The 71,613-nt window shown below is 40.6% G+C and overlaps 2 protein-coding genes across 13 annotated transcripts; one reads left to right on the top strand and one right to left on the bottom strand.

Moving 5' to 3' along the window:
• Nucleotides 1-15,655: 15,655 nt before the first annotated feature.
• POGZ (pogo transposable element derived with ZNF domain) lies at nt 15,656-66,277 on the top strand. 12 transcript variants are annotated; one of them, XM_081308831.1, is made up of 19 exons: nt 15,656-15,985; nt 29,772-29,896; nt 30,890-31,045; nt 40,789-40,964; nt 42,048-42,156; nt 43,513-43,803; nt 43,910-44,101; nt 47,315-47,421; nt 48,378-48,715; nt 49,180-49,334; nt 56,451-56,551; nt 57,064-57,210; nt 60,594-60,728; nt 60,817-60,989; nt 61,169-61,309; nt 62,153-62,209; nt 62,407-62,519; nt 62,764-62,788; nt 63,129-66,277. In XM_081308831.1, exons 2-19 carry the CDS (start codon nt 29,773-29,775, stop codon nt 64,792-64,794), a joined length of 4,206 nt encoding a protein of 1,401 aa, XP_081164957.1. In that variant the 5' UTR covers nt 15,656-15,985; nt 29,772; the 3' UTR covers nt 64,795-66,277. The 12 variants fall into 12 exon arrangements, with proteins under 12 accessions (XP_081164957.1, XP_081164956.1, XP_081164955.1 ...); XM_081308830.1 differs by having other exon boundaries at nt 60,817-61,010; XM_081308829.1 differs by having other exon boundaries at nt 43,883-44,101.
• A 1,391-nt stretch (nt 66,278-67,668) lies between these two features.
• On the bottom strand, nt 67,669-70,586 carry PSMB4 (proteasome 20S subunit beta 4). Its single transcript, XM_081307110.1, has 7 exons — nt 70,412-70,586; nt 69,969-70,175; nt 69,599-69,745; nt 69,339-69,420; nt 68,396-68,512; nt 67,980-68,068; nt 67,669-67,780 (listed from the first exon to the last, which is right to left on the bottom strand). Exons 1-7 carry the CDS (start codon nt 70,549-70,551, stop codon nt 67,768-67,770), a joined length of 795 nt encoding a protein of 264 aa, XP_081163236.1. The 5' UTR covers nt 70,552-70,586; the 3' UTR covers nt 67,669-67,767.
• Nucleotides 70,587-71,613: the final 1,027 nt, after the last annotated feature.

Here is a 71,613-nt window from a genome sequence, read left to right as displayed (position 1 = left end):
AGGGACACCAGGTCCCCAGGAATGACTTCCTGAGTCCTGGAGGCAGGTCAGACCTAGAGACCGCTCTTTGGGCACCTTGGGGGAGTTCTCGCTCTGCCCTGGGTAGGTGAACCAACCTGCGAATGTGTGTGAGGGTGAGGAGAACCCAGGAGACCTGCGTTTTCAAACTGGGTGGCCAAGACCATTCCCACAAGGAGAATTGGGAAGAAAAGAAGGAAGAAGCTGGAATAAAAGAGAACAGAAAGATGCTGTATAGTGAGGATGAACATTCTTTAATCAAATGTGAATCATGGAAGAAAATGGAGGGTTGCTGTGCATATAGTACAGAGATGTGGAATAGACCTCTTACTGGTGGGTTGCTGTCACAAAATGTTTGAAAAACACAGCTAGACAGTGGAATTTCTAAAGAATGCTAAATTGGAAAGGTTTGAAAAGTCATGTAATTTATTCCTCTGTGCTTAGACAGTATTTCATTTCATTTTAAGAATAGTACAGACTTTAATTATCTTTCTTGCTTATCATCTTCCCATCTCAACATTTGCTGTTAATGATTTGTGAATAATTTTTCTCTTTAAAGCTATTATTTCAGTTAGGAAAGCTATAAATTAAAATAGACAATTCTGCCACACTTCTCTCATTTCTATAGCTCCTCTTCTACCCTATTGCCTAGGAGGAGAGGGGGGACACATTCCAAATGTGCCCAAAGCCTGGCCACCAGTGCAGTCCCAGAGAAGCCTGAGCTGCTGGACTATCGCCTAATCAAATGTCCTCATGGATCTATTTTCATTTCAATTTGTTTTTAGACGTATACATTTTAGACGTATACATTTCTTCATCTCATCCCCCTCTTTTAAAAAATATTATTTATTTATTCATTGTATAGTACTGGGGATTCTGAACCAGGATTACTATATCACTGAACTATATCCCCAACCCTTTTTTTTTTTTAATTTATTATTTTGGTACCAGGGATTGAACCCAGAAGCACTTAACCACTGAGCCACATCCCCAGCCCTCTTTATTTTCTCTCTCTCTCTCTCTATATATAAATATATATATTTAAATAGAGTGAGAGAGGAGAGAGAGAGAGGGAGAGAGAGGATTTTTTAATATTTATTTTTTAGTTCTCGACGGACACAACATCTTTGTTGGTATGTGGTGCTGAGGACCGAACCCGGGCTGCACGCATGCCAGGCGGTATGCGAGCGCGCTACCGCTTGAGCCACATCCCCGGCCCATCCCCAACCCTTTTTATTTTGAGACAGGGTCTTGCTAAGTTACCTAGGCTGACCTTGAGCTTGTGATCCTCTTGCCTCAGCCTCCGGAGTATCTGGGATTACAGGTGTGCACCACCATGCTGGCTGCATTCCCCCCTTTAAATATTTCTAAAAATTTTATACTTCAGGGCCTGGGGTTGTGATTCAGCGGTAGAGCCCCTAACCTAGCATATGCGAGGCCCTGGGTTCGATCCTCAGCACCACAAAAAATAAATAAATAAATAAATAAAATAAAGGTATTGCGTCCAACTACAACTAAAAAAATAAATATAAAAATAATTTACCCTCCAGCTGGGCATGGTGACACACGCATGTAAGTAATCCCAGCAGCAGCTCGGGAGGCTGAAGCAAGAAGATTGCAAGTTCAAAGCCAGCAAGCCAGCCTCAGCAACAGGGAGGCACTAAGCAACTCAGTGAGACCCTGTCTCTAAGAGCTGGGGATGTGGCTTCAGTGCCCCTGAGTTCAATCCCCAGTAACCCCCCCCCCAAAAAAAAAAAAAGTTATCCTCCTGTAAAGGTAACATGAAAGACTTGAAGTGCTTGAATTTGACTTTATCCTTCCTCATTTAGGGAACACTCTTGTGTACTAACCGGGCTACAGCTGGTGGTTGAACTATCTATACACATCCCTTTCCCACCTTAGGCACAACCACTTCACTCCTGCTGCTTTTATCAGTTCAACATTTAGAAGGGAAGGACTATGTGCAAGTGTGGGCGAGGGAACTGAGAGCAGGAAACACTGTGGGTAGTGGGTCAGTGACCCACTAATGTTAAATGATAATGACAATATAATACTCACAGTTATATTGATAAGCTAATGTTTATTCAACTCTTCTGTGCTAACATCGTACGTGCATTAGGTCCATGAACTTGCCCTATAACTCCCATAGTTGAAACAGGCGTAGGCAAGTTGAAGTAATGTGTTTGTGCTAATTAGTGGTTCAGACAGGGTTCAAACGGGGGTAGTCTGATTCCCCTGCCTCTGATTACACAGACTGGCAGGACCCTTCATCTGCTACCTGGGCTCTTTGTGTCACTGATTGATTCACTGTTGGGTCTGAGCATTTGTTCCCAAGTATCTCGCTTAAAAGGCAGTTGTGACACCTCTTAGAAGTCTCACATTTTTTTTTTTTTTTTAAAGAGAGAGTGAGAGAGAGAGAATTTTTAATATTTATTTTTTAGGTCTCGGCGGACACAACATCTTTGTTGGTATGTGGTGCTGAGGATCGAACCCGGGCCGCACGCATGCCAGGCGAGCGCGCTACCGCTTGAGCCACATCCCCAGCCCGGAAGTCTCACATTGTTAAATGGCACCTGCAATGCACCAGGCAAACTGCACAGATCTCCTTGCCCAGCAGGCAGAAGGGGGTCATTGCTAAGGTGGATTTAGGAAGGGGAACCACTCTCAGAACACCCTGGGTAAAACATTCACAGTGCTGTCCAAATACGCGCCTAGAGAAAAAGGAAAAGAAAATGTGGTGAACTTAATTCAACTGATTTTATTTCTTCTACATGTTCAATACTCAATTCATTATGGATCAGAGCTGCTATTCAGCTAGTTCCGTGTCTTGAGAATCGATGCTGACAGTAAACCTTCGAGTTTGACATGTGGGGGTTATGGGGCAGTTGTTGACATATGAAAGGAAGGAACAGGAGATGGGGGGGAATTGAGAGCAATTTGAAGTGTAATACTTTTTAAAAATATTTATTTTCATTGTTGATGAGTTTTTTAAAATATTTTTTAGTTGTGGATGGATCTTTATTTTATTTATTTGTATGTGGTGATGAGAATCGAACCCGGTGCGTCAGGCATGCTAGGCAAGCACACTACCACTCAGCCACAACCCCACCCCCGATGAGTTTTATTTTATTTATTTGTATGCGGTACTGAGAATTGAACCCAGTGCCTCATGCATGCTAGGCATTCACTCTACCACTGAGCTACAACCCCAGCCCAGAAATGCAGTATTTTGAAAAACTGTGCTTTCATATTTTCCTTTCTGAATAAATGACTTTATCCTTAGATGGCCCTTTGCATCCATCTGCCTGGAAGAAATGAGGATTCATAACAGAAACAATAGTCCGGGTAGGTGGGGGGAATACTAAGATATTCAATTCTGACATTCAAAACAGGATTTTACAGCCAGGCGTGGTAGCACATGCCTGTAACATGTCACTGGGATGGTGAGGCAGGAGGATTGCAAGTTCAAAGTCAGTCTCAGCAATTTAGTGAAACCCTGTCAGAAGGAGAGGGAGAAGTCTGGGGATAGAGCTCAGTGGTAAAGCACTCCTGGGTTCAATTCCCAGTACAACAGAATTTTACAGCAAGACAAGGTTAGTGGCTTGGAAGATTTATTATTATTATTATTATTATTATTATTATTATTATTGTTTAGGATTTAAAAAGAAGTTCTAAGCTTCCTCAACTTAAGGAAGTTGCGTGTGGAGGACTTAAAAGGGAGTTCTCACAAAGGGTACAGAAGTCACACATACATGCCAGGCCTCGATGCCCACTGCTCAGTGTTGGAAGGACTTGGTAGGAAGGAAGCCTGTGTTTTCTGGTTCTGGGGATCATGGGAAGGGGAAGGGGTTGAGAGAAAGAGAGAAAGGAAAAACTTAAGTATGTGCTCTGATTTCTCCTCTCAGGCTTCGGCCTGTAGATGAAGAAGTATAGCAGATAACTGGAGGTAACAGGGACCTGTTCTTGTTTTAGCCCCTGGGAGGGGCCCAGGGTGTTCTGGTCCTTCTGTGGCATGGTGCAGAAGTGTGAGTCAGGCACAGCGGACTCTGAGGTTCCATTTTCCTGGGGTGCTGTGAGAGCTACAGTGGTTGAGGAACTCGTTCAAGGTAGTAACCTTAGGGGGTCAAGATGGCACTGTAGTGAGGACTCGGAGTGCACCCCCTTATCCCACCCCAAGGTCAGGGTCAAAGGAGTCTTGTAGAACCAGAGAGCTGAGGGTAGGTAGAGGAGGAGCTATGAGGTCTGAGCAACCTGAGGGAGGCCAATTCACAAGTTATGTCCACACTAGTAAGGCAGTCAGTGGCCAGGGACAGAAGGGACATTGCCCCAGAGGCCAGAGGAGTCAAAGAATGCTGCATTTGGGATTTGTGGGTTCTTCTCCTTTGTCACAAGTTGGACAGCCAGGCTCATACCCTAATACACTCCGTCAACATCTTAAAGAAAAGCTGAGGGTGAAAGTCTGAGAATGCTGAGAAAACCAAGCATTGTTTTCCTAAAGAGGACGAGTGTTATATAAAGAGATTATCTGGCGCTGGGGTTGTGGCTCAGCAGTAGAGCGCTCACCTAGCCCATGCCAGGCCCAATATATTGTGTCCAACTAAAAAATAATTATTAAAAAATAAAACGAGGGGCTGGGGATGTGGCTCAAGCAGTAGCGTGCTCGCCTGGCGTGCGTGCGGCCCGGGTTCGATCCTCAGCACCACATAAATATTAAAAAAAAAAAAAATCCCAAAAAATAAAACGATTATTTAAATTATTGAATGAGAGTTAGCATTTTCTTTTTGCTTTTTAAAAAATAAATTTTAAAAGATGACTATGAAGTAGTTAAGAACCTCAGGAAAATTAAAAACAATATAAGGAGCCAGGCAAGGTGGCACATGCCTGTAATCTCAGCAACTCAGGAGGCTGAAGCAGGAGGATCACCAGTTTGAGACCAGCCTGGGTATGTTAGCAAGAGCTAGTCTCAAACTCAAACAAACAAATAAACAAATTAATAAATTAATTAAATGGGGTGGAGATGTAGCTCAGTGATAAAGCACCCCTGGGTTCAGTTGCCAGTGCCAAAAAAAAGAATAAAATAAAATATAAGAAATCTTTACATCTACCACTCAGTATAAAAAAAAAATTGCCAACACAGTTGAAACTTCCAGCGTATCACTTCACAAGTGCCACTTTTTATTGGGTCAAAAATGCTAGATTGATTTTGATCTATAAAAAACTCATCAATTTAAATTGATTCAAGGTCATGTTTTATTTAAACTTTGTCACTCCTTGGTCATGTGGAAAGCCTTTCCTTTCTTTCTTCTTCTTCTTTTTTTTTTTTTTGGATGGGCAGGGATCGAACTCAGGGCCACTGGACCACTGAGCCACATCCCCAGCCCTATTTTGTATTTTATTTTAGAGACAGGGTCTCACTGAGTTGCTTAGTGCCTCGCCCTTGCTGAGGCTGGCCTTGAACTAGTGATCCTCCTGCCTCAGCCTCCAGAGCCACTGGGATTACAGGCGTGCGCCACTGCATCTGGCTTCTTTTTCTCTTATCCATGTTATACCCATTCTCCCCACCCCGCCTATTCTCATTACTGGGGATTGAACTCAATTGGGATGGAGCCCAGCACCACTCTACCACTGAGTTACAACCCCAGGCCATTTTGTGTTTATTTTGATACAGGGTCTCACTAAGCTGCACAGGCTGGCCTTGAACTTGTGATCCTCCGGCCTCCTGAGAGTCCTAGGAATTACAGATAGATATGTGCCTTGCATCCAGCTCACCTGCTATTCTTAAAGACAAGGTCTGAGCCCACTTCTTTTAAGAAGTCTTCACTAGAGACTCAAGCCTGCTTAGAAGTTCTCTTTCTTCTTCCAGAAGGTACTGTGTATCTCACACATTTAGCATCATTTTATAAGTTATACTGTTTAATTGTCTGAACCACACACATTAGCACTTGGCAAAATTAGGTTACCTATTATGTTCTTCTGTTAATTAACATGTGGAAGAAAAAGTAGACTGTTTCTAAATATTTGATTAAGGATAATAAACTACTTATTTATTGGAAGTTATTACTTCAAAGGGTTTTATAAAATATATTCAAGCCCCGGGGCTGGGGTTGTGGCTCAGAGGTAAAGCGCACACCTAGCAGGCGTGAGGCACTGGGTTCAATCCTCAACCGCATAAAGTAAAATAAAGACACCATGTCCACCTATAACTAAAAACCAAATATACATATATATTTAAAAAAAAGATGTTTGAGCCCCACATTTGAACCATTTAGAAAAGATAACTTAAGGTGAGAAAACTGGGAAAGAGTCAGAATAGGGAGACCTTCATTCATGACTATAGTCAAATTTTATTACGTCCCTCCAGTTAAATATTTATAATGTATTTTAAGAACTAATAATAAAAGCTATCATTTGTGGAGTAACTACTATAAGCCATGTTCTGACCTGGGCATTTTATATATTATACCTTTAAAAAAAGCAACCCTAAGATAACGTCAAGCACTATCCAGTTAACAATGCTGTCTCTGTTTTTTTGTTTTGTGGTAGTGGGGATTGAACCCAGGGCCTCAAGCATGCTAGGCAAGTGCTCTACCACTGAGTTATGTCTCCAGCCCTTTTTATTTTTATTTAGAGACGGGGTCTTGTTAAGTGGCTCAGGCTGGCATCAAATTTGAAATCCTCCTGCCTAGGTCTTCTCATTAGCTAGAATTATAGGTGTGCATCACCGTGCCCAGTTTCTCTCCCTTTTTTATTTTAAACTGGGGATTGAACACAGGGAGCTTCACCACTGAGCTGTGTCCCCAGTTCTATTTATTTATTTTGGTACTAGGGATGGAAACCAGGGGCACTCAACCACTGAGCCACATCCCCTGTTCTTTTTTGTTTGTTTGTTTTTGGTGTTGGGGATAGAACCCAGGGCCTTGCACAGGTAAGGCAAGCACTCTACCAACTGAGCTATATCCCCAGCCCTAGTTCTTTTTATTCTTTTTTTTTTTTTTGGTTATTTTTTTTTATTTTTTATTTTTTTTATTGGTTGTTCACAACATTACAAAGCTCTTGACATATCATATTTCATAAATTAGATTGAAGTGGGTTATGAACTCCCAATTTTACCCCAAATGCAGATTGCAGAATCACGTTGGTTACACATCCACAATTTTACATAATGCCATATTAGTAACTGTTGTATTCTGCTACCTTTCCTATCCTCTACTATCCCCCCTCCCCTCCCCTCCCATCTTCTCTCTCTACCCCATCTACTGTAATTCATTTCTCTCCTTGTTTATTTTCCCATTTCCCTCACAACCTCTTATATGTAATTTTGTATAGCAATGAGGGTCTCCCTTCATTTCCATGCAATTTCCCTTTTCTCTCCCTTTCCCTCCCATCTCATGTCTCTGTTTAATGTTAATCTTTTCTTCCTGCTCTTCCTCCCTGCTCTGTTCATAGTTGCTCTCATTATATCAAAGAAGACATTTGGTATTTGTTTTTTAGGGATTGGCTAGCTTCACTAAGCATAATCTGCTCTAGTGCCATCCATTTCCCTGCAAATTCTATGATTTTGTCATTTTTTATTGCTGCATAGTACTCCATTGTGTATAGATGCCACATTTTTTTTTATCCATTCATCTATTGAAGGGCTTATTCTTATTTTTTTTTTATTTTGAGAAAGGGTCTTGCTAAGTTGCTGAGGCTGGCTTCGAACTTGAGATCCTCTTGCCTCAGCTCCTGAGTCACTGGGATTACATTCGTGCACCACCTCACCAGTTTATCTCCCACTTTTAAAGTCCTGGGTGGGTTGGGGATATAGCTCAATGGCAGAGTGCTAGCCTAGCCCTGGGTTCAATTTCTGCTTACCCCTGCAAAAAGTGTACTGGGCATTTCTTTATTTCTTTTAAGAATCAACCTTAGCTGGGTGGTAATTCTAGCTACTTGTGAAGCTGAGGTAGATAGGAGGATTGCACGTTCAAAACTATCTTCTACAACTTAGCAAGACCTGTGTCAAAATAAAAAGGGCTGGGGATGTAACTCGGTGGTAGAGTGCCCCAGAGTTCAATCCCCAGTACCATATAAGAAGAAAACCTTCAACCTTTATACAAATGTGTTAGTATAATTAGGGTGTGCTGCATTAGTAAATTAATTTTGAAATCTCCATGGCCTAGCACAATAAAGGATTTTTTTTTTGGTATTATTTTGGTAAAGTCCAGTGTGTGCCAGGTAACTTATTAGTCCAGCTGTCCTCCATGGGATGACTCAAGGATCTAGATCGCTTCCATATTGTGGATCTATGGTTTCACTGACTGGGAGGTACATCAACTGTAAATGCTCTAGGCCGGAAGGAATCCGTCACTTGCCCTTGTATTCCCATTTGCAAGGACTCAGTCTTAAGGCCCTAATACAGCTGCAAGGGACTCTGGGAAATGCAGAGAGCACATGAATATTCAGTGAACTACAGTCAATGTGTCAGTTAATGAAGTAAAACTAGGCATTCCAAGGAGAGCAACTATACTATATTTTCAGAGTTGGAAAATCAGAAATAACCTCCTCAATAACAGCTAGACCAAATGGTCATCTAGAAGTTCCTGCATTTTTCAGATGTTAAAGAACATCTTAGACAAAGGGCTGAGGGTTTAGCTCAGGGGAAGGGTCCTTGCCTAGCATCTGTGAGGCCTGGGTTCAAAACCCAATACACACACACACTTTTTAAAATTGTATGTAGAAAGAAAGAAAGAGGGAGAAAGAGGGAGGGAAGGAAGGAAGAACATCTTGGGCAAAGATAACTGAGGAAGTAAAATAATAGTAGTAGTAATAAACCATTTGTAAGAGAAGAGTCTCTAGTTCTTTGGCCGCAGATGTTCGTGATCATTAAGAGATAACACCTCCCTGGGAAGACAGGGGATGAAGTATCTTGTCTGAGGAGCTCAGGGTCTGAGTTCCTTTCCTTGGCATTCATGATAGGCCCACAATAGGCGTAAAGTCTGAAAGTATTTGCAAAATCTTGTGTCCATACAAATGTGAATTTTTCTGGGTGAAGATAATCCATAGCTTTCCTAGAGATTTTTTGAGGGGTTCATAATGCAGAAAAGATTAAAGGGTAACTTTTGCAGGCTGGAAATAAAATCTCTATATAGGTAAAACAGATCAGAGGCTTCCAAGAAGTAGGGTTGGGTAGGAAAGAAGACATTCCTGTTCACACCTGATTCGTAGCGCTTCTACACACAAACCTAGAAATGAGGATTACTTCTTGGATGAATGAAGGTTAAATCATTTTCTCCTTTAAAATGACTTTAAACTTGATAAATCTTGGTTGTTTTATTTTCAGATTTTATATTTGTGTTTCACATAACAGAAAAAGACATTAAAAACGGATCCATGAATGTCCCAGAAGATGGTCTCCTTGCCACTTCTGCTCCATATTGTACCTACTCAACAATAAGAAGATGCAAAAGGACCTGGCCACTTATCTCCACCAGAAACCTTTAAAACTTAATTCTGAAGGATATCTCATTCTCTTTAAAAAATTATTTATTTTTTTTTGTTTAGGTGGACACAATATATTTATTTTTATGTGGTGCTAAGGATTGAACCCAGTACCTCGCACATGCCAGGCCAGCGCACTACCACTTGAGCCACAACCCCAGCCCCTCATTCTCTTTTATAAAAAATGATGTTAATCCTCAATCCTTCAAAAGAATGAATTGGGCTTGGTGTAGTGGTGCACACCTGTAATCCCAGTGGCTCCTCAGGAAGCTGAGGCAGGAAGATCTCGAGTTCAAAGCCAGCCTCAGTAAAAGTGAGGTGCCAAGCAACTCATGAGACCCTGTCTCTAAATAAAATACAAAAAAATAAGTCTGGGGATGTGGCTCAGTGGTCAAGTGCCCCTGAGTTCAATTACCAGTACCCCCGCCATCCCCACCAAAAAAAAAAGAGAATGAATTGGTGAATTATTTACTGTCCACAGTTGTGTTCTGGAAATTATTTACAAGTATAATGCAAAAATTAAATTTAAAAAGAATGTGTCGGGCAGGGGATGTGGCTCAAGCGGTAGCGCGTGCTGGCCTGGCATGCGTGCGGCCCGGGTTCGATCCTCAGCACCACATACAAACAAAGATGTTGTGTCTGCTGAAAACTGAAAAATAAATATTGGAATTCTCTCTCTCTCTCTCTCTCTCTCTCTCTCTCTCTCTCTCTCTCTCTCTCTCTTTAAAAAAAAAATAAAAAAAAAAAAAATAAAAAGAATGTGTCCTACAGAAAGAAGGAAGTTTGAATTAAACTTTACTCTGTAATCCACTATAATGAACAAAACAGGTATCAAGTGTCTAGAAAAAAGATTTATGGAATCAATTTAATTACTGGATAAACATACCTAGTCAATTCCATAGCAACAACCTAGATGAACAAGCATAGCTTTCCTTTTGAGTCTCTTAAATAAACTCACTTAATTCGAAGTTAAAGTAAATCAGTATTCTATGACATGTAGTAACTCACAGTGAAATCGTGATGACTGATGAAGCTGCTGCTCATGCACTTCTTACAAAATATGTTTTGAAGACAGAGACCGATTTCTTCTTGCTGAAAGCAAATGAGGAGACTTCCTTTGGAAATCCAGTCTGAAAACTTCAGTTTTTCCTCACCTCCTGTGCCCCAGCTCTTCGACAGATGTATAAGGAGATAGCAAAAATATTCCTAAACAAAATCCAGCCGCAGCTTTTAAATTCCTCTTTCTTTTGACACAGGTCCAATGCAGACCTTCACTTGCCTTTTATTTCGTGACGATTTCCCTGTCACGTCAGGCATTTCAGTGTCAGGCATTTCAGCAAATTAGTGAGATCCCGTCTCAGAATGAAAAACAAAAAGTGCTGGGGGGATGTAGTTTAGTGTTCAGTGGTTAAGTGCCCCTGGTTTCAATCCCTGGTTCAAAAAAAAAAAAAAAAATCCAGATGGTAAGAATTCAATTTTTCCAAGTTGGTTACTGAAGACTGGGATAGCACTATTTTAGGGGTATGTTATCAGGGTCTAATTAATTAATTAGTTAATTAATTTTGAGACAGGATCTTGCTGAGTTGCTTAGGGTCTCGATAAATTGCTGAGGCTGGCCTTCAACCTGTGATCTTCCTGCCTCAGCCTCTCTCAAGCCTCTGGGATTACAGGTATGCACCACCACACCCAGCTAGGGTCTAATTTCTTTAATGTATCAAACTGCACTGGCTTTCAGACCCCTCTCCAATATATTCTAGAGATACTTGTGAATTGACTTTTTTATTTGTTCTAATTAGTTATACATGATGGTAGCATGCAGTTTGACACATCATACATAAATGGAGTATAATTTCTCATGGTTGTACATGATGTAGAATCACACCGGTCATGCAGTCATTATGTACAGAGGGTAATCACGTCTCATTCATTCCACTATCCTTCCTACCCCCATGCCTCTTCTCTCCTTTGCCTCCCCTATACCTAATCCAAAATAACTCTATTCTTCCCTGGCCGCCCCCACATTATTGTGAATTATCATCCGAATATCAGAGAAAACATTGACCTTTGGTTTTTTGGGTTGGCTTATTTCTTTAGTATGATATTCTCCAGCTCCATTCATTTACCAGCAAATGCCATAATTTCATTCTTCTTTAAGGTTGAGTAATATTCCATTGTATATACATACCATATTTTCTTTGTCCATTCATCTGTTGAAAGACACTTTTTTTTTTGGCACTGGTGTGGAACCCAGTGTCATTCTCTCACCAAGCTATACCAATCTACCCTCTCCTTTTTTTTTTTTTTTTTTTGAGCTAAGTTCTCCCTAAGTTGGTCAGGTTGACCTCCAATTTATGATCAAACTTGGACCCTACAGCCATCAGTAACTTCATTCTAGAAACCTGTTAGCTGATGACAGCAAAATATCTTAATGCTACCTGAATGAATATGGGCATTCTCTCAAGCCCAGAGAATAGGTGTCTATGAGTAGAATCATGAACCAGGTGTGATGGCTTAATGGTTAATGCCCTAGCTTTAATCCCTGGTACCAGAAAATAGAAGTAGGATCCTGAACTATACAGTGTTTTTGACTTTTTTTTTTAAAGGATTGAACCCAGGGCTTTCTACCACTGACCTATATCCCCTGCCCCTTTAAACTTTTATTTTTGATGTAGGGTCTCATGAGTTACTGAGGCTGGCCTCAAACTTGCAACCCTCCTGTCTGACCCTGCTAAGTCCCTGGGATTACAGGCGTGCACCACCACACCCAGCATCCTTTTTGAAATGCTGCACCAGTGCTACAAGGTGGCAGATTTTTCTTCAAGTTTCACAACTCCTCCAAAGTTATAAAATGCCTTTGCCCACCATTTCTTCTTGTCCTCCATTGTTCAGCTGCTCATCAGTTCTCTCACTGGCACAGTTAGGATGCTGTACCACAGTGTCCTACTCCCTTCTCTAATTGCCCGTTGATCTTTATCCATTTCCTCAAAAGTGCCTCCAGACCCTGTAGAGCTCTCATTTTCACATTCAGCATGATAGCCTCCCTTTAGTTATCTGTGCAGGCAGAGCACCATCTCACACATCTTGAAAGCTATTATTGGTCAAAAGTGTTTCCCAAGGCACAAACTGAATACAGGAAAATAGGCTACAGCACAACACCACAGAACTCACTCATCTGAGGAAGAGACTTCACCACTCTCACCTGCGCCAGGCCACTGTGCTCTCTCACCTGAGTTGTTGCAATAGCCTCCTAATTGGTCTCCCTACATCAGCTTGCCAACATTAGTTGATGAAGGCTCAGTTTGTCTTGGAACCTCACAGTTATTCTCCACAAACAGCCAGAGTCATCTTCAGAAACATTAGGTCACTTCACTCTTTGGCTCAAAATCCTCCAGAGGCTTAGCTTTCACTAGGAGTGAAATCTGAACTTGGCTTCATTTCCTTCAGGGCTTCACCTAAATGTCACCATAGTCAAGAGGCTTGTTCCACATAAAACAGCAATTTCCTCAACCCCTTCTTGCACCAGACTCCTAGCCCTCCCATCCTCCCCTTTTCTCCTCCGTAGAACCTATTGCCCCATCACATATATTTACTTATATAACACGTAGCAGATTATAGTTTTCAGGATATAGATGGATTTTCCATTTCATATACTTTTCTCAAAATGATGTGTCCACTACTCCCTTTGAGAGGGACATGGATCTCCACCCCCCAACACACACACACTCCAATTGAAGTGTAACTGTGGTGGAAGTGATGCTGTGTGACTTCTGAAGCTAGGTTAGAAAAAGGCGTAAATCTCTGTCTGGTCCTCTTGGAGCACTAGAACTTGGAATTCAGCCATTGTGAAAAGAGGAAGCACAGGCCACATGGAGAGGCCACTTGTAAATGTTTTGGCAAACAGCCCCAGTTGTGACTCAAGCCAACAGTCAACATCAACTTCCAGACATGAAAGGAAGTTTTTGAGATGACTTCAGTACCAGTCACTGCAAAAGAGACTCCAAATGAGAGCCATCTAGCTTAGCCTTATCACCTCCCAAAATCATGATAATAATAAAATTATTGTTTAAGCCAGTAAGTTGGGGGCTGTTTGCTATTTGACAATAGATAATGGAATACTTTGTTTATATGTATATTTTATGTCTCTTTCTCACTAGAATATAAGATCCTCAAGTTCAGGCATTTTGTTTGTTTTTTGCTGTCCCTAGAACAGTGCCTAGTACTCAATAAATACTTGATGAATGAATGAATGGATGCATGATGCATTTTCAGTATGGCATGCTAATAGTGTTTGATTAATAGAACGTGACACAGTCTGCTGGGCTAGACCTCATTGGCTGAGAGCATAACTTGGCACATAGAACATGGAAAAATACGTTGGAATATTTCAGAGCTAAATAACATATATAGCATTATACATGTTATAACCAACATAATAAATTATAATAATTACCATAAGACAGCATAAAATAAGACTGGAGTTTCATGTAGAATTTGTCTTTTGGTGTTTGATTCTATAACCTCACTATAGGCTTCTCCAGATCTGGTCTGGAAAGGTCTCCTTAGTATTTTTAGCAAGACAAGTGATTTTCCCAGTTTAAGGAAGATATTTCTAAGAATGACTCATTAGAATCACTCACTTTTGATTTTGGAGTGAATCTGAATGAAAATGGGTGGTGACAGTGTATGAGTATACATATGCACAGATGTGTACATGTGAACAATTTGGAATGCCTATTGTTATGAAGCCAGATTTAAAGTTAGGTAGTCAGTGTAGTTAGGTAAATCGGGTCTAATATCGAGTAAGATCTAAAATGGAGGCCATGTTGAGAATGAATTCCGGAAACTCAGGACAACTCATGGAATGTTAACAAAGTCCAGGAAAAAGCCCAAGGCCAGAGCCCATCCCCAAGAAGTGTTAATGAACAGCCCCCAGCAAACTTGAAGATGCTGACTCAAAAGTGCCCAGATTACTTCTTTGGCCCACCTGTGTCCCACCTCTCGGGCCTTCCCACCTACATTCCATCACTGAAAGAACTATAAAAATGGGAAACAACTGCACTTCCATGGATTCCACCTCTTGGGTCCCCTTCTTCCTCCTGGAGAAGTCTTTTCTGCTGTCCTTTAATAAACTTCTAATTTCTACTCTGACCTTGCCTTGGCCTGCTTCTCTGGTGTTATTCTTCAACATTGGGGAAGCAAGGACTGGTCACTGGTCAACAGCGGTAACAGTTACAGACTGATAATTTGCATGGTGTGTATGAAAAGAAGGAATAAATATGACTTTGGATTTCACCATTCTTGCACCAAGTACCTTGATTTAAAATTTTGTTTGGAGCAAATATTTGTGTATTGGTAAAGAGAATATTTGAACATTTCAGAATTTTATCATCTCCGGAAGCAGTAGAGGGCAAAATATCTTATCTGCCTAGAAGAAAGATTAGTTTTTGTTTGGAGGAGAAATAACAGGTGGATAGTCTTGAATGAACTCATCAATTTCTTTGGGCCAGTTCATCTTGGCCTTGAGTGGAAGAAAGCTTGGGGATCTGTGGTTTCTTGGATCGGGGGTCTCTGCTGAGTCTGTTCACTATTGTTTGAAAGCAGAGCCCATCACAAGGATCGCCTTGATACGCAATTACGTGTGACTTCTTTCCAGAATCAAGAAGGGCTGGGGGGGGGGGGGTTAAAAAGAACTTTTAAAAATTCTTCTCTTAAATAAGTCCACTACCACAAGGCTACTTGGCCAAGTGTCTCTTGAGGAAGGGGAGTGCCATCTTGCTCCCTTTGTTCCAATGACAGTTGCCGGTGCCACTGGACTTCTTCATCTGACCTGTGTCCTGAAGTTCTCTTGATAGGGTATAAGCCTTGAATGGAAAGTGGGGAGGCTCCTCAGATCCCTGTTGGAAAGTCTAAGCGAGTAAATTAGGGGATATTTTCTTTAGAAGTCCCATTTTTGTCACCAAAATTTGGACATTGCTTCTTAGACTAATTATTTTTTCCATTAAAATATTTTTTCCCTTTATTTATTTATTTGCAGACCCAGACAAACTTGACTAGAAAAGAAGCCCGGGCCGAGGTAGGGTGCGCCCGTGACGTGTCACGGACCCCGGCCAATTGGAAGGCCACGCGAGGGGGGGGCGGAAGTGACGAGCCGTATCCCTCCGCGGCGAGAGGGCCGGTGGGGGGAGTCGGCGTCTCTCTCCCCCGCGCCAGCTCCCGTACACGGAGCCGCATTCCTTGGCCCCCCCACCCCCTCCCTCGGGGCCCCCCGCCCCCCTCGGGAAAAAATCCACCCCAAATCACTCGAACCCGAGGGAGGCTTCCTTTCACCCTCGGGGAGACGAGCTTTCCACGGTTCCCTCCTCTTCGTCTCCCCCCAAGCCCCCGTCCCCTCCCCTGCTCCCACCCCCTTCTCCCAGCGCCGGGTGCAAGGTCCCTTTAAGGCGACGGCGCCTTCCTCGGGTCAGACTACCGGCGGCGACGACCACGGGAGGTGAGTGAGCGCGGAGCCTTGGCTATCCCCACCCCCTCCTCCCGGGGGTTCCGTTATCTTTTCGCCCGGCGCGGCGTTCTGAGGCGAGACAATGAGAGGGGGATGGGCGGGCGCGCGGGTGGGGGCGGGGGTGCGGCGCGCGCCCGCCCACCGCGAGTGGCGGCGCGGCCCGTGGCAGGGGCGGCCGTGCGGTGCGGCGCGTGAGCGCGCGTGTGTGTGCGTGCGTCCCGGGTCGTGGAGCCGTGCGGCGGCCGGCGGCAGAGGCCCCTGCCAGCCGGCCGCCGGCCACCCCCGCCCCCCGGCGCCCGCCGCGGCGCGCGCGCGCGCACTCGCGCCCCACGGTCCCGCACACACCGACGTCCCCACGCACGCCCGGCGCGAGCGTCTCGGAGGAGTGGGCGGCGCGGGCGCGGGCGGCGGCCCGCTGGGGAGGGGCGGGGCGCGGCGGGGGCGCGGGCGGCGGCGAGACGGCGCGACGCTGCGGGAGGGGCGGCGCGGGGCGAGGCCGCGCGGGAGGAGGGCGGCGGCCCGGTCCGGTGGGGGCTCCCGCCCCGCCCCCCGGGAAGGTGTGGGGCGCCGGTAGCGCGGGAGCGGAGTGGTGGCCGGGCCGACCCCCGTTACGTAACCGCCGCCCGCGCCCCCGCCCCCCGGACTCGGCGACTGCGGCGCGTTGACAGCCTCTGGCGTCGCCCCCCTCCGGGGTCTCCGAGGACGGCGCCGTGATTTCTAAAAGGGGACGGGGCAGAGTGTCGTTATTTTCTGGTGATTATGTCCTGCCGCGGTGGCGCCATGTTTCTCCCAAGAACTATTTTCTCGAGATCCTGGCACCTACTGAAAGGAAGTCGTGTCGTGGAGCCACCTGCCTTCCTCCCTCTCGGTGCTGCCTGTAACGCGGCAGGTTCCCTGGTCCCTTGCTCAGGCCTCCTTAGCCCAGAGAAGGAGCCAGGAGTCGGGAGCGTCGCTTGGCCCCGGCGCCTCGCGACGCGGGTTGCGCGCGGGTTGCGTTATGAGAACAGTCGGACGTAGCCGTCCCCACACTTGGACACCTCCCGCTGCAGGGAAAACGTCACCGAGGGGGATCTGACTTCTGAGGGAATTCTCTCTACGAGACCAGGGGAAGGGAGCGGGTTGCCGTTCGGTGGACAACAATGGATTTCTAGACTGTTGCTGGGGGACTGGGAACTTGGACCCCAAACTGGAACCACTTATTTAGCATAATCATTCTTAGCTGAAGGGTGCACAGAGAGTACCTTCATCCCCGAAATTGGAGTGGGGTGGGGAGGGAGTGCTATCTGCATTTTTAATGGGCCACCTGATTATAGGAACCACTACGTTGAGAATTGGTCTCTCATAAAGGTGATCAGAATATAATGTGAAAACAAATGGCAATCTTTTCACTTGGTTTCCTGCATCTCAAACTGAAGGAGCCAACTGCATGAACGGGATTTTGTTTCCACTCCCATCTTGAAGTAGTGGAAAGCACTTCACAAAAGTGTGGCCTGCTGACCCCTAGGAATCCCCCTTGAACCCTTTAGGGGGAGGCTCAAGGCCATACCATTTTCAGAATCATACTAAGACACTTTCGCTAACATTTCCACTGATGGCTCAAAAGTAGTGCTAGTTAAAAACTGCTCTGGTGCCTTAGCCCAGAGCAAGGCACTAGCTAGCACCAGACTCTACTGTGGCAAGGAGAGTGTCCTTGACCAAGCAATAAAAACTATTAATGTTATCAAACCTTAGCTTTCAGTACATTTTAAGAATTTCTAAGACGAACTGAGAAGCAAGCATAAATGATTGATGCTGTGTATGGAGGTATGATTGTTGTCATGAGGAAAAGCATATTGAAATGGCACTTTTACTTGAAAACTATAGTTTTCACACTTGGGTATTTGGCAATGTTTTCTTGAAAGTGAATGAAATGAGTTTGTCTCCTCTAGGAAAACAATTGTCAGTATTTGTTACCAGAGATAAAATTTAAGTGAAAACTAGGATTTTTAAGAAAGTTGACAGCTTGAGTTTTACAGCTTACCAGTACTTAAAAAAGATTTTTAAAATAGTAGTAGTTAACAACTGTGATTTTTAAAAAAATGTATAATGAAATATGTCTCTTAAATATGGGCATAATCAAGTAAATCTATATTTTCCAAATGACTAGTGCATGTTATGAAAATACAAGTTACACCAGTGGATTTTAATGTAACAAGATATGAAAAAATAATTAATATGGTTTCAGATTCCAATATGCAAAACTATTCTTTAAGAAAACTATTATTTATTGGCTTTAGTATTTATCACTATTCGTTGTTAACTGAAAAGTTTATTGAAATACTTCTCTCAGCCAGGTGCATACCTGTGATCCCAGGTCTAGGGAGGAGCATCGCAAGTTTGAGGTTAGCCTCAGCAACTTAGCAAGTTCGAGGTCAGCCTCAGCAACCTAGTGAGACCCTGTCTCAAAGTAAAAAATAAATAGGCTGGAGATGCAGCTTAGTAGTTAAGCACCCTGGAGTTCAATCTCTGAAGCAAAACAACAAAACAAAAACCTTTTCCACTTTAATCTGGACAGTGCCAGATTTTCATTATGTACTTAACCAAAACAACATATAAGCAATAGACTGATAGCAGAAGCCGCTATGAGAAAGCTAGTAAGTTATGTCTCCTGTTAAGGTAGACATGAAAGGATTTACAAACATGTAAAGCACTGCTACTTTTTAGTTTGGAAAGAAAATAGTGACTTTTTGTTGTGAATATGACCATGTAATGGATTTGTTTTTTAATGTGCCTATAACTATTTTAAAAATTCATTTTAATTTCTAATGTGGTAAATGGCGGAAAGTTGTAACCCACATAAATACAAAAAATATTTGGGGTCATAAATGATTTTGAGACAAAATTTTGAGAATTTAAAATAACTTCAAATTAGAGAATCATTGGGCATGTCCTGTGCTTTTGCTCTCCAGATCATCAAAATCTGCCTCTATTTAGAACCCTCTGGAGAATTACATATGCTAGTTGGAGTTAATAATGGAAAAAGCAATGACTAGGGGAGGAGTTACAGAGCAAAAAATTATGGTTTGAGCTAGGTGTGGTGGTGAACATCTACAATCCCACATACTGAGATCTAAATGGGCTGAGGCAGGAGAATCATACAATTTAGGCAGACTCTATCTCAAAATAAAAAAGGCTGGGGATGTGGCTCAGTGGTAGAGCATCCCTTGGTTCAATCCTTAGTACCAAAACAAACCCCAGCAACAACAACAAGAAACAACTTTGGTTTGAATCCTGGCTGGATTTGTTTTGTTTTTGTTTTTTTTTTTGGGGGGGGGATACTGAAGATTTAGCCCAGGGGCACTTTGCCACTGAGAACTACATCCTCACCCCTTTCTTAGGTTGAGACAGGATCTCATTAAGTTGCTAACAACCTGACTAAATTGCTGAGCTGGCCTCTTAACTTGGGATCCTCCTGTATCAGCCTCCTGAATCACTGGGATTACAAGTGTGTGCCACCTCGCTCAGATGCTTGTGGTCTCTCTCAACCTCTGTTTTGACTTTATCTGTAAAAAGTGATACTTGGGACATAAAATTGGAATGAGAATTCATTGAGATATAATATAAAGTGCATAACAATGCCAAGCATATCACAGTAAAATAAAACATTTCCAGATGATATTTCTATTCTCCAGATTGTTTTTTTTTTTTTTTAATTAACTTTTGTTAGGGGTGGCTTAAATTACAAACCCTAGGGCTGGTTGCTAGCTTCACCATAATTGTCAATATGGTAAAACTTTGATAGATTCTTTGGTATTCTGGTTTGTAACATAAAACCATAAATACAAGAATGTATTTTTTCACTGTAACTGAGAGGAAGAGAGAGACAGACACTGACTAACCTATTGTTAGGATTTAGCAGTTCTAAATGAAATTGAGGAAGTAGAAATGAAATATATCTTTATTTATTTTACATCTATTTATTTAGCAATACTTGGAACTGAACCTAGGGCCTCCAGCACACTAAGCAAGTGTTTTTCTACTGATCTATACCCCCAGACCAGAAATGAAATTTAGACAACCAGCAGTGAATAAATTTTTTCCATGGGAAATGAAAGGGACTCCTGGATATTGAACCCTCTTAAAATAGAGGAATTACTGCTTACTTTAGTTGTTAGTTTTTTAGTAAAGAGTACCTAACCTAGGGCTGGGGATGTGGCTCAAGCGGTAGCGCGCTTGCCTGGCATGGGTGTGGCCCGGGTTCGAGCCTCAGCACCCCATATAAACAAAGATGTTGTGTCCGCCAAAAACTAAAAAAAATAAATATTAAAATTCTCTCTCTCTCTCAAAAAAAAGTACCTAATCTAATTAATGTTTGGGTACTTCTTGATAATGGAACTTATGGCCAGACAAGTAGAAAGTATTTTGAGTTTGGAAATATCAGACAGGTTTTTAAGGTTATTTTAAACCCCATTATGACTATTTATATTTAAGATACTTAGGCTGGGATTGTGGCTCAGTGGCAGAGTGCTTGCCTCACATGTGTGAGGCACTGGGTTCAATCCTTAGCATCACATAAAAATAAGAATATTGTGTCTATCTATAACTAGAAAAATATTTTTTAAAAGATATTATAGCAGTTAGATGCTAGGAGGGACAAAATGGGCCATGCAAAAGCTTTTTATTACATATTTAACTATAATTAGTTTTATAGCCAGATACAAATACAACCTTACAGGTTTTCTGGAATTAATCCTTTTTAAATCCAAAAGTTTGGTAACTTGAAAAATAAATTGCATTTATTTTTAGGATTAGCATTGCTTAGTTTTCAACCCTGGAGTAAGACGGGGTGGTATTCTTAAGATTTTGCCTGTAGTCCCAAGTACTTGGGAAGTTAGACAGGAGGCTCGCGTGAGCCTAGGAGTTCAAGCCTAGCCTGGGCAATATAGGGAGACTGCGATCTCAAAAAAAGAGAAGATTTTTATTTGTTTTTTTAAAAAATACTTTTCCTGTTCCAAATGTTCTTTTTATCTTAATTTATGGGCAGGTATGTTCTAGCAGTGAATTGAAAATGTTAGATTACTAAGATGTCAAATGATTAATGGAAGAAGGTAATGTTCATCTCACCATATCTCCTATATAATTTACTTTAGGTTCATCTCTTATTTATTTTTTACCTTTTAAAAAATGAAACTTGCTCCTAGAAACAAAAAAAGTGAACAGAAAATTTGACCATCTTACCAATTATTTAGTAAATGCCAAAAAGATAATAACAGAATATAGTATAAAGATACCAGTTAGGGTCTGATTAAGTAGTCCCCTCCTCCAACTTTGTATTGAGAAAAATTCATGCATGTAAAAATGGTGAAAGAATACAAGAAATACTTTTGATAAACCTACCATATAGACACAATGATTATTGATATTTTGGCATGTGCCAAATACTTTAAAAAGAGGGGATATTTGTATCTATAAGAAAATCAAAAATACCTATTTGCTGAAACACTTGAAAGTCACACTTGGACTGGGGTGGTGGCTCAGTGGTAGAGTGCTTGCCTAGCATGTGTGAGGCACTGGGTTCGATTCTCAGCACCACATATAAATGAATGAATAAAATAAAGGTCCATTAAAATCTAAAAAAAAAAAGTCACACTTGACATGTCCACTAAACATTTGTGTGTTTGCTAGGCAAATACTTTGTCCTACATAGCTATTATACTGTTATCTAAGAAAAATAAATCCTGAATATCATCTGGTGTTTAATCTGTATTTAACAGTTGTACTCAAAATGTCTTTAATAGCAGTGTATGAATCGTGATTAATAAAGGTTGACATGTTGTATTTGGTTATGTCTCTTTAGTTTCTTTTAATCTAGAATGGTCTTCCCAGTTTGTGTGTGCCTGTATATGGGTGAGTGGATGTAAGTGTGTAGCAAGAGAAAGATTGATATATATCTTTTTTAATTTTATTTTTTGTTATAGGTGGACACAATATCTTTATTTATTTATTTATTTTTAATGTGATGTTAGGATCAATTTTTTGGTTCTGGGGATTGAATTCAGTGGTGTTCATCACTGACCCTTATTTATTTATTGATTGGTTGGTTGGTTCTGGGGATTGAATCCAGTAGTGTTCATCACTGACCCTTATTGACTGATTAATTGATTGATTGATTGGTTCTGGGGATTGAATCCAGTGGTGTTCATCACCGACCCTTATTTATTTATTTATTTATTTATTTATTTATTTATTTATTTATTTTGAGACAAGGTCTCTTACTAAGTTGCTCAGGCTTGCCTTGAACTTTCTTTTTTTTTAAATTTTTTTTTTAATATTTATTTTTTAGTTTTTCGGCGGACACAACATCTTTGTTTGTATGTGGTGCTGAGGATCGAACCCAGGCCGCATTCCAGGCGAGCACGCTACCGCTTGAGCCACATCCCCAACCTTGCCTTGAACTTTCAATCCTCCTGACTCGGCGTTCCCAGTAGCTAGGATTCCTGCATGACTGGCAGACATTGACATTTTTCAAAAGACCAACTTAGTTGTTTTATAGACTGTCATATCTTCTGGGTTTGTTTATTTCCTTATGGAAAGTTCTGCCTTTGGATTTATTTCGTTTAGTTCCCTGTAGCAATGTTTACTTGTTCCTCATTGCCATATTTCCTGTGCACTTCAAGTTAAATTTCAGTGCTTGGTTCAGGTTAAACATTATTGTTGGGAATAAATACTCCACAAGTAGGTTTTGGCTTTTGTTTGTTTGGTTTTTACAGAAAGAACAAACCACAGAACTAATGATTAAATTTAAATTTGGATTATTTGGCAGTAATTTGAATTGTTGGCTAACATTTTTCTACTTAAACCTATTATCATAAACTCAGGCTTTTGAGATGTAGAGCTATTATTCTGACTTTTGAGTTCATGCACAACCATGAGATTTTTTTTTTTTAAAGAGAGAGAATTTTTTAACATTTATTTTTTAGTTTTCGGCAGACATAACATCTTTATTTGTATGTGGTGCTGAGGATTGAACCCAGCGCTGTGCGCATGCCAGGTGAGCATGCTACCGTTTGAGCCACATCCCCAGCCCCACAACCATGAGATTTTGAGAAAGAACTCAGAAAAAGGTTTGCAGGTGTCATTTTGGTTCACTGCCCTCTGAGAAAATGATTTAGAGGTTGAAAGAGCAACAAGAACTCATATATGAAGCAAAAGCAACCCATAGATGAGGGGGAGGGGCATACACACCTGTAGTTCTAGCTATTTGGGAGGTTGAAGCAGGAAGAAAGCAAGTTTGAGGATAGCTTTGGCAATTCAGTAAGATCCGGTCTCAAAAACAGCTGGGGCTATTGCTCAGTGGTAGAGTACCTCTGATGGGATCCCTGGTACTGGAGGAAGGGACAGCAGCCTATAGAGGAAATGAAAAGGGCAACAACTAGAAAGATTTTAAAAGGGTGCCTTAGACAAAAAGGCTTGGAAATTATTTTCACAAAAATTATTTTACTAGTCGATAATGATGGTAACAATCAGAACCATAATGGTAGGCCTGATGATGCTCCAGTTTTATTAGGAGAAACTCTGTACTTAGGCAAGAATGACATGGAAGCTGTCAAGTGAATATGAAGAGAAAATCAGTTTCACAGGTAAATGATTATAGGGTGAAGCAAACTAGGAATATATGGGTTTTATAAAAGTTTTTTTACTGTAAGGATACAACCATTTTAACTGTTAAAAGGAACCATATTTTACTGTGTTACAGAAAATAAATATTTTTAAAAGAAATTATTCCAGGTGTGATGGTGGATGACTATAATCCTATTGGCTTGGGAGGTGAGACAGGAGGATTGCAGGTTCAAAGCCAGCCTCAATAACTTAGTTAAGCCCTTAGCAACTTAGGCACTGTCTCAGAATTAAAAAGGCTGGGGATATGGCTCAGTGGTTAAGTGCCCCTGGCTTCAATTCCTGTTACACCCCTGCCCTCCCCCCCCCAAAATTTTTTGTGTATAGAATGTAGGATGATTTTGTTTTTCTTTTTTAAGTTTCCCTCTTATTCAGAACATGTATTCAGTTTGATCAGGGTTTCTCGATCTTGGCACTAACCTTAGTCACTGTGAACTGGATAAAATGCTGGTAGCATCTTCTTCACCCAGTTATGACTGCCAAGAATATCTCACAGACACTGCCATACATCTTCTGAAGGTCAAAATTGACCCTGAGTTAGTTAAATTCCACTCGGTACCTATGAAGATTCCTTAATGATGTCGTTTATAATCTAGATTTCCCTTTACATAAACTATGTACAGTTGTTGAATCTTTTCTGCAGATATACTGCACAGCATGGGTTCTCCCTGATATATGTTGGAGAATACTGGAATCTGATGAGTTTTTTTTAGCTCTACTGGAAATTTTATCAAAAGTAGAAATTTGGAAGTCAAGTTATAGACTTTTAGCTCTAAATCTTGAACACCCCCAAACACATCATACATTTGCTTAGAAAAAGTCCTTATTGGTTGTATAGTATAGATAAGTTTTTGTTAGTAGTAGTTGAGAATTTTGTTTGATATTTTTGTGGTAATCTCTGTATCATGGTGGTTAAGGAAAGATGGTCTTAAAAATTACTTGCTAAAAGGCTTTATTAAATATCCCTTGGTTAGCCTTTTTTCACCCTCTTCCCTTACTGGAACTCAAACCTAAGGCTTTGAGCAACTAGGAAAACACTACTGAGCTATACTTTCAGCTCTTTTTAAAGATGTTGAGACAGGGTCTCACTAATTTGTCCAGGCTGGCCTCAAATTTGATCTTCTGCTTCAACCTCTGAATTAAAGTTGAGATGGGATTTACTAAGTTGCTGTGGGTCTTGCTAAATTGCTGAACCTGGCCTTGAACTTGTATTCCTCCTGAATTGCTGGGATTACAGGCATACTATGCCTCCTTGCCTGACTTTTATTTTGAGACTGGAAGATGGAATCTCACTGAATTGCCCAGGCTAGCCTCAGACTTTGTATCCTCCTGCCTCAGCCTCTGAAATTGCTAGGGTTACAGGTGTACATACCACATCAGACAAAATTTATTGATTGCACATAAATTATGCCAAAAGGGAAAAAGATCTAAATATTAGGGAGAAGGAAAGGAAATACACACAGTTAGACTAGTGTAAGTGTTGAAGCAATAATTATTTAATTAGTGTAGGTTACACATAAAACTGAAGCCAGGTGCTATAGCACATGCTTGTGATCCAGTGACTTGGAGGCTGAGGTAGGAGGATCACAAGTTCAGGGCCAGCCTTAGCAATGCAACTTAGTGGGACTTTGTCTCAAAATAATAAAAAAGGGCTGGGGTATAGCTGAGTGGTAGAGCCCCCTGGTTCAGTCCTTAGTGCTGGAGGTGGGGGGACGGGTTTAGGAGAAATATTATTTTTTTAAGTTTCTAAGACATGTTATTTGTGGATATGGAATTTTTCCACACATAATATAGGAGCAAAATTGATGACACTGACTTAACAGTTGGGTGTTACCGTGGAGGTAGTTTATATTTAAAATGACTAGAAAGGCCTTTAACATCTAGGTTCTGGTCTTAGAAATCATTCCCCTCAAATATCAGTCCTTGGATAATTGGCTGATTCTAGTCTGGGACAGGAAATGTATGAGATGAGTGTGTAACATCTATTCAGTAGCAAGGATTTTATCAGTTACTGGTGTTGTGGGTGAAAGGGCTCAGGAGCCAAGGGAAGATGTTCTCAATGGCCAAAATGAACATTTTGAGGACCAGTAAAGGTAACTGCATGGATCAAAACATTAAATGTTTAAATTGTGATATTGTAATAGTAGTTTGTGAATGAGCTTATTGGTTACTTTGGATGCTGCTGAATCAACTCATTTTGAAAAATGATAAAGGGAAACTTTACCACTTTAAGGGTAAAGGGAAAGAATCAAGAAGAATAGAGAATCAAAACTTTTCCTGTATGAACTATAACACTTGAGAACCAAATAGTAGGTATGGGTTTTTATTTTATTTATTTATTTATTTATTTTAATGAAAGTATTCTATTTGTAAATATAGAAGGAATGATAGATTTAAAACTGATTTGATCTACAAATTCCATTCATATATGAGTTTGTCAGGATGAACCCAACTACTGTGTATAATTATAACGTTCTAATATTAAATTGTTTTTTAAAGAGAGAGAAGAGAGAGATAATTTTTTTATATATATTTATTTTTTTAGTTTTCAGCAGACACAACGTCTTTGTTGGTATGTGGTGCTGAGGATCGAACCAGGGCCGCTCGCATGCCAGGCGAGCGCGCTACCACTTGAGCCACATCCCCAGCCCTAAATTTTTTTTTTTTTAAAGAGAGAGAGAGAGAGGAGAGAGAGAGAGAGAGAGAGAGAGAGAGAGAGAGAGAGAATTTTTAATATTTATTTTTTAGTTCTCGGCGGACACAACATCTTTGTTTGTATGTGGTGTTGAGGATCGAACCCTGGCCGCACGCATGCCAGGTGAGCACGCTACCACTTGAGCCACATCCCCAGCCCTAAATTAAAAAAAAAAAAAGATTGTATGTAGACATTGAATATGTCTCCTAAAAGAATAAAGCACCACCCCAATGAGTAGTCTTGGAGGAAAATAAAAGTTAGACTTGCATCATGACTCTAGATCCAGCTATCAATTTTCAGGGCATACAGAGAACAGAGGTGCTTGTTAAATACCACTTGTATGTGATCAACAGTATCTAGACTTTTGGAAACTACAGGAGGTGACCTGGTTCTTTAACAAATAAATTGCAAGGAAAAAAAAAAGATGAAGGAAGATGACCTATAGCTCGAGATTTAAGAAACTTACCAGATAAGCAAATGTGTGGATGTTATTTGGATTCTAATTCAAACAAACTTAAAAGTATGCTATTTGAGAGCATTTGAAATTTGAATGTAGACTAGATATTTGACATTAGGCATACAATGGTACTGATTTTTTAAAAAAATTTTTAAAAATTTTAGTTGTCAATGGATCTTTTATTTTATTTATTTATATGTGGTGCTGAGGATTGGACCCAGGGCACATGCCAGGCAAGTGCTGTACAACTGAGCCACAACTCCAGCCCATTTTAAATTTTATTATTTTTATTTATTTACTTGAGGTACTGGGGATTGAACTCTATGGGCTTTGTACCACTGAGCTACATCCCAGCCTTTTATGTTTACTATTTTATTTTGAGATAAGGTATCACAAAATTGCCCAGCATTTGGATCACTGAGGCTATCCTAGAATTTGGAGATCCTTCTGCCTCACCCTCCTGAGTAGCTGCTTATAATAGGCAGAGGCCATTGCACATAACTTGAATTTATTTTTTTAAGTTTCTAAGACATGTTATTTGTCTTTTATAGCTACATACCAAAATATTTATGAATATATTTGAAACTTGCTTCAAAATGATTGGAGGGAAGTAAGAGATGTAGATTAATTCAAGGTTAATTTTGAGTTGATAAGATACCCAGCTTCCAAAATTGACCACTTTTGTATTTAATAAAAATTTAGATATCATTAAAAGTAGCTGAGGGCCTTGGGACCTGTAGCTCAGTGTGGTAGAGACCTTAGTTTGCCAAGTGAAAGGCCTTGGGTTAAATTTAAAGAGGAAGAGGAGGAGGAGGCAGAAAGGGCCATTGGTCTTGATTTGGAGATTCATTCTTGTATGATAAGAATTTGCCCTTCACCAGTTACAGTGTGAGTCTCAAATTTACTGCCCCTATCCAAGCCCCCCACCCTGACTCCCCGCCCCAGCACTGGGAATTGAACTCATAGGAGTGCTCTACCATTGAGCTACACTCCCCCATCTTTTTTTTTTTTTTTTTTTTCGGGCAAGGTTTCTAAATTGCCCAGGTTACTCTGGAACTTGGGATCTTCCTGCCTCAAACTCCTGAGTTGCAGGCACGTACCACTATGCCCTGCCCAAATTTTCTTCTTAATGTAGCAGTATGCTCAGTGTATGCTGATCTTTAGTTTCTTAAACCCACTTTTATCGTATTTATTTGTGTATGCGTGTGTGTATGTGTGTGTGTATGTATGATTGAACTCAGTGATGCTCTACCACCAAACTACATCCCCAGCCCCTTTTTATTTTTTATTTTGAGATAGGATCTTGCTAAATTGCAGATGCGGGCCTCAAACTTGCTTTCTTCCTGCCTCAGCCTCCCCAGTATTCAGTAGCTGGAATTGTAGGCATGTTTACCATTCCGGGCTGTCTGGCAATTGAGAAGAAGATATAAGAATATCCTTAAATTGAGTAAAAATTCCTTTACACACCCTCCTCCCCACTCTCCTCTTTCCCACCCTCCTCTTCCTTCTCTGCTTCCTCCTCCTGTTCTTCTAGTATGATAAGTATCCAAGTGTCTTTATAGCAAAATAATAGAGTGGTGGTGGGGAATTCAGTTTTGTTTTTTTCCTTATGAAAAATTAAAGATTTGGTGTAGAAAGAGGTTAACCAGGGGCTGGGGTTGTGGCTCAGTGGTAGAGCATTTGCCTGGCAATGTGTGAGGCCCTGGGTTTGATTCTCAGCACCACATAAAAATAAACAAATAAAGTTTAAAAAAAAAGAGAGAGAGAGAGAGAGATTGTAGACCAGTTAAAATCAAGTTCAACACTTTACCAATTAAAACTGTTTCCCAAACTGCACCTGGTAGTAACTAACTCAGTGGGGCATTGAAGAATATTTTAAATTTTCAAGAGAAACAATGCCATCTGTTGGGCATTGCCCAAACTACTGCTATCAGGTTGTATGAACCTAATGACTTAATAAACATGGTGGTTCAGTTGTTTTGTTTTGTTTTTGGCTAGTGGATGTGGTGAAAAAACTACTGAGACACTAAGGGCACCAAGAGCCTTTGCAGTAAAGGCTTTGTTTGAACATTGAGCAATAATACTGTTCCTATTCTAAGACAGACTGAACCTTAGTCAGCTAATATTGGCAAGCAAAAGAACAGAAGCTTTTTATTTCCAGTGCAGAATTGTAGGCTTAATTTTTAAAAGAGGCATGTAGCATAGGAAGTGTTTTCAAATTAACGGTACGTTCAAGTGATGATGGAGTCCCTTCTAGAATTTCCTAGACTAGAATTAGAAGATAGTAGTAGTACTGGGACTAGAGTATGACAAGTAAGGTTCTCATCTTAGGTATAAAATTTAAAGGAGCACCAAAAAGGCTGAGTAGTCACCGTATGGCATTTTAACAACCCCAGTGGCAATTGAACCCAGGGACTCAAGCATACTAGGCAAGCTAAGCTACAATCCCCAGTCCCCCTCTTTTTTTGTTTAAAAATTTATTTTAATTTACTTATTGTGGTGCTGGGGGTCAAACTTAGGGCCTCACTCACTGGTAGGCAAGTTCTGTGCTACTAAGCAACACCCTCAGCCCTTGTTTTAAATTTTATTTGGAGAGAAGACCTCAAACTTGCAATCCTCCTATCTCAGCCTACAGAGGAGCTGAGATTACAAGTGTGCGCCACTATGCCCTGCTCATAATACATAATTTTTAAAAGATACATATTAATGCACAATAATGATAAGCAAAATACTGATTATTTTTAATTTTTAAAAAATATTTTGTGATTGCCGGGGTTGAACCCAGGGCCTCACACATATTAGGTAAGCACTTTGCCAGTGAGCTGCATCCTCAGCCCTAAAATACTGATTTTTAAATAAAGACTTGGATCCAACTGTGTATTTGCATGACTCAGCTCTGATTCCATATTTCATGTATAACTATTTCTCCAATTCTTAGGTCAATGTCTTATTTAAACTCTTTCTTATAGCATGGCGGACACCGACCTGTTTATGGAATGTGAGGAGGAGGAATTGGAGCCATGGCAGAAAATCAGTGACGTCATTGAGGACTCTGTAGTTGAGGATTATAATTCAGTGGATAAAACTACTACAGGTAACAAAAGCTCTTTTGATCTTAAATTGTTTAAATTAATTAAGTTGGTGTTTTGGCTAAGAAATTGTAAGGTGGAGAAGGATTTTTAAGAATCTGGGGATGCCTCATTGTGGCATTGATGCTACCTTCTTTTCCATGCTCTAGCCTGTGTCCTGTGTGTACTTGAGCTTCCTCATCGATAAACTATAAAAAACTATATTTAATTCATTAAAAACATGGAGAGGCTGCTTACCCAATGTTTATCAATATCCCTCTTACTAAATGATGAATGAATAGAATGTCAAGTGCTGGTGTGTGTCTGAGCTCATTTATGAATCCAGTCAAATATAGGTTCCCATAGGCTTGGGGTTTTGTTTTGTTTTTTGTTTAATTTTATTTGAACTTGGTTTCCTTTGTGAGCTGAGCAGAAATTGCTTTGTGTCTGCCTTCGTGGACAGTTTACAAATTTTAGGTTTGTTAGCTTCTCTCTCATACATGTGATATTGCAGGGTCCAATTCTAGATTGCCCTGAATTCTAGAAAGTGGGTGACAGTACTCCCCCATCTCCCCCCACCCCCCAAAAAAGTGTACCAGTTGCTATTTTTTATCTTCCTTGCCTTGCGTCCTGAAGTTGGCATTGGTTTAGGCTGAAACAGGACACTACAGGGTCTTGTAGTTGGCTTAATACAAATGGATATGAATACCAGTAGTAGTGCTGATAAGTCTGTGAGTCTTAGAGGTTTGCTAGTACTATGTAAGCAGAACATTAACATCTGGGTTCAGTGGGCCTGTGATCTCATTTAATTAATGAGAAAATGTGAGACGAAGAAGGGATTGTGTCTAAATGAATGGACTAAGGGATAATTTAGAGGAAAAAATGAGATGAACGGTTGGATTTATGAATGAAACAGGATTGTAGAGACCCATGGCAAGATGGTAAGGGAAGATTAGAGCAGTATCCTTTAGTGTCCTCTGTCCCTGTCTCCAAGTGACCATGCCTCCCCTTCCCCACAGTTTCTGTGAGCCAGCAGCCTGTCTCGGCTCCAGTGCCCATCGCTGCCCATGCTTCTGTTGCTGGGCACCTCTCTACATCCACCGTTAGTAGCAGCGGGGCACAGAACAGCGACAGTACAAAGAAGACTCTTGTCACACTAATTGCCAACAACAATGGTAAGTGGGATTATGGGGAAATTCTTCCTGGGCTAGAGGGGTAAGAGGACAGAAAGGTCTTAGGGACAGCTATACCTGTTAGATACCGATGTGTGGCTCTGTTAGTTGGAGAAGGACTGATACGGAAGTGATTCTGTAGGTGGTGCTGTTCCTTCTAAGTTGGTGTTGAATTGATACTGGTGTTTCAAGTCAGAAGCCAGCAGATTGTTGCTGCTGATAATTTCTAGGAGAAAAAATATAAACCCAACATTCCTATTATAGAGAACTGGGGAAGTTCGTTGGTTGATTTTGCTTCTATTTTTAAATTAGAAGGGTCCCATTCCTTTATTAAGGATTTTCTCAGGGCAGCGTTGTTCTGTATTCTGTCTGGCAGCTTTATTTGGCTTTTGGTATGGAAGATAGGTTAGGATTGTTGTCTACCTGAAAGAAATGGCAAAAACGAGTAGTATTTTTAATGTTTTTATTGATTAGAGGGGCTGTATAGTATTGGTTTCTTTTTCCTTGCTGAGAAGTGTTTTATGTTTTTTGAAGATGAATTATTTTCAAGTTATATTTCAGGATTCTTAACAAAAATAACCATTTTCATGGAAACACAGCGTTCCTGTAGTGGACTTTAATTATTATTATTATTATTTTTTTAAATATATTTTTTAAATTTTTCTTTTTTTTTTTTAATATTTATTTTTTTTTAGTTTTCAGCAGACACAACATCTTTGTTTTGTATGTGGTGCTGAGGATCGAACCCGGGCCGCACGCATGCCAGGCGAGCGCGCTACCGCTTGAGCCACATCCCCAGCCCGGACTTTAATTATTTTATCTTCTTCGGAAATGAAAAACTTTCTTACCACAAGAATAGTAGGTGCATCATAGAAGAACTAAGGGAAAAAAACAGAAGGAAGAAAAAAGTTGTTTAATTCCACCACCTGGAGATGATAATTTGTAATTCTTCCTCTGTACATACATGTAATTTTATATGCTACATGTAGTGATTAGCTTTTTACAAAAAAATAGGATCATACAAGATTCTACATTACTCTTTGCTTGCTTTTTTCCCTTTACTGTGTAGTGAATATCTTCTCACCTTAATTATAACATTTTTGGTGACTGTTTCCCATTACTTGATGATTATTAACAATAGGTTGTAAATGGGTATATTGCAGTTTAAAGAACTGTAATGAACATATCTGTCTTACATCATTAATATGAGAATACATTGCTAAAAATCATACTGTTGGATCGGAGGTCATCCCATCCCAGCTTTTTTTAATTTGTTTTGGTTTGATTTGGTTTTTGGGCAGGTACAGGGGATTGAACTCAGTGCCCACTGAGCTACATCCCCAGCCCTATTTGGTATTTCATTTACAGACAGGGTCTCACTGAGTTGCTTAGCCGCCTCACTGTTGCTGAGGTGGGCTTAGAACCCGAGATCCTCCTGCTTCAGCCTCATGAGCCTCTGGGATTTTAGGCATGCACCACTACACTCAGCAGCTTTTTTAATGATTTGATCAACATTGTTTCTAAATTGGCCTTCTAGAGATATTATATCTAGAATAAAGTTTAAATTTCTTTTAGAAGAGTGTATAGTACTATTATTTTTGATATGACCATTTATGGATATACTCCTATTTTTTTTCTTACATTTAATAGCATTCCAGTTTTCATGATTACAACAGTGATATAGTAAACGTTCTCAGGTGTGTTAGTCAATTTTACTTTCACTGTGACCAAAATACCAGACAAGACAGTCTTAAAAGAAGAAAGGTGTCAGAAGTTCAGTCCATGATCAGCCAACTCTATTGGGCCTTAGGTGAAACACATCATCATGAAAGGATGTGGCAAAAGAAAGCTACTCAGTTTTGGCAGATGGGAAGAGGGCAGATGACAGCAGATGAACCCTTCCAGGGTATGCCCCAGGGACCCACCTCCACCAGCCATATCTTCCTGTCTATAGTTACCACCCAGTTAGTGCTTTCAAACTAGTGGACCGATTTAGGTTACAGCTCTCATAATCTGATCATTTCATCTTTGATGATTCCTGCATTAACAGAGCTTTTGGGAGACACCTCATATCCAAACCATAACATTGTGTTACAGGTATTTGCCTACTGTGTAAGCATATCTGCAGGTATAAAGTCTTAGGGGGTTGGGTTGGGGTTGTGGCTCAGAGGTAGAGTGCTTGCCTACCATGCATGAGGCACTGGGTTCAATCCTCAGCACCACATAAAAATAAAATATTGTGTCCACCTATAACTAACTAAACAATAAATACTAAAAAAAAAAGTCTTAGGAGTAAGATGGTTGGATTAGACATTTAAATTTGGTAGATATTGTCAAGTTGCCCTCATAGGTTGCTCTAAATAAGTGCCGACCAATAGCTCTTTCCCCATATTGAAACCACTAATATTTAGAAATGTTAACCTATATTCATGATAAAAAGAAAAAAAATGGAGCTAGACTGTTAACCAGATGTATTTTCTCCCAGAAAATTTTTGTACATATATAAACATAAATTAAGTTATTCAGTTTGTCCAGCGTTTCTGGGGGGGCATATAATACAATTCTGTAACTTTTTTCATCAGATCTCAAAGTGCTAGCAAGTATAGGGATAAGATTTCAGAGTAAACAAAGAAATATTTCCTCTTACAAATCCTATTTCCCTTTTAAGCCTTCAGTTTAAGTGTACTGGTACATTATTTATGTATTATAATAGTAACATAACAAGGGAGAATAACTTAGGCAATTCAGTATTGTTTTACTTTTAGTGTGCTAGAATTTTTTTGGAATGGGCCACAGAGGTACATTCCCGGCTCTTTTTTTTTTTTTTTTTTTTTAAAGAGAAAATAGAATTTTTTTAAGAGATAATTTTTTAATATTTATTTTTCAGGGACACAACATCTTTATTTTTATGTGGTGCTGAGGATCGAACCCAGCGCCCCTCGCATGCCAGGCGAGCAAGTTACTGCTCGAGCCACATCCCCAGCCCATTCCCAGCTATTTTTATGTATTATTTTGAGATAGGATCTTGATAAATTGCTGAGAATCTCACTGAATTGCTAAGGTTCGCCTTGAATTTGAGATTTTCCTGCCTCTGAGGAGTTGCTGGTAATACAGGTGTGTGCCACTATGCCTGGCTTCATGTATTCGATATTTTAGAAAGTTAGAAAGTTGTCTTTTCTTTTTCCCTATGCTCCACCCTCCCTTTAAATTAGTTTTAAAACCAGTTGGGCTCCTGATTCCTAATAGCTGCTACCTCCAATAATTATTAGAAAGACTATTCCTCTGTACGTTCGGTTTTTGTCATTTCGTGTTTCTCTTATTTTCCTTGCTCCCTCTCTACATAAAAGTATTTCCTTGTATCTTAAGATTGTATTTAATCTTTAGTGGTTATATTAAAATACTAATTTCTTGACCTTCAGATCTGTGCAAGAAAGGTAAAGGATTCCATACTATGGGCTTAGACCTTATATTTTGTGACAGTATAATGAAGTTTAGGACATGAGTCTTTTTTTTTTTTTTTTTTTTTTTTGGATACCAGGGGAGCTTAACCACTGAGCCATATCATACCTCAGTCCTTTCTTTTTTCTTTTTTTTTTTTTTTTTTTTTTTTTTTTTTTTTTTTGAGACAGGATACTGCTAATTTGCTTACAGACTCACTAAGTTGCTGGGGCTGGCTTTGGAGGACATTTAACCAAACCATAGTAAAGTAGATCAAAAAGGTTAACAAGTGCTGAAACTGAAGTGCAAAACTCTCTGAAAAAAATTAAGACATAAATCTTTATGACCATGGATTAGGCAAAATATGACACTAAAAGTAGAAGTAACCAAAGGGGAGAAAATAGATAAATGGACTTTATGGAAATGAAGACCTTTTAAAAGATACAGTGAAGAAAATAAAGATAACCCTCAAAATGAGAGGAAAAAATTGCAAATCATATCAATAAGGGACATGTATCTATTTTATTTATATATATATATATATATATATATATATATATCCGCTAAAAAGACAAATAATGCAGTTTAAAAATGGTTAAAGGGGCTGGGGTTGTGGCTCAGTAGTAGAGAATTTGCCTATCATATGTGAGGAACTGGGTTCAATCCTCAGCACCACATTAAAAAAATAAATAATAAAGGTATTGTGGCCATCTATAAAAAATTTTTTAAATAGACAAAGGACCTTGAATTGGCATTTCTCCAAAAAAAATATGCAAGTGTCCAGTAACCACTTTGAAAGATGTTAAATATCATGTCATTGAGGAAATGCAAATAAAAATACAATGGGGTACCACTTCATACCCACTAGGATAGCTGTAATTAAAAAAAAAAAAAAATATATATATATATATATATATATATATATATATACCTATTATGTACAGTAACATGTTATAAAGAATGTGGAGAGATTGGAACATCCTAAATTGCTGGTGAGAATGTACAATATAGTGTGGTTGCTTTGGAAAGCAGTTGGCAGTTTCTCAAAAAAGTTGATCGTAGCCAGTTTTGGTGGCACATGCCTGTATTCCCAGCTACTCAGGAGGCTGAGGCAGGAAAATCCCAAGTTCAAGACTAGCATGGGCAACTTGGTGAAATCCTACTTCAAAATAAAAAATAAAAAGGGCTGGGGATGTGGTTCAGTGGTAAAATGCCCTTGAATTCAATTCCCAGTAACTAAAAAGAAAAGAAAAGTTAAAAACATATAGTTTTCATATGACTCAACATTTCTAGCTGTCTCCAAGAGAATAGAACACATGTTCACACACACACAAAAACTCCATGCACAAATGTTCATACTAATGTTGTTTATAGCATTGTAGCCCAAACTGAAAACAATTTGAGTGTCCATTAACTGACAAATGGATAAAAAGAAATTAAATGCTGAGGGATCTTAGAAAATTATGCTTTAGTGAAGGGAACCAGGCACAAAAGATCACATATTATATGATTTTGCTTATTAAATGTTCAGAATAGGCAAATCCAAAGAGACAGAGAAGAGATAAGGGGTTCTCAGGAGCTAGGAGAGAAGAGAAAGAGGGGTAAATGATAATAGATATGGAGTTTCCTTTTTTTTTTTTTTTTTTTAAAGAGAGAGTGAGAGAGGAGAGAGAGAGAGAGAGAGAATTTTTAATATTTATTTTTTAGTTCTCGGCGGACACAACATCTTTGTTGGTATGTGGTGCTGAGGATCGAACCCGGGTCGCACACATGCCAGGCGAGTGTGCTACCGCTTGAGCCACATCCCCAGCCCTGGAGTTTCTTTTGTTGTGAAAAAACGTTCTGAAATTTAACTAGTTGTGATGATTGCACAACCTGTGTATATACATTGAATTGCTGTGGTACTAGGGTTGAGCCCAGGACCTCACAAATGCTAGGCAAGTGCTTTCCCACTGAACTGCATCCCCAGCCCTTTTAAAAAGTTTAATTATCATTTAAATTTATTATTTTTTAAATTTTTTATTTTTTGGTACCAGGGATTGAATCCAGGGACGTTTAACCACCGAGCCACATCCCCAGCCCTTTTCGTATTTTATTTAGAGACAGAGTCTCACTGAGTTGGTTAGGGCCCTGCTAAGTTGCTGAGGCTGTCTTTGAACTCGCAATCCTTCTGCCTCAGCCTCCTGAGCTGCTGGGATTACGGGTGCGTGCAGCTAAAATTTTTAATTTTAGTCAGTGTTTTGCTGAATTGCCCAGCTGCCCGCCACCTTGGGATTCTCCTGCTTTAGCCTCCTGAATAACTGGGATTACATGCATGCGCCGTGGTGCCAGCCCAGAATTGTACACTTTAAATGAGTGTTCACTATATCTCAAGCTGGGGATTTGGGACAGCTGTGTGTGTGTGTGTGTGTGTGTGTGTGTGTGTGTGAGTGTGAGTGAGGTTGTGTGTGTGTGTGTTTTGTTAAGATTCAGGAGTATAGTTTTTAAACCTTATTTCTATTTTTTTTGTTGTTGTTGTTGTTCTTCAAAATCTACTACTCATCATTTAGAAGTTATCTTGTAATCCTGATTGAGCATTTGTTTGCCTAGGAAAGAAACATGAATTGAAATAAACTATTGCTTAATTCTAAGCTGTGAGTGATATAAATTGAATGGTATTCTTACTGTATAACTTAATTTTTAGCTCTTATTGAATTTAAGCCTCTTTTTCTGGGCTTAAGGGTATGTAAGTAAATGTAAAGAATGAAATTAAACAACTTAACAGTAACCCACAACCCACGGACCAACTTAATGGGCTGGGGTTGTGGCTCAGTGGTAGAGTACTTGCCTAGCATGTGTGAGGCACTGGGTTGGATTTTCAGCACCACATATTGAATAAATGAATAAAATAAAGGTCCATCAACAACTAAAAATATGTATTTAAAAATTTTTTTAAAGATTGAAATTTTTAAAAATTAAGACCTTAATATTTGTAATACTGCATGTATTATGAAAGAAGCTGCTGAGTCCCCTTCCATATTTAGACAGTTCATGGCCATGGCACCTAGTTCATATGAACGCAGACTTAGAGAAGTGGTTGGGTAATTATTTTAAAGGCTTTTTAAACCTTAGAAATTTTGATTGCCACTTTAATCCTCCAGAAGCAGAACTTTGTAAGACAATTGAATTATCAGAATTTCTTTGAGGAAAGGCGTAAGATTGTAGAAATCATTTGAAAAGCTTCTAAAATAAGATTAAAAATGTTTCTAAAATAAGTGTACTTTAATTTACCCAGTGTGACCTAACATGCTAGCTCTTGCTTTCCATTGAATTGTTGGACCTAATATGTGTTTAGAACCTCATATTTTTGTTTACACCAACTGTACTTTTTGAAAAGTATATATTGCTTCTCAGCCTTTTGGCTAAGATCTAGTATATAGTTTAAAAATCCACCAAAATTCAAACATGACATTGATGCAGGAAGGGAATATATGCAGAAAATGCTGGGTTAACATTTCTTTATAATGGTAGGATATGTACAGATTTTGTGGGAACCTGCCTTGTGTTTAGAGACTTGCTAATGCTGATTGATTCACACAAATGCAAAAATACTGCATCATTCCCTTCCTGTATCTAGTTGGGATGGTGACAGTGATTACCTTTTTTTTTTTTTTTTTTTTTTTTTTTTTTAGAGAGAGAGAGAAGGAGAGACAGAGAATTTTTTTAATATTTATTTTTTAGTTCTCGGCGGACACAACATCTTTGTTTGTATGTGGTGCTGAGGATCGAACCCGGACTGCACACATGCCAGGCGAGCGGGCTACCACTTGAGCCACATCCCCAGCCTGACAGTGATTACCTTAAAAGAATATTTAGACTAATGGTAAATAAAAGATAATTTAGGGCTGGGGATGTGGCTCAAGTGGTAGCCCGCTCGCCTGGCATGCGTGCGGCCCGGGTTCGATCCTCAGCACCACATACCAACAAAGATGTTGTGTCTGCCGAGAACTAAAAAATAAATATTAAAAATTCTCTCTCTCTCTCTCTCTCCTCTCTCACTCTCTCTTTAAAAAAAAAAAAAAGATAATTTATTTTCTTTTGCCCTGGTAGTTAAAATAATTAGTATAAAATACTTTTTTTTTTTTTTTTGGTCTAGTTGATTACCCACTAATTTAGTGGTATAGAAAGAGATGGAGGGGATGGGCTGGGGTTGTGGCTCAGTGGTATGGCGCTTGCCTAGCGCATGTGAGGCCCTGGGTTTGATCCTCAGCACCACATAAAAGTAAATAAATAAAACAAAGGTGTTGTGTCCAGCTACAACTAAAAAATAAATATTAAAAAAAAAATGGAGGGGAACCCAGAAGATTAAAATAGACTAAAGAGATGTCCATCAGTTTTACTTTGAACCTTTTGGTAACCTGATTCAAACACGATTCTTTTAAATAGTATAATTGTAAATATGAATTCTGATGATTTATACTAAAGAATTTATTTTTAGGACTGATAATGGTAGTATGATTCTTTCACTTTTTCCTTATCTCATAGAGATATATATTGAAATATTTGCAGGTGATATGATCTGGACTTGTTTGAAAATAATGAGGGAATTGGTAAGTGTAGGAGTTATAGATGAAATAAGATTGCCATAAATTGATAATCATTGAAGGTAAGTGATAGGACATTATAATGAACCTCCATGTACCTGTTTTTATATATGTTTGAACTTTTCTATAGTAAAACATTTAAAATGAAAAAACATACAATGAATAAATTGTCAGTAAAGTTAGCCTAGGTAGATCTTGTTGGAATTTTTTGTTTTGTCTGTCAACTCTTGTAGTCACTAGCCTAGTGTCCCAATAGTCCACTGAAGAACTCTAAACTTCTGAGAAAATGGGGACAAGCCACTGTTGGCCCATTAATTGTCACCTGTATACCTACTCTTCCGTGGTCTAGCCCTGTAGCTAACTTTAGTGACTCTATCAAGTGGAAGATAAATTTCAGAGAGGCCCATCCCATTTTGATAATTTTGGGGTAAAAAGTTGAGGCAATATTTTTGCTTGAATCTTTGCCTTAGGAATATTAGCTTCCTGAAACTTTCTGTATTGTTTTAAATATTCCTTTGTAAATCAGGAAACAGTATCAATGATTTTTTATACAAATAGAGAACTTAAAAATATTTATAAAATTGCTTTTCTCATAAATAAAAAGAATTGAAGACATTTCAGTAATAATTAGCTCAGTTTGTTAATATTTACTGATGAATGAATCATTGACTTTTGAAATTAGATCATTTCAGTTGGTGTAGTTTAGTTTTTCACTTGGCCTTCTGTTGATCAGTTCTGATGACATACAGAAAAAGAAAGTAGGCAGCACATCAGTTTCTGTCTTTCCCATACCTCATGGAAGACAATGGTTGTTGCCTAGCAGTGTGAGGCTCTAGACTTAGCTTCCAATACGGCCAAAATAAACAGACAAAAAAAGACAATGATTGTTTAGAGACTTTGGAATTTCTCAGATTTGACTCGGTAGCAAGGGTTGTCATTCCTTAGATGTTTGTCTACTTACTGAATTAATGTTCACATTCTCTTTTAAAAAGTTTAAGGGGATTAGCTAATAGCAAATTGCTTTTTTTTACTATATTTTTTTAGTTGTTGATGGACCTTTATTTTATTCATTTATTTATATGTGGTGCTGAGATTTGAACCCAGTGCCTCACACATGCTAGATAAGTGCTCTACCACTGAGCCACAACCCCAGCCACAAATTACATTCTTATAAAATGGGTTTTACCCAGTAAAAGTATGAAAAAAGACATGAATTCTTTTGTTCTGCTGATTTGTTGTAGGGAGATTGTATGGTCAATATAATAGTCACATACAAGACTTAATGTATCCTTTATCTCTATTTAAGACATGGGTGAGATGTTAGTGAACCACCCAACCTACTTGTTTTTCTGTTAGTTGTAGATTTGGGTGAAGCTTCAGTTTTCGGTGAGACCTGAGGTCAGTGGCAGTCAGATACTTTTATTTCCGAGACACCATTTCTTACCTAAAACTACAATGTTTGTTTAAAAATGTTTCTCGGAGGCCTGGGATTGTGGGTCAGTGGTACGGTGCTTGCCTCAAACGTGTGAGGCACTGGGTTCAATCCTCAGCATCACATTAAAATAAATATTTAAAAAATGTTTCTAGGACTGGGGATGTGGCTCAATGGTAAAGTGCTTGCCTGGCATGCATGAGGCCCTGGGTTCAAATACCCAAGCACCAAAAAAAAAAAAAAAGTTTCTAATATTCTTTTTTTTTCTTCTTCTTCTTCCTTTTACCCTTTAGCTGGCAATCCTTTGGTCCAGCAAGGTGGACAGCCACTCATTCTCACCCAAAATCCAGCACCAGGTCTGGGCACAATGGTTACCCAACCAGTATTGAGGCCTGTCCAGGTCATGCAGAATGCCAACCATGTGACTAGTTCCCCTGTGGCCTCACAACCAATATTCATCACTACCCAGGTGAGTAGGACTCTGAATTCTGTGATTGGTAGACAAGGAGAGAAAGACTGTGTGAACCTTTGGGAGTCTAATTTAAGGTCTTTGACATCATTAGTAATGGCCACTAAGTCTTTTGTCCTGGATTTCTCACTAAGTCTTTTGAGCTGGGTTTCTCATTTACTATTTCTTAATTTGATGCTCACTTTTATGGAAAGACCAGCATAGCATTGTGGCTGGGTGATTTCTTCATACCCCTGAAGGGGTCTATTAATTGCTGTGATTAAGATCTAGGAAGAAATTAGTGGGAAAGCTCTAAGATAAGGCAACTTTAACATTTGGCTCTCAAGGCTCCTTACCCTTTGCTTAGGTTAGTTTTCTTCATGTGGGTAAGTTAATTGACTTTTGGAGATTTATAAATTAAATTGGTGAGCTTTGAAAGAAAAGGAAAACAGCTTATTTTTTATTTATAATGTGGTGATTTGAATTTGAAAGCCTATGTTGACTTTGGAATCTGAAGACAAATGCTTCTCTTTGCTTGTGGCTTCCGAGTAACAAAATTTTCTCTTATAAATTTGTCAGAGGGGCTGGGATTGTGACTCAGCGTGTGAGGCACTGTGTTCAGTCCTCAGTACCACATAAAAATAAATAAAACAAAGTGTTTTTTTTGTTGTTTTATTTTTTAAAGAATGCTTAAAAAAATTGTCAGAGGCTTGTGGCCTTTAAAGTGGACTTAAGGGACAATTTTGTAGGATTGTTTATGTGTTGAATCACTCCAGTGAATATTGTTAAGTGTTTGTCTTTTTTTTTTTTAACTTCTATGCAAATTTTAGCAGTTTAGGGGCTAGTTGTTAGATACAGTTTTTTCCTGTTAAATCAGGAAACAGGTTTTCATTTTGCCTCATGTGCCAATTTTTATTATCCAGTTTTGTTATTTTGTCACTCAAAAATTTGCCAAAATTTTCTAAATTTTTCCATCTCAGTCATTTAAAAGTTCTAACTTGAGAGAGAACCATTAGGTAAGAGTGTAGGAAGATACAGATCATACTACAGTCAATGTTAGTGTTAGATCTGCCTGTTAAAAGATCATTTTGCTTTTTAATGCAGGGATTTCCTGTAAGGAATGTTCGGCCTGTACAAAATGCAATGAATCAGGTTGGAATTGTGTTGAACGTGCAGCAAGGTCAAACAGTTAGACCAATTACATTAGTCCCAGGTAAGGAAGAATGTCTATCCATTTGAAATAAACTAGCATCTAGAAGATCTGTTTTTATCATTTACAAATACTCTAGGTATACTCAAAGAAAATGTTAAAGTACAAAAGTCTTAATGATTTAAGCCCAATTTTTAAAAAAATTTTTTTAACCTTTGGCCAGGGTGGTGTCCTAATTTTCTACTGTTTTTCACCACCCTTCATGAGGTAGTAAAACTGGGTTTATTTAGTAACTATTTGTTTATTTTGGTAACTACTGTTTTGGTCAACTAATAAGTTTGTTATCCTGAAGGAATGTTATTAATGCAAACTCCCAAATTCTGTACTCCAAGTACTTCTGCTCACTTATATGAATGAGACTATAAACTTATTTCACTTTAATTTTGTAGCATCAATTTTAGACATAAATTAAGCAAATGATATATCTTTCAAGGATATTTACCAATGACTAGGTAATATTTTTTAAAGAATCTTGGGGAGAGGGGTATTTAGCTTAGTGGTACAGTACATGCTTAGCATGCCTGAGACTCTAGGTTCTATTCCCAGCACACACACACACACACACACACACACACACACACACTCACTCTCTCTCTCTCTCTCTCTCTCTTACACACACACACACACACACACACACACACACACACACAGAAATATATTTTCCTCCAACTCCCCACATTTCTTGTTAAGTTTAGGCCAAAAAAGAGTTTCTTAATGTTTGATTGTAAGGGTATCCCCTTTAGCTTATCTTCCTAATGTGTTTTGGGGTTTTTTTGTTTTTGTTGTTTTTGTTTTGTTTTGTTTTTGTTCTCAAAGCCCACTGGGATTTTTTGGCCATAAGTGTGACCAGTTTACCCCATCATATTCTGGTATTTCGTTTTTCAGTGGAATTATCTATCATGCCTGGAGCTATTCTCCTTTGGGACATCCTAGTAGAATGGCATAGTCTCTTTTCTATTTGAGGTTATAAAAAAGAATGGAAGACCCCTTTCGTAATCTGAGGAAGAAGAATCTCTTTCTCCAGGATCAAGCCTATCTTTAACCTTTAAACACCCAAGCTGGCTCTCTTCTAATACCAAGGTCAAGTTACTTATAGTATTCTTGGTATAAAAAAGTAGGTGTTTTATGAGGAGGAGTTAATGAGAATCTTAGGTTACTTACAATGATTCTTTTTTTCCATCAGCTTGGATACCTATTGATTTCTTAGATTTTAGAATCTGTATACCTCTGATGGTCATTGAACAGTTTGGGGAAATTATCTTTTCCCATTCTAGTGTTTCTGGTAAAGAAAAGAGAATGTTTTATAGGTGAGCCCATTGATGAAGGTTTGGTACTTTTTTTGTGTGTCTCTCTTAAAAGCCCCAGGTACCCAGTTTGTTAAGCCGACAGTTGGAGTCCCACAAGTATTCTCTCAGATGACCCCAGTGAGACCAGGCTCCACAATGCCTGTGAGGCCCACCACCAACACCTTCACCACCGTCATCCCAGCTACTCTCACCATTCGAAGCACCGTCCCACAGTCCCAGTCGCAGCAGACCAAGTCCACTCCCAGCACTTCCACTACTCCCACTGCCACGCAGCCAACCTCATTGGGGCAACTAGCTGTTCAGCCTCCAGGCCAGTCCAACCAGACCTCGAATCCCAAGCTAGGTGAGCCTTGAGAAAAGGATATGGCAGACCAGGATGGGTGGTGGGCAGAGAACAGATGATTATCACTTGGTCAACGTAGCTCCTTCCTTCCCCTCTCCACCTGCAGTGAGCATTGCCAGCTTTGTCACTGTGAAACGACCTGGGGTTACAGGTGAAAATAGCAATGAAGTAGCCAAATTGGTGAATACCCTCAACACCATCCCTTCCCTAGGCCAGAGTCCTGGGCCATTGGTGGTATCCAACAATAGTTCTGCCCATGGTGCTCAAAGAACCAGCGGACCGGATACTTCAATGAAAGGTACAATAACTTTGAGAGACCTTGAGCAGCCAGTCATTCAAAAACATCAATAAAATATTTCTTTTATCTGAATTCTATATTCTGAAATGGAGAAATAAACTATAGTTTCTATAAATTGTTCTTATAAAAACTTTAAAGAATTCTGCAACCTGTACACTCAGAAAAATGAGAAATTATATTCCATCTGATTCAAATGTACAATATGTCAAGATCATTGTACTGTTGTGTAACTAATTAAAAAAAAAAACTTTAAAGGGAGAGCTACTTATGAATGGTGCAACTAAATCAGCTACAAGGGATTGTGTGTAATTGTTCTCTGGGGATTGATTGGAGATGGGTGAAATAATCAAAGATGGCTTCAGGGAGAAGATGGAGTTTTGAACAAGATTTTTTGAATTTGTTAGAGAGGTTTTAAAATAGGAAAGATATGAGTATTGTGAGGGTTTCAGTGGATTAGAGCAGGAGTGTAAAATATTTTAGCTTTGTGCAATATGGTATCTGTAGTAACCACTGAGTTGAGCTATTGTGCAGAACCAGCCACAGATAACATAAATGAATTAGCATGGCTGTACTCTACTAATATTATTTAAGCAGTCTAAAGTTTGGATTGTCATGTGGCAAAAAGATTAATTCTTTTGCTTTTATTTTAGCCACTAAAAATGTAAAAATCCTTTTATAAGTGGTGTTGAGAAAACTGGAATTGTACTCTTACTTTATACCAAATATAAAAATAAATTCTAAGTGATTCAAAGACTTAAACATACAAGCTAAAACTATATAAAACTCTTAGAAGAAAATGTAATTGGACTGGTGTGGTGGCGAATGCCTATAATCCCAGAAGATTGGGAGACTGACGCAAGAGGATCACTAGTTCAAAGCCAGCCTCAGCAACAGGGAGGCACTAAGCAACTCAGTGAGACCCTGTCTCTAAATAAAATACAAAGTAACTGGAAGTTGGGTGCAGTGGCCCTCACAAATTTGAGACCAGGCAGCAACTTGGCCTCTAAACAACTTAGCTGTCTCAAGATAAAAAGGGGCTAGGGAGGTAGTAGTAAAGTGCTCCTGGATTCTGTACCCAGTACACGCCCCCCACACACAAAAAAAAAAACAGTTGGAAATCTTCACAATTTTGACTTGCATGACAATTTCTGTTTCTTGGGCATGACACCAAAAGTACAGTCAAGAAAACAAAAAAAACTATAGATAAATTGAATTACATCAAAATTTAAAACTTTGTGTATCAAAGAACATAGTGAAAAAGCAACCTTCAGAATGGGAGAAAATATTTGCAAATTATATATTTGTAAAGAGGTTATAGTCCAGCAGGGTGCAGTGGTGCATACTTGTAATCCCAGTGGCTCAGGAGGGTGAGGCAGGAGAATCACAAGTTGAAAGGCAGCCTTAACAACTTAGAGAGGCCTTGTCTCAAAATAAAGAATAAAAAGGGCTGGGGATATAACTCAGGTGCCTGAGTTTTTCTGTTGGATTTAATCCCTGGTACAAAAAAAAAAAAAAAGAAGAAGTAGTTACTATCTAGAATACGAACAGAATTCCTATAACTCAACAACAAGAAAACAATCCAATTTAAAAAAAAAATGGGAAAGGACTTGAACAAATATTTCCCCAGAGAAAATAATAAAGTAGCCAGCAAAAACATGAAGAGGTACTCAGCATCACCAATCTTTAGGGAAATACAAATCAAAACCACAGTCAGCCAGACGCATGGTTCACACCTGTATGTAATACAGTTACTTGGGTGGCTGAGGCAGGGGAATCGAAAGTTTGAGGCCAGCCTTAACTTAGTGAGACCTTGTCTCAAAATAAAGAACAAAAAGTGCTGGGGATGTGGCTTAGTAATTAATTGTCCCTGAGTTCAAAACCCAGCGAGTCGGGGAGACAGACACAAAAGCCATCATGAGATACTATCTCATACCCATTATGATAGTGACTATCAGAAATCAGAAAGTAGGGTGTAGCTCAGTGGCAAAGGGCTTTCCCTGAACGTGTGAGGCTTTATTTCAATTCACCAGCAATTAAAAAGTATATATATATTGATTGATGAGAATGTGGAAAAGGTGGAATTCTTGTGCACTATTGGCAGGAATGTAAAATTATGCAGCCAGCATGAGAAACAGTGTGTAGTGGCTTGTCAAAAAGTTACGAAGCCGTGTGTGGTGACACCTGCCTATAATCTCAGCAAGGTGGGAGGCTGAGGCAGAAGGATTGTAAGTCCTACACAAGCCTTAGCAACTCAGCAAGACCCTATCTCAAAATAAAAAAAAATAATAATAAAATAAATGCTGGGTATATAGCTTGGTGGTAGAGTGCCACTGGGTTCAGTCCCCAGTCCCCAAATAAATAAATAAATAAAGGATCAGCATCTGCTTTGGGAATTCCATTTATGGGTACATAAAAGACCTGGAAGCAGGAACTAGAAGAGATACTTATACCCATGTTCATAGCAGTGTTATTCATAATATTGGGTAAAAACAACCCAGAGATCCATCAAGCGATGAATGGATGAACAACATGTGCATATACGTATAATGATGTATATTATCAGGCTTAAAAAGGAAGTTCTGGGGGCTGGGGTTGTGGCTCAGCGGTAGAGCGCTCACCTAGCCCATGTACAGCCCTGGGTTCGATCCCCAGCACTACATAAAAATAAATAAAATAAAGGTATTGTCTCCAAAAAGGAAGTTCTGACCCATGGATACAACATGGATAAACCTTGAGGACACTATACTAAGTGAAATAAGCCATTCACAGAAGGACAAATACTGTATGATTCCATTTACTGAGGTGCCTAGAGTAGTCAGATTCATGAAGACAAAGTGGTTGTTGGTCAGTGATTTTTAATGGGTATGGAATGTAGTGCAAGTTGAAAAGAGTTCTGGAGATTGTATAACAACTGAAATGTATACTTGAAAATGGTTAAGATGGTAAATATTGTTATATTTTACCACATTTTAAAAAGAAAAAAATTACCTAACTTCCCCCCAATATAAAAAATATTCTTAGCTCATAAGCCAAATAGAAACTGTCAGTTGGGCTGGTTTAGCCCCTGGCCTAGAGTTAGAAGAACAGTACAATGAATGTACCTCCAACACAGTGATCTCTTCATGCTCACTCATCCTTGGATATGCCTCCTCAGGTCGTGTTTAGTCTTCCCACTATCAGTGTATTGACCTTATCAATCCTTCTCACTTCCAGTGACCTCTTCCATCCCAGTGTTTGACCTCCAGGATGGTGGACGGAAAATATGCCCGCGGTGTAATGCTCAATTCCGTGTTACTGAAGCTTTGAGAGGTCACATGTGTGTAAGTGATACCTCCTGTGATAAGGATCCAGCCTAAGTGGCTTACTGCTGTATACCTCTAATTTGGGGAGACTGTGAAGCAGGGGCTTTTTATCTATTTATTTATTTATATTTTTTTAGAGAGAGAGAGAGAGAGAGAATTTCCCAATATTTATTTTTTAGTTTTCGGTGGACACAACATCTCTTTTTTTTTTTTTAATTTTATGTGGTGCTGAGGATCGAACCCAGCGCCCCGTGCATGCCAGACGAGTGTGCTACCGGCTGAGCCACATCCCCAGCCGGCTTTGTGTTTTTAAAAAGTTATTCTGTCTTTTGGTCCACTATAGAAGAGCTGTGTACTTGTAATACATTTAAAGACCTTCAAATAGATCAGAACATATGTGACCTTACTTCTTTAGTGTGATAGATTTCAAAACTGCAGAGACGAAACTGCAGGTTTAGGTGAAGATCTCAAATCCTCTTGACCTCAGTTCATTTTCTAGTAATTGACATTGAGTGAACCAGGAGCTGTGTGTTACTTGGTTTCCATTTTCTGACCTTTTCATTTTTTGATATTAGTCCAGTTGAAAGGTTGGAACTTCATCTGCCAGGGAGCTCAGAGCCAAATGATGGTATTAAGTAGTTATGGGATCTAAGAAGGCAGAGAGAGAAGTATAAGGCATGATGCTCAGGGGCTAAATGACTGGACATAATGCTAGAAGAAGAGTGAAATCTGGAAACACTGTAGCAAACTGAAGGATGAAAGCTGAATAATAATCCCTTACTATTAAGCTAGGCATGTAACTGTAGTGGGGAGGCTGAGGCAAGAGGATTGCTCTTGCCCAAGAGGTCGGACTGGGCAACATAGCAAGACCTATTTCAATAAAAGTTTGTTATTAGAGAATATTAGTGAAGTTGAGTTAGCACATTGTAGCCACCTGGATAATGAGAATGATCAGATGTCTTCTTTCTTTTTAGTACTGTTGCCCAGAAATGGTTGAATACCAGAAGAAAGGAAAGTCCCTGGATTCAGAACCCAGTGTCCCATCAGCAGCAAAGCCCCCATCCCCTGAGAAAACAGCTCCTATTACTTCCACACCCTCGTCTACACCTATTCCTGCTCTGTCACCACCTACCAAAGTACCAGAGCCAAATGAGAATGTTGGTGATGCTGTCCAGACCAAGCTCATTATGCTAGTAGATGACTTCTACTATGGACGGGATGGTGGCAAAGTATCCCAACTCACAAACTTCCCTAAGGTTGCTACATCTTTCCGATGCCCACATTGTACCAAAAGGCTAAAAAACAACATTCGGTAAGTGTGAAGAGCTTTGGAGGTTAACTTACAAAAAAAGATGAATTAATTTGAGGTTGGGGATTTAGCTCAATGACAGTGCACACACAGGTGCACACAAGGCCCTGGGTTTGGTCCTCAACTGGGGGTGAGGGGAGTTTGCTTAATTTTTCTTATATTTTAAAGTCCTTCTCATTGGAGAAAGGTCCTATGATGTAATCTTGCTGGGGTTATTAAATTAATAACTGGTGCTGTAGAAGAGAGGTATTGTAATAAAAGTAGCTTTGGCACAGTAAGGGAGACCAGTGCATCTCCTTCCAGAGAATGCTTTTAGTTTCATGAACCCCTTATCTTTGTGAACCTGGGACTGTCCTAGACGGGGAAATTGAGGGAGGAAAGCAGATAATGTTTGTACATGATTCTACCATTGTGTTTCTCAAAGGCTGTTGGTTTGTGTCTCATGCTCTCCCTGTGCTCTGCTGCAGATTCATGAACCATATGAAGCACCACGTAGAGCTTGATCAGCAGAATGGTGAGGTGGATGGTCACACCATCTGTCAGCACTGCTACCGCCAGTTTTCCACGCCCTTCCAGCTCCAGTGCCACTTGGAAAATGTTCACAGTCCCTATGAATCTACTAGTAAGTCTGGAAACTTAAATTCTAGTGCTTACCTGTGGGTGACATTGTAGAGGAAGTACTTTACATATTTGTAGCTATCTATTAACTTTACTTACTCTCTTACCCTGTTTCTTTTTTTTTTTTTTTTTTTTTTTGGTACCAGGAATTGAACCCAGGGGTGATTAACCACTGAACCACCTTCTCAGTCCATTTTTATATTTTATTTTGAGACAGGGCCTCACTAACTTGCTGAGGCCAGCCTTAAATCTGCAGTCCTCCTGCATCAGCCTCCCAAGATGCTGGGATTATAGGCATGTGCCACCATGCCTACTTAACCCTGTTTTCTTATAAGTCTTACTTACAGAACTTGACCATTAAGACTTTTCAGGGGGCTGGAGTTGTGGCTCAGCGGGAGAGTGCTTGCCTAGTATGCATGAGGCATTGGGTTTGATCCTCAGCACCACATAAAGACATTGTGTCCACCTAAAACTAAGAAATAAATGTTAAAAAAAAAAAAGAGGACTGTTTTCAGTAAAATATATGGTAAGCTGGAATGTTATCTACATGGTACATCTTTTTTTTTTTTCTTTTTAGTATTTTTTCAGTTGTCAATGTACAACTGAATCAAACCCAGGGCCTCACACATGCTAGGGAAGTGCTCTACCACTGAGCCACAACCTCAGCCCTACTTTGTACATCTTATAGAAGGGGATACACAAGGCTAAACATGAGCTCAGGGGAATTAAGCCATTTGCTGAAGAATATGCACTTGTGGGCTGGGGATGTGGCTCAAGCGGTAGCGCGCTTGCCTGGCATGCGTGCGGCCCGGGTTCGATCCTCAGCACCACATACCAACAAAGATGTTGTGTCTGCTGAAAAAAAAATTTAAAAATAAATATTTAAAAAATTATCTCTCTCTCTTTCTCCTCTCTCTTAAAAAAAAAAAAGAATATGCACTTGTAGTAGGTTAACCTTTTGAGAATTTGAGCCTCATCTTCAGAATATTTCTAATGTCTTCAAGGGATTCCCAGTTTTGTTGAAAAGACAAATATTATGTGTGTATAGGAAAATGTTATAAGACAATATATTATAAACATGCGTTTTTTGATACGAAGGATAAATGAGATAATTCAGAGAAGAAAAACATCTTGTGGCCAGGGTTCACAGAGAGTGGTGGTTAAACTTGTAGGGTTTCTATAAGAAGAATTTAGACAGATGGGAATTACTGAAAAAAGCTTTTGGTTAATTGAAACATCATGATTAAAAGCATTAAGACAAAAATATGTTGATTATCTAAATGCATTTGCTGCAAATAAAATTTTGACTAAAGATGAATTAAACAACAAGGACATCTATATGTTACTTAACAGATCTAGAGATAAGGTAGGCTTCAGCTCCAGAAATTCACTGCCTCACTGCTTCTCATCTCATCTCTGGCTGTGTTAGTCTCGGGTACTACAACCAGACACAGACTTGTCTAGACCCAAAAGGGGCCACATCTTCCTCTGTCTTTCTTGAATCTGTTTTATATGAGTAGGATATTGTTTTTCTTTTATATCCCCTTAGACATAATTAGGCCACAGGCCTATTCCTAAACAGGTTTTAGTGAGAGAAGTGGGATCACCATGAAGTAACCTTGTCAGTAGAAATATAATTTAACTCATGTACAGAATTGTGATTTTTTTTTAAGTAGTCATTTTAAGTAAAGTTTCTTAAAAAGGTAAAGTTAATATAAGGATTCTTTTTTTCCATCAGAATATAGGATTTTGAAATATAGGTCTCAATTTGGGTTTATCACATTTCGAGTGTTCACTAGCTTCATGTTGCTGGTGGCTTCCATGTTGAATAGTGGAACTTTGAAGACTAATCATTTGGGGGTGGACAGAATCAGTCATTATGACACCGTAGTATGATGCCAGAGGATAGCCAGCCTGATCTACTTTACCACCAAAATTCTTCACTTTCAATGATGTGAAGCCAGAATACCTCATTTACACACCTCCCAGTGAAAACACATGCTGTGCATGCATGGTGCGTGTGTGTGTGCGCGTGTGTGAAAATATGTGTGGTGTTGCTGGGGATTGAACCTAGCACCTTATGAATGCTAGGCCTGTACTCTGCTACCAAGTTCCATCTCAGGTTCCTAGCTCATTTTTAGAGTCTATTGAGTAGGTTTTTGTCATTCCATTTATGTATGAATTCTCTATGGGAACAATAAAACAGTGCAGACTCTTTCTTGATGTTTTTCTCTTGGCTTCCTACTTGTGTTATCCCTGACTTTATTTTTGAGTGTCTTATGACTTAAAATTTTGTACTGATTAAAAACTTAAATTGGGTCTAGGGTTGTGGCTCAGTGGTAGAGTGCTTGCCTAGCATGTGCAAAGCACTGGGTTTGATTCTTTTTTTTTTTTTTTTTTTTTTTTTTTTAGAGAGAGAGGGGGACAGAGAGAGAGAGAGAGAATTTTAATATTTATTTATTTTTTCTTAGTTCTCGGCGGACACAACATCTTTGTTTGTATGTGGTGCTGAGGATCGAACCCGGGCCGCACGCACGCCAGGCGAGCGCGCTACCGCTTGAGCCACATCCCCAGCCCCTGGGTTTGATTCTTAGCACCACAAATAAATAAATGAATAAAATAAAGGTCCATCAACATCTAAAAAAAAACGTGTTAGTAAGTGGTGCACCCCGTAATCCCAGCAACTTGGGAGGCTGAAGCGGAAGGATCACAAATTCAAACTCAGTCTCAGCAACTTCCTAAGACCCTATCTCAAGATAAAAATAAAGGTGTGTGTGTGTGGTTCAATGGTAGAGCACCCCTGGGTTTGATCAGAAGTATCACCAACAAAAACAAACCAAAAAAACCCTTGTGATCCTAACAGATAAATACCTTTCCAAAGCATCTACCAGTTCTTTTTGTTTACTGTGATACTGGGGATCGAACCCAGGGACACTCTACCACTGAACTATATCCCCAACCATTTTCTTTCTTTCTGTCTTTTAATATTTATTTATTTAGTTGTAGTTAGACACAATATCTTTATTTTCTTTATTTAAATGTGTTGAGGAGGTTCTAACCCAGGGCCTCGCACATGCTAGGTGAGCGCTTTATCTCTGATCCACAACCCCAGCCCCTTCTTTTTATTTTTTAATAACTTTATTTATTTATCTTTATGTGGTGCTGAGGATCGAACCCAGGGCCTTGCACATGTGAGGCTAGCGCTCTACCACTGAGCCATAACCTCAGCCGCATTCATTTTTTTATTTTAAGAAAAGTTTCTAGTTAGCAGTAATCCCACCTCAGATAAACTTCATTGGCTACAGTACTGCAACTGCATAAAGCTTCTTTTTTATTTTAATATAGGGTTTCCCCTAAATTGTCCAGGCTGACCAACTTGCAATCCTCCCACCTCAGCCTCCCCAAGCTGGGATTACAGGCATACAGCGGGGTACCCTGTTACAGGCAGGACTGTAAGGAAACTGTGTGGCTCTTGAGTTCTTTCACAATTTGCTTGGTGCTATTTAATAGTTGTGTGTGTGTTTGGTGTCGGGCATTGATCGCAAGATCTTGTGCAAGCACTTTACCACTGAGCTATATCCCCAGGCCATAGTTTTTAAATTTATATCTAACATAAAGAACTCAACCTGCTTGTCTGTTGGATGTACTGTGAACCCCTTGAAATCATATGCACACTTTGAATGTGTGTGCATTCTTCAGGGGAGGGGTTACATGGCTTTTATTAGTCTCAAAGGGGTTCATAATTCAAAAACTGGTTAGGGCTGATCTTTATCTTTATGCTTGTTTTCTGTCCTGGCTAACCTAAGTTGCTTTTTTTTTTTCTCCCAAAGATTCTAATGTTATTCCTCCTGGCATCATTACTCCCATCTCTTAGCATCCATCAAAGGCAACTTAGGTTAGTCTTCTAATCTTTCCAAAAAAATTTGTTGGTAGAAAAAGAACAGTAGATGAGGAAGTGGTTACCATTGAGGGAGGGATGATTTAAACATGGCTGAACCAGGTCAGGTGTCAACAGAAGGTACCCATGCAGATGGAGTCATAAGGGAGAACTGATTCATAAACTCACAGACTGCATGGAATCAGGGTGGGGTTCACAGGAGCCTTAGAAAGCCACAGGGGAGCCAGATGTGGTGGTGCACACCTATAATCCCAGCAGTTCAGAAGGCTGAGGCAGGAGGATTACAAATTCAAGGCCAGCCTCATCATCCTTTTTTTTTTTTTTTGAGGATTGAACCCAGGGGTGCTTAACCACTGAGCCATGTCTGCAGCCCCTTTTTTATATTTTATTTAGAGACAGAGTCTTGCTAAGTTGCTGAGGCTGGCTTGGAATGTGGGATCCTCCTGCCTTGGCCTCCTGAGTCACTGGCATACCACTGTCCTGGCCATTTTCATTCTTGAATCTTTTTCCACATTTGCTCCTTCTGTAAAACTTATATGTTAGGTTCCTAAAGATCTGTTGGATCCTCTTATGTCTTAAGTTCCTGTCTCCCTTATATTTCACTTGTTTTCTTAGTGTGAATAATACATGGAAATCCCAGCATGGTGCTTATACACGAGAAATCGCATTAGTAAATATTGTTTTTATTATTGATGTTGTGTGATAGCTGTGGCAATAGGCCTGATGTGTAGGTTGGAGGAAAAGCCTTCAGGGTTGAAGGAGATTGCCCAAGGACAACATCCAATCCGAAAGGCCTGGCAGAAGGTTGGAAAGCACCAATGCTTGAAGGTGTTCTGGGGGTGGGGGGGGGGACTGAAGGAAATAAACAAATTAGAGTTAGGAGAAAACGTGGTGTGTGTGATGCTTTTAGTTAACTTTCCCAAACATATCCTGAACTTCACGCCTATATGTCTTTCCTCTGTTTCTCTAGACTCCTTTGTTTCACAGACACACTCCCATTCTTAAAAAATCTAGTTTATGTGACTTATCGCCATTTCTCTTTTCCTTAAGGCAGAATTTCTTATTTATCTCTGTCCTCATAACTAATAAATCTCTAGGCAGTAGTTTGAAATAGACTGCAGATACCTTTGAGAATAAACACAAAATCTATGAACCCTCTTAGAAAAACAGACATTCTACTCTTTCAAATAATTTCAGAAGATATCTGGGTTCCTGGAGCCTTATTTCATGGACCCCAGATTAAGAATCCCTGGCTTTTGTTTGTTTTACTTAGAATTATTTCAAGGCCAGGCGCAGTGGCTTGGGAGGCTGAGTCAGGAGGATTGCGAGTTCAAAGCCAGCCTCAGCAATGGAGAGGTGTTAAGCAACTCAGTGAGACCCTGTCTCTAAATAAAATACAAGAATTACTTCAATATTATTCATTTTCAGGAGTGGAACAGTTAGTCCAGAAAATGCTTAAAGCTGAAATTTACAGTTTCCATGTTTGCAAAAACTTAAAAAATAATTCCAGTGAAAATTAAAAAAAACACAAATAACCCCCCTTTTGGCCATATGTATAATTCAAAAAATAAAACAGTTAAAATTTTTTGTCAAAAGTTTAGAATTGAGCTGGGGATGTGGCTCAAGCTGTAGCACGCTCGCCTGGCATGCCTGCCGCCCAGGTTCGATCCTCAGCACCACATACAAACAAAGATGTTGTGTCCACCGATAACTAAAAAATAAATATTAAAATTCTCTCTCTCTCTCCCTCTCTCACTCTCTCTTAAAAAAAAAAAACATACTAAAAAAAAAAAAGTTTAGAATTGCATCCTCAAGCTTGACAAAAAGCCTATTTCTTTCTTCCCTTTTTTTCTTTTTCTTTTTTTTTTTTGTTTGTTTGTTTGTTTGTTTTGAGATAGGGTCTCAACTAAGTTGCTTAGGGCCTTGCTAAGTTGCTGAGGCTGGCCTTAAAGTCACAGTTATCTTACCTCAGCCTCCCAAGTTGATTATAGGCACTCAGTACCATACCTACCCTATTTCAAAATATAATTATCTTGAATGTATTAATATTGGAAAAGAAATGATAACTCTTATAACAAGGTAAGAATATTCATTAGTGATTGACATTGAAAGCAAATTCTTATTTTGTATTTAGGTGTTCAGTAGGTGTTTGTTGAATTATTCATAAGAGATAATTGTTGTCCTAAAGCAGAGTAAAGTCATATAGTATCTTAAAATAGTTCTTCTGTCCATGGTGATACTATATATTTATTGGAGAGAGAGTCATGTGGGCCTCCATCAGTTTTTGTCTATAATAACAGAGAGGTGGCAATTCCTAGATGCATTTTGAAATATTGGTAACAGAAAATGGGAGTCTGAGATGGTACTTGACTTTTGAGATAGAGATGAGGAAGTGAGAGGAGGAAACAGAACAATGCTGAATTAAGCTAGAGTTGAAAGTAGACAATTTAAAATGGACATAGCTTAAAATCTAAAATGGAACTTTGGTAAGAAATCTGAGCTAGAGACATAGGTTAGTTGTTACCAGCACCACAAATTTTAAGACAGAACCATTTTAAAAAATGTTTTTTCCTGTTTTTATTTTTTTCCTTTTTAAAAAATTTGTTCTTTTTAGATATACTTGTGTAGAGTACGTTATTCTAATTAGGATCCCATTCTTGTGGCTGTACATGATGTAGTGTATTCATATATGAACATAGGAAAGTGATATTAGATTCATTTTAGTCTTTCCCAATCCTGTTCACTTCCTCCCCTTCCTTCTCCTTTGTTTAATCCAGTGAACTCCTGCCCCCCCCCCCTTATTATGTCTTAGCATCCATATATCAGAGTATCAGAGAGAACATTCAACCTTTGGTGTTCTGGGATTGGCTTAAGACAGAACCATTTTTTTAAATTATTATTTTTAGTTATATATGACAGTAGAATATATTTTGACATCATACAAACATGGAATATAACTTCCATTCTTGTGGTTGTACATGATATGGAGTTTCACGGGTTTTGTATTCATGTGTGAACATAGGAGAGTTATGTCTGATTCACACCACAGTCTTTCTATTCCCCCTCCTTACCCCAGAGACATAACCATTTTAAAGAAAGAATAGAAGGAAACCATGATTTACTGATGGTCAAAGATGTGTCAGAAAAAAGATAATGAGGACTTTTGGTCTGATTTTCAGGTGCATTTATTGATTGTTTTTGTTTCTGTTTGTTTGTTTACAGCCAAGTGCAAGATCTGTGAGTGGGCATTTGAAAGTGAGCCTTTGTTTCTCCAGCATATGAAGGATACACATAAGCCTGGGGAGATGCCTTATGTTTGCCAGGTATTGCCTTTTTCTCCAGGCATTTTAGCTATTTGGCTCTCAGATTGAATACAAAGAATTCACTGATGAATAGTGTGGAATATGGCTGCAAACATTCAGTTTCCAACACTGAAGAAGTATAGATAATAACTTTCTTTCTTCAGTAAAGAAAAGAAATTTGTAGGATAAAAACAAAAGAACATAATGACAAGTGTAATATTTACCCAGCCAAAGAACATGTGCATATACTGAAAGAACGCCTGGATTTGCCCCTTGGAGATGGACAGAGAAGGCTTTATTCCTTAATTATAGAAAATGGATCAATCTCAGACTTCCTTGGCCTTCTTTAATTTTATCTTTAGTCCCAGCTAAATTTAAAATTAATCACGTAGATCTATCTGCATTACAAATTCAGAAAAATAATTTCTACACAAATAGGGCAAACCCCCCCCCAATTTAAAAATTTTGGTTGCCACCTTTTTAAGGCCACAGTTGTTCACTTTTAGCCTCATTTTTCCTCTCTTGTGTTTCAGGTGTGTCAGTATCGCTCCTCACTCTACTCTGAGGTAGATGTCCATTTTCGGATGATCCACGAGGATACACGGCATCTGCTCTGCCCTTATTGCCTGAAGGTCTTCAAAAATGGCAATGCGTTCCAGCAACATTACATGAGGCACCAGGTATCCAGCACCATGCACCCCTTGTCTTCACTTGCTTCATTTGTGGATGCGGGGGCCGGGGTTGATCTAGGCAGATAATATATGTGTGTTTGTTTAAAAAAAAAAAAATCATGGAAATTTCAGGTATGGCCATGTACCTAGGGTGGGCGGTAGAGATTTCAGTGGTAAACAAAACACACAGTCAAGTACAGGTGTCATGTTGGGGATTGTGCAGGGTGCAGAAATGCACATTCCTGTTAGGGAGCCTTGTGAGGCTTCCAAAAAGAGGTATTCAACCTGAGGGGTGAATCTGGAGGAGCCAGACAGAGTAGGACAGGAGAACATGGATGTGATCAAGACCATGGCGACTCAGGAAACTGAGAGATGTTCCTTGTAGATAACAGAGTTACAGTGTGGGGGTGAGAAGGTAGAGACACATGGTGAGGGGACCCTGTAAACCATGAATAGGAATTACTGGGAAGACATTGGAAGGGTATAAGCACTGGAGTGGTGTGTTCAGATTTGCTTTTAGTTAAGATTGTGGACTGGCTGCCTTAAGGAGAATAGATTAAAGGAGATTAAAACCAGAGTTAACAATACTAGCCAGAAGGCTTTTGCAGTAGTTAAATGAGAAATGATAATGGCTGTTGATTTTTTTTTTTTTTTTTTTTTTTTTTGGTACCAGGGATTGAGCCACATCCCCAGCCCTTTTTATATTTTATTTAGAGCCAGGTCTTGCTGAGTTGCTTAGTGCCTTGCTGGTCTGAGGCTGGCTTTGAACCCTTGATCCTCCTGTGTCAAGTGTTCTGAGTTGCTGGGATTACAGGCGTGTACTAACATGCCTGGCAGCAGTTGACTTTTTTTTTTTTTTTAAAGAGAGAGAGACAGAGAGATATTAATATTTATTTTTTAGTATTCGGCGGACACAACATCTTTGTTGGTATGTGGTGCTGAGGACTGAACCCGGGCCGCACGCATGCCAGGCGAGCGCGCTATCGCTTGAGCCACATCCCCAGCCCCAGCAGTTGACTTTTGAAATGAAAAAAAGGATAAAGTTGATATATATGATGTTTATGATTCCATAGTGTTTAGCCAGGCCCGGTGGTGCACACCTGTAATCCCAGTGGCACCAACGGCTGAGGCAAGAGTATCGCAAGTTCAAAGCCAACCTCAGTAACTTAGTGAGGCCCCCTAGAACTTAGTGAGACACTGTCTCAAAAATAAAATGGGCTGGGGATGTGGTTCAGTAGTTGGTTCAGTAGTTGAGTGCCCCTCCCTGGGTTCTTTACAGAGATGCAAACAATGGAGAAAGTTGGGAAGAATCTATCCAAATTCATAGTCTTCTTCCCCAAAGAAATAGTTTCATAAATCTTCCCAAAAGAAGATTATGAGTTTGGATATTCTGAGTTATTGTTTGTGAACATCAAGTATACTATTGAATAATAGGTCTGAATTCTGGAAGAAAAGTTTTGAGTTGTTGAAAAGATACTTGTAGATCGTTATTATGTAAGTTCAATAGATTTTAAACTTACTTGTCATGAGCTCTCCAGCACTGTGGAGAATAAGATAAAGGCTTAGGATCCTTCATAGTCTCTATCTACAAAGCCAGTGCCATAGTTTAGGAAAACCAGAAGAGTATTGGTGTTGAGGAAGCTGAGGAGAATGAAGTGCTTTGAAAAGAGTGTGACCAAAATGTCACATGTGGGGCTAGGGTTGTGGCTCAGCAGTAGAGCACTTGCCTCACACGTGTGAGGCCCTGGGTTCAATCCTCAGCATTACATAAAAATAAATAAACCAAATAAAGGTATTGTGTCCAACTACAACTAGAAAATAATTTATTTAAAATGTCACATGTTGCAAGGAGGTGTCAAGTAAGGTAGAAACTTGGAGGTAGACTTTTAATTTAGCAACATTGACAAGAATCATTTTGTTGGCTGATAGGGTGGAAGTCCGATTTTTAGCAAGAGAAATGAAAGAGGGAAGGAAACAGACAACTTGTTTAAAGAAGTTTGTTTATGAAGGGTAGAACAGAGGGTAGAAGACAGACAAAAGGGAGCAGCAGGGAAGAATTTTGTGATGTTGCTTTTGTAGTATTTTATAAGATGGAGTAGAAGAGACCTTGTTTTAAAATGCTACAAGAAAAGAGCCATGCTAAGCAATTTGGCGAGATCCTATCTCAAAATAAAAAAGAAGATGGGCTGGGCATATAGTTTAGTGGTAAAGCACCCCTGAATTCAATCCCCAGTACCAAAAAAAGAAAAGATCTATAGGAAGAGCAAAGGTACATAAGAAATGATACAAAATTGAGAACAAAATGGGTACATGTGTGCACAGTGTTCACACATATGTGCACAGAGACATGTGCACACTGTTATTTGTAAGCACCCCTCTTCTCTCATGCTCCTCCTTTGCACAATAGTGACTGCTAATAATTCACCACAAATGTATTTCCAAACAGGGGCATGGAAATTGTCACTTGTAACTCAGTTTAATGTTACATTTCCTTGTATCCTAGCAAAGAAAATCATAGACAAGAATTCTAGTTTTGAAGGACCTAAGTACCAGCCAGATTGAATCTTCAAAATGGTCCCACAAAGGAAGTATATCTGTATATATTGATGTGTTAAGAGGAAAACAAGCAAGGTCTGGGGTTGTGGCTCAGTGCTAGAGCATTTGCCTACCATGTGTGAGGCACTGGGTTTGATTCTCGGTATTGCATATAAGCTAATAAATAAAGGTCCATCGATAACTAATAAAAACATTTTTTTAGAAAAGGAAAAACAGCAAGATATAGACAAGTATTGTCATTTGTGTTAATAAGTAAATAATAGTGGTGATCAGATTTGAATGTATGTCAAATGGTAAATAAAGTGGTGATCAGATTTGAATGTATGTCAAATGGTTATATGCATAGACTGTCCATGAAAAGATGCTCAGGAAACTGGTAACGTGCTCTTTCTGTGGATGGGACTAAGGGTCAGAGTCAGATGCAACCATATAACATGCAAGATTGCAAGAATAAATGTAGTTTTTACTTGTTTGCTTGATTACTTACCATGTGCATTTTATCTTTTTTAAAACAATCAAAAAGATGACTGTCCAGGATTAGGTAGCACTGTGTGCAATGTAAAGAAAGAATAGGGGCAAGTGAAGCTTTATGTAACTGTTACAAGTCCCAAAGGGGTGGCCTGAGGACCTGCTTGCCCTGCCCTTTACTCCCTCTTCCTTGAGCAGTGTGAGAGATGGTGATTCTCAGTGGTAGGTTTTCTTGTGTATTTCTTTCTTATTAAATTATCAACAGAAAGATGGGAAGAGTGGTGGTCGGCATTGATCTACCTTCTGAGAGGAGAAAATTCACTGGGAACCTTTAAGGGATTCTTGTCTCTCTTTATTCCCCCCTTTAGAAAAGAAATGTTTATCACTGCAACAAATGCCGGCTTCAGTTCCTCTTTGCAAAGGACAAAATTGAACATAAGCTTCAGCACCATAAAACCTTCCGGAAACCCAAGCAGCTGGAGGGCTTGAAACCAGGCACCAAGGTAAAGCGGGGAGAAGAGGAATAGAGATTTTCAGTGTTCTGAGGTTTACCATGCTTGGTACCTAATTATTCCTTCACTTGATTCTTAGGTGACAATCCGGGCTTCCCGAGGGCAGCCACGAACTGTTCCTGTAGCCTCCAATGATACACCTTCCAGCGCCTTGCAGGAGGGAGCCCCACTGACGACCTCAGCTGACCCTCTGCCTGTCTTCCTTTACCCCCCTGTCCAGCGCAACATCCAGAAGAGAGCCGTTAGGAAAATGTCAGCGCCTTCTTCTAAATGGTGGGGGGCCGTGGGGGGACGCTGTGTGGGCTGGATTATTCCTGCTAGCCAGTGTAATTGGATAGCCTTTTGCAGGATTAGTTGTCCAAAACCCTAAAGTTTGGGGATACTTGAGGCAGAAAGAGAATTTTCCTTGTTTTTTGTTTGTTTCTCCACAGGAGCGTCATGGGCCGGCAGACGTGCCTGGAGTGCAGCTTTGAGATCCCAGATTTCCCTAATCATTTCCCTACTTATGTACACTGCTCTCTGTGTCGCTATAGTACCTGTTGTTCTCGAGCTTATGCCAACCACATGATCAAGTAAGTCATGACTAAACTAGTCATCCTACTTGGGAGTTCAGATTCTCTAGAACTCTCTTCATTCTCTCCCTTCTAGTTTGTTTCCTCCCTCAACTGTTACAGCTGTTTGCCCAGCTCTCCTAGCAGGGTGGAGCCAAACCCATAATCACTTGGCTTTGGTGGTCTGTGCTCACTTTCCTACAGCCTTGCAGAGTGTGGTTGAAGGATTAGCAGTGTTAGGTGTGAGCCTGTTAGAAATGCGGACTCTGTAGCCAGATGTGGTGGCACAGGCCTGAAATCTCAAGAGACTTGGGAAGCTGAGGCAGGAGGATTGCACATTCAAGGCCAGTCTCAGCAACTTAGTGAGACCCTGCTTCAAAATAAAAAATTTAAAAGGGCTGGCTGGCTCAGTGGTTAAGCACCACTGGGTTCAATCCCTGGTGCCAAAAAAAAAAAGAAAAAGAAATGCTAACTCCAGCTCTACCCTAGACCTACTAAATTGAAATGTGGGGCTGGGGTTGTGGCTCAGTGGTAGAGTGCCCTCCTCCCATGTGTGAGGTGCTTGGTTCAATCCTCAGTACCATATAAAAATAAATAAAGGTATTGTGTTCATCTACAACTAAAAAATATCTTTAAAAAATAAATAAAAATAAAAATAAATTGAAATGTCAGTTATAAAAAGCCCTCAAGTGATTTCATACACATTACTAAAATTTAAAAAGCATGGTGATAGGAAAACTGGATTGGATTGGGATTGGGAGGGATTAAAGAGGCATTGGTTTTGTGGGACAGTGTCATTGGCTGACGACCTCTAGTTTAGCTGGCAGAACTCCGTAACTTATGTCACTTTTTTATCTTTCTCAGCAATCATGTTCCACGGAAGAGCCCCAAGTACTTGGCTTTGTTTAAAAATTCTGTGAGGTAATGAAAAATTTAATGGTACTCTTTAATTTTTCACATTTTTATATTAGATCCTTTTAATTATTTTGCGGGTGGTTATGTGAATGAATTTGAGAGAGGAGAGGATAGGGACTCTCCTTTACTAAGCCTCAGAGTTTGAATTTCTCTAGTGTCACTGCTGTCTTTGTCTCACATGCTCTTGACTCTTATTTTCTTAGTGGAATCAAGCTGGCCTGCACTTCATGCACCTTTGTCACCTCCGTGGGAGACGCCATGGCCAAGCATTTGGTGTTCAATCCCTCTCACAGATCCAGCAGCATCATGCCCCGTGGTGAGTGGGCAATGTGGGCGACCCCAGGCAGACTGAGTGAGGCCAGAGTGCGAGTGCCGTCCTCGCCCACTCGAGGTTCAGATACAGCGCACCAAGTTAAGAGCCTCTGACCTCCAGTTCCTACCACTGAGTGCACACTCTGAGGAGTGTCTGTGTGGGTAGTGGTTGAAAGCCCAGGTCACTGTCTTTGGAGGACTTCTTCCTTCACTGAGCTAACCTTTTTTTATTGTTTCATTTCCCCCAGGGCTCACCTGGATATCTCACTTAAGGTAACAAAAACTCTTTTTTTTTTTTTTTTAAGAGAGAGAGTGAGGTTTTTTTTGTTTTTGTTTTTTTGTTGTGGTTGTTTTTGTTTTTAAGAGAGAGAGAGAGAATTTTTTAATATTTATTTTTTAGTTTTCGGCAGGCACAACATCTTAGTTTGTATGTGGTGCTGAGGATCGAACCCAGGCCGCATGCCGCTTGAGCCACATCCCCAGCCCCACAAAAACTCTTTACTTCATGATTTAATTTTAGTTTTACAGTATGTTCACTATGGTTGTCATTTAAATTTCTTAGTTTAATCGATCTTTCTCCTTCTTTCTTTGCTCCCCAACCCCATGCCCTTAGGCATGGGCAGACTCGGGACCGAGTGCATGACCGGAATTTGAAGAATATGTACCCTCCTCCTTCCTTCCCTCCTAATAAAGCTGCCACTGTGAAACCTGGGCCTGCCCCAGCTGAGCCCGAAGAGCTGCCCATCCCTGTGGCCCAGGCACTCCCATCTCCAGCCTCCACTGCAACCCCACCACCAACTCCCACTCACCCTCAGCCTTTAGCCCTCCCACCCTTGGCCCCAGAGGGGGCTGAATGTCTGAATGTTGATGACCAGGACGAAGGGAGCCCAGTCATCCAGGAACCTGAGCCAGCGTCAGGTGGCGGAGGCAATGGGGTTGGCAAGAAGGAGCAACTTTCCGTGAAGAAGCTTCGGGTAGTCCTTTTTGCCCTTTGCTGCAATACAGAACAGGCCGCCGAACACTTCCGAAATCCCCAGCGACGCATCCGGCGTTGGCTTCGTCGTTTCCAGGCCTCCCAGGGGGAGAATCTAGAGGGCAAATATCTAAGCTTTGAGGCAGAAGAGAAACTGGCCGAGTGGGTCCTGACCCAGCGAGAGCAGCAGCTGCCCGTGAATGAGGAGACCTTGTTTCAGAAAGCCACCAAAATAGGGCGTTCTTTGGAGGGGGGGTTTAAGATCTCCTATGAGTGGGCTGTGCGTTTCATGCTGCGACACCACCTGACTCCTCATGCCCGGCGAGCTGTGGCCCACGCCTTGCCAAAGGATGTGGCAGAGAATGCAGGACTCTTCATTGAGTTTGTACAGCGGCAGATTCATAACCAGGACCTACCCTTGTCTATGATCGTGGCTATCGATGAGATCTCCCTGTTCCTGGATACAGAGGTGCTGAGCAGCGACGACCGAAAGGAAAACGCCCTGCAGACCGTGGGCACAGGGGAACCTTGGTGTGATGTAGTGCTGGCCATTCTGGCAGATGGCACTGTCCTTCCCACCCTGGTTTTCTACAGAGGACAAATCGCTCAGCCTGCTAAGGTGCCGGACTCTATACTGCTAGAGGCAAAGGAGGGTGGCTATAGCGATGACGAGATCATGGAGCTGTGGTCATCCCGAGTGTGGCAGAAGCACACAGCTTGCCAGCGCAGCAAAGGCATGCTGGTGATGGACTGTCATCGCACTCACTTGTCAGAGGAGGTACTGGCGATGCTTAGTGCCTCGAGCACCTTGCCTGCAGTGGTTCCAGCAGGCTGTAGTTCCAAAATCCAGCCATTAGATGTGTGCATCAAACGAACTGTCAAGAACTTCCTGCACAAAAAGTGGAAGGAGCAGGCTCGGGAGATGGCAGACACTGCGTGTGATTCTGATGTCCTGCTTCAGCTGGTGCTGGTCTGGCTGGCTGAGGTGCTAGGCGTTATCGGGGACTGTCCTGAGCTAGTTCAGAGGTCCTTTCTTGTGGCTAGTGTCTTGCCAGGCCCTGATGGCAACATCAGCTCACCTACACGCAATGCTGACATGCAGGAGGAGCTCATTGCTTCCCTGGAGGAGCAGCTGAAGCTGAGCGGGGAACAGTCTGAGGAGCCCTCAGCTTCCACTCCCCGGCCCAGGTCGTCTCCTGAAGAGACAGTTGAGCCCGAAAGCCTTCATCAGCTTTTTGAGGGGGAAAGTGAGACGGAGTCTTTCTATGGCTTTGAAGAAGCTGACCTAGATCTGATGGAGATTTGAGTGTTGGGGTATTCTGCGCTTGTGGAGTGGGGGTGGGGAAGTGGGGGAGGGGAGAGGGTTAGGGAAAGGGGCATACCAGGTGAGGTACTTGGTTTATATTTTTAATTTTATGCCACCACTCCCCCCCAACATTGACTTACACATCCCTGTGAATTTGTGGATTATTAGAAAACTAGTAGTGATCACGTCTGAGCCAAGGAGCTGGCCCATTGGTCATTTACTTCCGCTAAAGTTTTTTGTGACTTTTTTTATTTAAATTACTGTGTTTGGTATTTTTCTGATAAAAATCAAGAAAAAGAAAAAAAATCCTTTATGGGCGAATGTTAAATTGTTTTGTTTCCCCTTTTACCTCAATTGTACCATAGTACTTCTGGGTTTTTTGTTTTACTGTGTGGCCAATGTCTTTGGGCATGATGCTATCTAATAACCATTGTCAATGTGAGGACATTTCTGAAGATGGGAAAGACAAAAGTATGTAGCTCACAAACTGGTTTATATATATATGGATAAAAGAAACTTTTTTCATTGTGGTCTTAACACTTTTATATAAAAATGAAAATGGAAAAAAAATCCCACTGAACTCTCTCTTCCTTCTCCTTTTCCTTCTCTTTCCAGAGATGTTGTTTCTACAGCAACTCTAGATATAAAATTGTGGCTTTAAAAATGCATGAGACCACCTTTAATCATCCAGAATGATGAATAGATTTGTCTTTTTCTCACCACCCTTCCTACAACAGAAACACAACAAAAACAGTATTTTTTGCACTTGAGATCCTTGGCCCTTTCCCCATTCTTAACACGGTCACTCTGGACAAAGGATCATACATGTGTCATTAGCAAACGAGGTACTGAGGTGGTCAAACAATGTTAGGGTGGAAGCCATTCCCAGGTTATGAGTCTTCATCCTGCAAGCCCTTGGGGCAGTCCTTGCCATGTTGAACTTCATCCTGTTAAGTGGACAGCAGGCCTGTTCAAGATCACAGGTCCTGCAGCCAGGAGCTCATTGTGCAGATGTTAAGTGTTGAACTTTAAAAAAGCAACAACAACAACAACAACAACAAAAAACCACGTTGCAAATCCTGCTTACCCTGTGACTTTCCCACATTTCTCTTAATACTTAGAGAAGAATTCTGACACGAAGAACAGTGGGGGTGTGCACAAAGAAACAGACATGAATCTTTATTTTTCACTGCCAGCTTCAAGGAAAGAAAATCTTTTTCTACAATTTGCATGAGGGATTTTTTTTTTTAACAAAAAACTATGTACTCATGGTTATAAACCAAAATGTACTGTACCATACAGAGAAAAGGAGCAAAAAAACCAAGTCCACCTTTCCCACATCTACACCACTCTTCTGTCCATCCTGAGGCTATCAGCAATGTTTCCCTCCTGTGAGCCAAGGAGGCAACCTGCACAAGCTTGTAAATGGTTCATCTTTAAAATGTACATAAGTGGAACCTTTAATAAAATGAGGGGAAATGGATTTATAAGCTTGTCTTTTTTTTCTAGGTGACCCTGTTAAAAGGCTTTCACAGACTGGGGTATGCTCAAGATGTGATGGGCCTGGTGGTGACAGGTGTGACATTTGTTACCACCCATTTCTCTCCCTGCCCTGTTTTTGTTTTTTAACCCCCAGCACACTATAATATAGTGAACTGGAGCAGTCCCTTCCAGAACAGCTTGGCCAGCTTTGTGACCCGTGGCATCTGAAGCTGAACTAAGGATCCACCTGAGCTTCTCTTCCCCAGCTTTTTGCCTGATGCCACTTTGACAGACTGTGGACTTTGACAGCCCTCTGCCTTTGAGAAAGCTCAAGACTATGGTCACTTCTGTCTACAACCTAATCCTACTCTTTGGTAGTCTCCGCAGCAGCCACAGCCTTAGCAGAGCTGGGTTTCTGGCCTCTGCACACTGACTTTCTGGATGGGTTAATTTTTCTAAGATCATACTACAGTGATCAGCTGGGTTTTGGCCAGGAAGTTGTCTTTGTGGACTCTGCCTGCATGGCTTAGTAGAAGGTTTTTTGTTTTGTTTTTTATAATTCAGTTTAATCAATAAACAAGTATTTATTGACTTTGTGTTGAGACTGAATGTGTAGAAGTTTTATAGTTGAGCTCATGGTTTTCTTTTGCTTAAATTTACTTGTTGCCTATACGCTTCCTCAAAAAGATTTGGAGAGGATATACATCAGGACTATCAAAGGTGTTCATTTTAAAGTTCAAAGTTTAAAACCATTCCAGGGATGGAACATTACTAATATCCAACAGTCTGACTCAAAAAAAAAGGCTATATTTGGGACTTTTAATGAAACACTAGTAAGTAATTTCCTGACATTGCTAAAATTTAGTAGATTTAGAAGATAAACATTTTGGTTAAATATTTGTTGCACTGCTCAACAGTCCCTACATAAAAAGTGAGGTTAGAGGGGTGTGTGGATTGGAGGTTACCACATCCAGCCAAGGGTAACTTGTTTTTGTTGTGCTGTTTATAGATATGACAGTAGTGTGTCTTTTGACATATCTCATACACATGGAGAATAACAATTCTAAGATAACAAAGGTAATCTTAGACATGCAGTATTTAAGTTGCTCTGTATATCTTTGAAATAGTGTTTTAATGATGGTTTGAAGCCATCAATAATGAGAAAAAACTCTAGTGCAGTAGGGAAATTTTTTCAACAGCAGCCAGTTGTCACAAAAGATCAAGTGTGGCTTCTACAGGAAACTGCCCCAGATTGACTATCACAGGTCTTCTGTACCTTCATACATAGAATGAAGAGCCTAAGGTTCTCTGACCAGGGAGAGAGATGATGCACAGCAGTATGTGTAGTTTAGCCCTTGGTGTGACCCAGTCAGAACAAAACCACTTGGCAAGTACTTTGAAGGACTGATTTATTTTACAAAAGAAAGGCTACCTTTGAACCAACCAAGTTCAAAGTTAAAGGTTACAACTTCAGGATAATGCAGCTGTATTTCATTCAAAGCCACTAAAAAAGAAAAGAGCATTAAAAAATTAGAATAAAAAGTATAAAGGCATCAATTTCTAAAAGCAGCTCTACCCTCCAACCAAAACCCTCTTCAGGTTTTTAGGTGGAACCCTCCAGAAAAGCCCAGCTTAGTGCAAGCCAACAGACATCCAACTATTGTACCACTATTTTCCCTACTCTAATTTTAAATTTCAGTCACCTGATCATGTGGGCAATATCCCAGTTGGTCTCTGCAGACAGTGGTCCCTCTATTTCAACACCTTTTTCAGTTACAGTGGCAATTTGAAACTGAAAGAAAACAGCTTTCAATGAAAATGGAAAAGCTCAAATGAAGGAGTGTGTGCAAACCTCCCCCCAAAACTATGGAGTTATAGAAGTAAGCCAATCTGTTCAGGGTTTACAAGTATCTACAACCTGCCAATTAGGTTACCAAAATATTTTAATATCTCTAATTTGTAGTTGAACACATTACCTTTATTTTATTTCTTCATTTTTATGTAGTGCTGAGGATCGAACCCAGCGCCACGAACAGGCGAGCTAGGTGAGCTGCTCTACTGCTGAGCCACAACCCCAACCCCTAGGTTACCAAATTTTTATTATTCATTCATTCCTCACCCTGTTATAAGAGCGGGCATCTCGATAATACAGCACTCGCATGCAGCGTTCTACTAGTTCTCGGGCCTCAGCCTGGCTCAGCACTGGCTGTTTCTCCAGAACTTCTCGAAGAAGAGGCTAGAGATTGAGGAAGAAAAATGTGGGAGACATAAGGAGATGAGTAATAGGTTCTCTGTCTGTAACGCATACTATAAATAGGCATAAATGAGTGAAGAGGTCTACCTATTTTGTCAATGAAATGCTTACTAAGACTTTTTTTTTTCTTTTAAGAGAGAGAGAGAGAATTTTTTTTTTTAATATTTATTTTTTAGTTCTCGGCAGACACAACATCTTTGTTGGTATGTGGTGCTGAGGATCGAACCCGGGCTGCACGCATGCCAGGCTAGCGCGCTACCGCTTGAGCCACATCCCCAGCCCAACTTTTTTTTAAAGAGAAAATTTTTTTAATATTTATTTTTTAGTTTTCATAGTTTTCAGTGGACACAACATCTTTTTATTTTATTTTTATGTGGTGCTGAGGATCACACCCAGCGCGGCCTGCATGCCAGGCGAGCGCGCTAATGCTTGAGCCACATCCCCAGTCTAAGACTTTTATATATATATATATAAAATTTTTTTAGTTGTAAGTGGACACAATACCTTTATTATTTTCATGTGGTGCTGAGGATCCAACCCAGCGCCTCACTTGTGCCAAGTGAGCACTCTACCACTGAGCCACAACCCCAGCCCCATAAGCCCCTCTTAAAGGGTTAGAGCACCCACTCTGTGCACACACTGAATCTTTAAGTGCCAACATTCATAGATCAGATACAAAGAAAACCAGCTGCCCAGCCTAGGGATCCCAGCGTGTCCCTCATCAGAATTCCAAGAGCAGGGAAGCAGACAACCACTAAATCCCGGATTTACTACTCTCCTCTCTCCCACCTCTGGACCCACTACTTACCTGAGCCAAGTATGCACCATAACCAGTGGCCAGGGAAGGGGCTTCATAAGCTACACCAAGCATGTCCACATAACCAAGGAAGCTAAGGACACAAGGGGGCACAGAACTCATTTAAACTTAAGTTTCTGAGCTGAAGGAATAGGTTCATGGGTTCCGAGTTACAAGAGAAGGATGGCCTGGGGGCTGGGGGGGGGGGGAGAACAGACACGACACAGGAGCTAGGTTGGGTGGTCAAGTAAGTTATTTGTATTCCAATAAACCTCTCTCCATCAGCACAGCCTCCGATGACCATGGTGTTCCACAGAGGGTTCATCTTGGAGCGGCGGCTGTACATGGCCCTGGTCAGCCACGAGTGAATAGCTCTAGGGCTATAGCTGTGTCCATCTCCCAACAGTTCCTCATCAATCCTTAAAAGGAATTGGTTGTGATAAAAGATTGAGAATGGAAGTTGGAACCTCCATCCACCCCAAAAAGAAGTCATCAAGATCTAATCACTTCCGCCCGCCGCGGCCACACTTCCGACCCACAACTCCCCCAGGTTTCGGGCAGCCTCGAGCCTTCGCCCCGCTCAGGGAATAAAGCAGGGCCTCCACCCCGACCTGGAAACTCCTCCTGGGCGCCGGGACTTACACCATCTGGCCGAGGACCTGCTTCAAATACTGGAAGTCGGCGTAGTCCCCGGAGGCTCCCAGCATAGTGCTGTTGTTGACGCGCATGATGCGGGAGATGTTGCGGAAACGCGCCAGCGAGCCGTAAGAGCCCAGCATGTCCGCGGCAATCACCACGCCGCCTTCGAACTTCACGCCGAGGACCGAGGTCCCGGTCACCATGGGGTTCCTGAGGGGTGGGGAAGTCTGGCGACGGGCGGCGCGGGGACGGCCCCGCGTCCCCTCTCCGAGCACCGGGCTCCGCTTCTGACAGGCAGGTCACCTGCATTCTCCGCGCCTCCCCTGCCATTCGCACGCCCCGGGTAGTCCCCCGGGAGTCCCCACGTCGCCCGGCCTCGCGAAGAACCAGCCGGGAGCACCTGGCCCCCGGTCCCACCCCTCCGCAGCCTCAGGGGAAGGACTTACTGGGTTCTCGTGATTGGACCCCCGCAGAGCGCGGACGCTGGGCCCAGGAAGGGATCCGGAGTGGATGGGATGCGATAAAACTGCCCAGGTGCCGGACCCCCGGCCCAATGGCCAGACCGCGACTCCAAGAACGGTTCCATCTTAGTCACCGTCGCAGAAGAAATGAAAGCGCCGGCGCCCGCGGAAGCGGAAGTGGTCCTTCAGTGCAACACTTTTCTTCTTCCCGCCAGCCACCTCCAGTAGCCATGTGGGTGAGGTCATATCCGAAGACAGCGTGGGCCTCAGTAGCCCCGGAGAACGACGGTGGGACTTGCCCAGCGTCGAGTCGCGTGGCGTCGCGTCTGGACCGTCTTCCGAGAGTCGTTTCCAGGAGCGGGGGATGTGAAGGGTGGGTGTGGGGTGGGACGGCGGACACTTGGAAACACCGACCCGAGCGAGGAGTCGGCCCTGCTGGTGTTTTTCTTTGGGGTCGCTACAAATAAAAATAAAAAGCGAATGACAACGTCTCCGGGCGCGGTGGCCCTCGCCTGTCATCCCAGCGGCTCGGAGGCTGGGGCAGGAAGATGGCAAATTCGAGGCCGTTCGCAGCAATTTGGCGAGGCCCGGTGCGTCGCGGGCAGCTCAGCGGTGGAGCTGCCCGGGGCTGCGCGGCCGGCGTCCGCCCTCAGCACCGCGAGGTGGACAGGCGGAGGGGCTGCGTCCGCCCACAGCTAAGGAGTACTTCGGGAAAAAGGAATAAAACGGCATCGTTCTGCTGCATATCGTGTGCGTGTACGAATATGTAACGAGTCCCATCAGTGTGTACAACTATAACGGACCAATAAAAAGAAAATGGTAAAAAACAATGTCAGAACTAAAAGTTAATAAAAATAAAAAGGACTGGAAATGTGGCTCAGTGGTTAAGTTTCCCTGGGTTCAATCCCCAGTAAGCCCCCACCAGCCCCGTCCTAAAAAAAAAAAAAAAGAAGGAATCAGTGAATCCAAGATCTGTACCTCCTCGAAATCAGCCCCATGTGGCCAGCATTATTCAACCCATTTCATAGATAAGACACCAGATTTGAGGCAGACTGGCTAATCCCTGTCACACCACCAGGAATGGCGGAAATGAATCTTCAAACCCAGAATAAAAAAGTAATCCTACCTCAGATGGCTCACTTACTCTCTGGGACCTCAGACAAAACGCTGAGAATTTCCTTATTGTC

The sequence above is a fragment of the Spermophilus citellus genome (genome assembly GCF_964194105.1).
Source record: "Spermophilus citellus genome assembly, chromosome: 9".
In the NCBI taxonomy this organism is placed as follows: Eukaryota; Metazoa; Chordata; class Mammalia; order Rodentia; family Sciuridae; genus Spermophilus; species Spermophilus citellus.
The sequence above is the reverse complement of the archived record's forward strand: the minus strand, read 5'-3'. Positions and strand labels throughout refer to the sequence as shown.

Bases quoted from the DNA above. Each gene is read 5' to 3' on its own strand.
- POGZ (XM_081308824.1), top strand. From the start codon at position 29,773: ATGGCGGACACCGACCTGTTTATGGAATGTGAGGAGGAGGAATTGGAG. The intron at 62,210-62,406 runs GTAATGAAAAAT...TTATTTTCTTAG, and splicing joins TTGTTTAAAAATTCTGTGAG to TGGAATCAAGCTGGCCTGCA. The intron at 62,789-63,128 runs GTAACAAAAACT...CCATGCCCTTAG, and splicing joins ACCTGGATATCTCACTTAAG to GCATGGGCAGACTCGGGACC.
- PSMB4 (XM_081307110.1), bottom strand. From the start codon at position 70,551: ATGGAACCGTTCTTGGAGTCGCGGTCTGGCCATTGGGCCGGGGGTCCG. The intron at 69,421-69,598 runs GTTTATTGGAAT...TTGTGTCCTTAG, and splicing joins GGCTGTGCTGATGGAGAGAG to CTTCCTTGGTTATGTGGACA. The intron at 68,513-69,338 runs GTAAGTAGTGGG...CTCAATCTCTAG, and splicing joins ATGGTGCATACTTGGCTCAG to CCTCTTCTTCGAGAAGTTCT.